The sequence below is a fragment of the Alosa alosa genome, chromosome 6 (genome assembly GCF_017589495.1).
Source record: "Alosa alosa isolate M-15738 ecotype Scorff River chromosome 6, AALO_Geno_1.1, whole genome shotgun sequence".
NCBI lineage: Eukaryota > Metazoa > Chordata > Actinopteri > Clupeiformes > Clupeidae > Alosa > Alosa alosa.
In genome coordinates this window covers 20,285,718-20,356,545 of record NC_063194.1, presented here as the reverse complement: position 1 = coordinate 20,356,545, position 70,828 = coordinate 20,285,718, and the positions used below count along the sequence as shown (strand labels likewise).

The following is a 70,828-nucleotide window of genomic DNA, read 5'->3' as shown; positions in this document are numbered from 1 at the left end:
CACAGACTTCATATCAAATCTTACTAACTGTGCCAACACGTCTGTTCACCCCATCACATTCTTTTCCAATTGTCCCTAGTTGTTACCCAAGACAAGCTCTCCATTGCAGTCTAGCCCTCTGGTGTACTTGGGAATCAACAGGAGGTCAAGTGGATAATTACCCGTCTGCACCTGGAGGGGTGCCCTTATCTCCCAGAGTTCCTTGGGGCTCAGCTGGCATGACTTCCTCTTCATCAGAGGAGCCAGCGCTGGAGGACTCTTCGTCGCTGTCGGCTAACATAGACAGCCGGGGATTAGAGCTGGCAGCGGGAGAGAGAGCCCATTAGTGGGGCAGTACACACACACACACACACACACATGCACAGACACACTCGCATGCGTGCGTGCAGACACACATACACGCACACACTCACAAGCACACACATTCCTTATGAGGGATGAGACCACTCACATAGTGCTGGCAATGATAACAGTAGTAAAAAATATACATTTATGATCCACTTACTAAGCTTGCGTTAGAACTGTAGAGTTTGCTTTTTGCTTGAATCACTGAATTTAACCTACCGAGCATCTCTTTTGTTCCAATTACATAGCAAAGTCCTCCAATAGTCTAAAAAAAAAGGGCTACCAGACAATGAGACAGGATGAGTTGGCGATAGGGTAAGAAGAGTGATTTGTAAGAGCAGTTTGTCACTGGTGTGCGTTCAGAGGCACTAGGAGAGGATTGAGCAGGGAGAGGTAGTGGGGAGCAGAAAGACTTCTCCTTCTTGGAGTCAGTCCTGGTCATTGATCACTGTCCTTGTGCCTTTGCTGCAGCTGGCTATCTTCCAGAGCTCACTGCAAAGGAGGAGAATGGGAGGGCCTACATGTCCCTGCCCAGTTTCATACATCTAAACATACACACACACACACATACACACACACGTGCACTTACGCACACAAACATGGGCATACTGCCATGCACGAACACACATACAGTCCACTTAGGTAATCACAGCAGGAGTGTGAGTGATGCTGTGCTGAAAGCAGATCTCCATGTCCCACTTGAGGAACAAGTAAGATGAAGGTTACTTGATAAAGAGGAAGGAGAAATGTCTTTGCTAATCCCTTTCTCCAGGTCAAGTCTGAGCACTACTGGGGAACACAATGGCTAGTTTGCTCTGCAGTGTTCGTTCGCACGCACCACATACTGTACCTCAAATGACTTGTCTCTGGGATGGTATCTGCCTCACTCACACTCTCTCTGCCTAACTTGCACAGGTCCATCTTGGTTTCTAAGGTCATTTGCAGAGAACCAGCATAGACTATCTCCATCTCAAGCCACAGTCCTAAGAGTGAGAGAGAGAGAGAGAAAGAGAGAGGGTGAGAGAGAGAGAAAGAGAGGGAGAGAAAGAGAGAGGGAAAGAAAAGAAAGGGGAGAGAGAGAGAGAGAGAGAGAGAGAGAGAGATGGAGAGAGAGAGAGAGGGCTGGGCATAACTACATTTTGAATGCTCAAATGTAAACTTTTATTACAGTGGATTTCCAGCAAATTATACCACAAACTACACAAACTAAATCAAGCCAATAATTGAAACACACACATATTGCAGTAGGTAATGTATGTACAGTAGGTGATTCTTTTGAACAATCTACATTATAAACACGCTCTATTTTTTACAGAGACATGCTTGTGTTGGTCTGATCTGTAGAACATTTCAATGACTCATGTGTGACATTACACTGGTTTACATTTGGTTACTTAAAATATAAAACAGAAACTTAAAACTAAAAGTTACTTTGACATCATTTTGTTTGTTATGATTTAACTAAACAAAAACAATTTGGAAATAAGTCATGCAAAAAAAAACCCCCACTAAGTATGGGACATATCCAGCTCATTATGAGATTAAATGAGGAAGTGTAAACAGATTACCGAGGCCTATTGTCAAGCAACAATAGGCCTGCATTAAAGAGCCATCTAATCCGTAAATGAGATTAAAGAGGAGCTGTTGACGTGACATGAGCGACAGTGAGTGTGGCGGACGGGTGGAAACTACTGATGGCTTGACTGGCCTTGAAATCGCCTGCCTAGAATACTGCCAAGGGACAGATGAAGGCTACATATAAAAATGAAATAATGTCCTTTTTTTAAAAAATACAAACTTGCTGTGCTGTAGATACTTACCAATTGTAGTGTAAAGCTATATTTATACACTGTACACTGTATATACTGTGTATATTATATGATATGATATGAGAAAGGTCTCATACAGTATATGCATATCCACTCACCTCTGTGGTCCACTGATGGCTTGGAGGTGCTCAACACCTGAGGCAAGCAGGTCCCCATATCCAGCTCAGCCAGTGTAAGCTCGTTCATGAAGTATGGCAACTGCACAGGGACAAACATTTTGCTGAATTTAAAAACAATTGCGGTGTTACTGTGAAAGTAGTTTGTCAGCATACAACAAGAGAGAACCTGTTGTGACTGAGAGATAGATGTCAGCTTGAATATATGACAGCCTGTTGAGTAAAATTGATGAGGGTGTCTCTTCACATTGCATAAATGATCTACAGTACCAGCTGTTGACAACACCTGATTTGACATGAGGTTACAGCAGCACAGAAACATAGTCATGAATTAAAGATGATAACATAAAGATGATCCACATAAGCAACAAACACACCAACACCTCCTATCAAGCAGAAGTTATACACATGAATAGCCAGTGGTCCTGGAGCTGAGGACTCATTATCACAGGCATCTGACTCATTCAGAACTTTGTAAAAGGAACCACAGCAAATGACACAGAAGCAATAGACCTTTCTATTCTCCTCTACCTCAAGGCTACAGTGGAATACTTCATCACAAAAATGTGTGTTCTCCAGTAACAATGTCACCGTCACCTGTAATTGCTGATGACTTCCTCTGTGCGTGTCTGATGGAACAGAAGTCTCTATAGGGCAATTTGAACTGCACTGACCTTCAGTTCTGGCTGCTATACAAAAGCCTGGCTCTCTATGGCATGCTTGGGACTGTGCCTATTTTCATAGTTTAACCTGGCAAATGAAAGGATGTGGCCAAAAGGTGCTACAATACTGTGAACATCAACTGCCACACAAATGAAGCATAATTTCACCATAATGAAGGCTATTTTTTAAGATAAATGGAGGGAATTTCAATGACTGAATATGAAAACAGCGGCAGAGATACTCAAGTGTGGCTCTTGAGTGGTGGCTGCTGGAATCTCTCACCCTGATCTTGGTAAGCTTCTTCTGGACCTTGTGGGCGACCAGGTCGGCCCAGTAGCGCTCTCGTAGGAAGTCCCAGAATATCCTCCCCAGCATGGCGTTGACCCAGGCAGGCTCTAAATCCCCAGGGCCCAGACCAGGGTCGCTGGAGAACTGCTCAGAAAACAAAAGACACCATGCACATTATTTTGAGACCTGTCTTAAGGTTGTCAATGTTTAGTTATTAATCTACCCTGATATTATGTAAAATTTTCTATTCTAATTTTGTCTCTTTTGAAGCTGAAATGTATATTGTAGTTAAGACCCAGAGGGCAGACTCTGATGGCTCACATGCTAAATTTAGCACAGCAACTCATCTCTGTAAGCAGGCTATGCTGAGGAGAATTTTCCCATGTAAGTGATGATTCAGCTGCAGAAAGGACTTCTTTATTTCATTAATTCATACTGCTCTGACAGTTACAGTATTATGTGATTTTGTAAAACTACTGATATCTCTTAACGATCTGGATAATGCTCACCCTCTTTCTGATCTGTGGGCTTCCTGAGTCACTGTGGCTGGGGCTGGGTGTGGGGCTACCACTCCTGCACACAAAGTGGGCCATGTAGGAGTCGTAGTCCAGCAAAACCTTCTCTCGCATGGCACCGGAGACCTCTTTCAGGCCCAGCATGGAGGACAGGTCCTCGGTGCTGCCCTGGCTTGATCCACCACCACTACACACCTCTAAAAGAGGCCAAGAAAAGAGAAGTAATTTAACTGGAGAAAAGAGTAAGGGTAGATGTATCAGAACATAGCAAGATTGACTCTTCAGTGTCAGCTACAAAAGCAACAAAGATAATCCAGATTTCCAGTCCTTTTTATCATAATGTAGTGACCGGCTGTCAATCATCAGCGTGCCCGCGCTATGTATAACCCCGGGCATGCTGATGGTTGGCAGTCTGGCGAGAGGGGGTGGACCCCCAGGGATAAATGTGACGGGTTGTGGAAGTTCTCACTCTCTTGATGATCTGGGCCAGGCACGGGCCACTGAGTTCTAATGCCTGTTTATTGTGTTGTGTATGAGATTACAAATCACTGGCATTTTTTTGTGAGACATTACAATAGTATTATCCAGTCATGCCCATATTGCTTGGGAGTCTCTCTACTCAGTCTACCAGCGCTCACCAGTCTGTGACTCATCCTGACGGAGCTTGCCCTGGATGTCTCCTTTGGACGCTGATAGGAAGTGCTGAAACCACTCTTCCTTTTCTCTTCCTGTGCGACCGAAGAGGTAGAGTGTGGTGGGGAGATCACGCTCAGAGTCTGATAGTAGTGGATGCTTATCTCCTTTCTCCTCATCCTCCCCCTCCATGGCGTGCCCTACCATACCCTCCTCTCTGCTCTCTGCTCCTTCTGCTAGGATGAGACAGATGGGATATTTCTTGTTCCAGATTCGCTTGCGAGCCAGGGCAGAGGGCAACAGAAAGACCTGGTGAGCCCATAAGGAAAATGGCAAGCAGAGCAATATGAGAAGACACATTAAAACAAATTACTATATTGAATATAGCTACCAACCCATGGCTAAAATGGCTAAAATTAATTAATTGGTAATTGAGTTCAGCATGTTAAGCTAAAATCAGTTGAATGTCTCATATGTGATTGATAACCAAACAAATTGGCTGAATACTGAGTTTAGCATGCTAATTCTGAAATTAGCTGAATCCAGTCCATGTCACAAGAGACAATAGCAAAAGCGTAGCCTCACCTTGCTGTTGGCCAGCTGGAATGTGCGTGTTTGAGTGAACACTGCCTCATGAAAGGGCTCGTTGAAGGTTGCCCTGCGGGGGATGTTGCTGCGCGGGTAGGACAAGCGCAGACACGAGCCATCCAGTGTGGCGTATACAGAGTGAGTGAGTGAAGGCTGATATGTCTCTGGGTCATAGGCATCCATTGCATTCATCCAACCCTGCACCCCAAAACAGAGACAGACTTTAGAGTTCCATATCAGGACGTCGCTACAATGAAGCATACATGTAGATGTCAACAGAACTAGCAGACCATTCACAACAGAACTTTTCAGTCAATGCTGAACAGAATGTAAAATGACAAATGATAAGTTACTGTTCCCTGTTCAAATTCTCCATTTCACATTAAAGTAAAAGAGCACATGGGTCCTCTAATACCACTTACTGTAAGTGTGAATTCAATTTGCATCTGGTATCTGTGTAGTGCAACCATACAACACTATCTGGAAGTGTCAAGCATAACATGAAACACTTTTTCTGCTCAGACATGCAGAGTACTCAAAGCCCAGAGACATTGTGTCTGTCAGTAGGTCTGTGTTGGAGCCTAAAATCCCATAGTGTTCCATTAGGTTTTCTTAGCTCATTGAGAACTAATTGACTTAAAGGCAATGAAAATCCCCAATTGAACTTGAAAGGTTAATCATTCCGTTTGTTGTCTTGATCTCGTTTCAGAGGACACAGAGGACAACAGGTCTGTTTGCGTGCTAATGTTGTGCTACAATGTCCAGTAGACCTTCAGCAGATGCTAGTTTGGCATCTTGGCAGGTAGCTGTAATCACTCTAAAAAGCCTCTGCCCTGGAGGAGAGAGGATGACAGGAAAATGCACATGCAGCAGTTCTGATCTGGGACCAGCTCCTCAATGTTTACATTAGGGGAAGAGAATGGTTGGTAAGCAGCATGGGTTGGGACACTGCTGCTGCATTTCATCTTTCCACTCAGACATATATAACAATTCTACTGATAAAAAGACTTAAACAGGAATGGTTGAGGAAATTGAGACCTTCAGGGGGATAAATGTTCTTCTCTGAGAGGGAAAGCTCAAGATGAATCACACACAACAGGCCCAAGAGGCACTGTGCATTTAGCTGGAGCTGATTTCAGCACTAATCAGCATCTGACCCAATACTGACAGAATTAAGTAGATGCACAGATTCATTCCAAAACTGCTGTACGAAGGCAGAAATGCAGACACTACGGCTTGCTGAAATTTTAGACCAGACGTTTTCATTTAAGCTAACTATTTATGGGTATTTCTGAGCATTTTCCAGAAAGTCCATCCATCAGATTAATTTGTGCTGCAAGCAAAAGGCTTAGAGCATTTATACATTATTGTGAATACACTAACCTGTAGGAGTCCTTGATCGGTCTGGGTTTTACTGAGGGACTCTGTGGGCATGCTGTCGTCAGGTGAAGGTGGGGCTCGCTGAGGCAGTGGCATCCGTCTGACTGGCCGCTTTGGAGCCAGGAACATCACTGCCCATAGGCCCATCATGAACCCACAGGCGATCCCAAGGGACAGCCCTGTCAGGTAGGAGGGCAGAGGCACCACAAAGAAGGTGTACACCAGGAATCCCACACAGAAGAACCAGCGGAAGGGCCAGGAAGAGAATTGCCGCAAAGGGAACAGAGGCGGCTGAGGCTGAGGTCGAGACTGGGACTGGGATTGGGATTGGGATTGCTTTCCACTGCCACCTGCTTTGGAACTCCCCTGGACTTCTACCACTTGCATTACATCTCCAAAGGTACAGATCTCATAGCGGATGTCCTTGCCGCCCATCTTTGTGCTTCTGCGGTGGACCTCCGGGGACTGGCTGGGGTCCACCGGTGCCGTCCAGAGCTTTCTACACGGAGTGTCAAACACCGCTAGTGGGCTTCCACTTCCTACCTCTTTCTGTCCTCCACCTGCATCTTCACCCTTCACTGGAATGTTTACTCCCCCGCCGATGCCCTGGGAACTGGGTGAGTCGCCGCCAGCCTTCTGCTTAGGGCTGCCCTCGTCTCCCATCATCTTGCTGAACATGTTGAAGGGCTCTTGCATGGCCTCTGAGAACTTGCGACGGGTGTCCTCCAGCTCGGCGATGATCGAACTGCTCCTGCCGCCGCCCTCTGTGGGCGAGAGGCTGCCAGGAGAGCGGGGATCCTCCATCTGCGTCAGGGGGTCCCCTCCTGGGGGTACGTCTGGCTGAGCAACTCTGGGAGCCGGTTGGCTGAGGATAAGCTGCTTCCAGGGCTGGGGGTGGTGCAGCCTGGAGTCCGACTTGGACAGAGCGGCGGGCTCGGAGTCGTGATGGGAGATCTCAGACGAAAGGGACTTGACCAGACTGAACAGAGGCTTGGACCGAATGGTCCCCTGAGCCTCTTGGGTGGTCTCGATGTCTGAGGAAGAGGACTTCACCAGGTTGGAGAGGAGCCCTGGGGTGGAGACGGAGAGATCGGGGCTGGAGGGGGAAAGGGGCACACGGAAGCCGTGGGACCGTTGGCCAGTGTCTTCGGCTGTGGCACGCTGTCTCTCCTTGGAGAAGGACACAGAGGGACCTTCTTCATCACAATCCAGGGACAAAACGAGTTCACTGTCTTCCATGCTGCTACACCCCTTTACTGCCCGCCTCTAGATCTTAGGGCGCCTCCAGGCACTGGGTGGACAGAGTTCCAGGGAGGCAAGAGACTGAACTTGACACATGACACTCAGAGTCATGGGCTGTTTCTTTAATGTCACATGGAGTCTGCTTCATTCTCCTGCATATTGGAGACATCATTCAGCCCCAGGCAACAAAACAAGTGCACCTGCTAAACAGAGACAATACAAATATTTAGAATGGGTGAATGCAGTGGATACACACATCTCAAAACTCTGACAGGACACATTTGTCTTCAGACATGACTGATGTGACAGTGACAATCAAATGCTGATAAAAACAGCCTCCGGCAGGTGGTCATGTAATTTCCTTAGGTATCCACTAGGCCTACTAATGCTTCTGTTGGTCTGGAAGCAGACGGTATCCTTCACAATATTTCACAATAGCCTTTCAGTATCAAGCCAATAGACAAAACCAAGAAATGCTAGTCATATTACAGACATGTGATACAATAGCACATTTACAAATTTACAGCAACAGCAGGCACAATGACACTAACTATAATAACTAGTAGTTACTTAGTATAGTTACTACTGTGTATTGGATACACTTAAGATTAAGTACAGTATATTTCATAAACACCACAAAGATTATTACACAGTAGTGTCTACACATTCTCCCGCAGATTCCTTCATTGTGTATCGACTGTTTGTGTATCGTCACAGTGGTTAATTTCAATAATCATGAAGGGGAAAATAGGCCTTCCTTGAAAGCTTTACAAGAAATGCTGCTTTGGATGACGTGTGTGCCTCTCTCTTTATTTATGACAGAGGGATTCCAATGCCATATCTACTTGTACATTTTCATGTAAATCTCTTGGAGGGCACACCCAGTGATGTGATTCTAGCTGACAGATTACCCTGAAGAGACTTACATGTAAACCCTGATCTATCAGTACTTTGTTTTAATCTAAAAACACAACCAAAGCATGATTATACAAAAGACAAGCCTCAATATTACACGCAGGTAGAGGATTATGGAAGTATCAACCTTCAATTTCTTATCATTGTGGTAACAAATGTATTTCTCTCTCTCTCTCCTATGCAGCATCCCATGCATACTCATGCTAGGGTAAACACCTGCAGACTGCTAAGTAGTCTGCCTTACAAACACACAACCAGAGTACTGTCCCAGTCAGCACCACAGCCAACAAACCAGCATGCTATATAAGTATGCACATTCAGCTAAAAGTAACTTGAGAAGGCATTTCAAGGTATCTTTCTGAGAAACCCAGCATCAGCACTTACCATTCAACTATATGTATGTCTGAATTATTGTCTACAAAATGAATGCAAATGAACCGGTGTGTTTAAAAAACAAAAACAAATTGGCTAGTCTAGTTCATCAATTGTTTATTCAAACCAACTGACACTTGTCAGCATGTTTATGACATGTCAGCCTGCACTGGCCATGATTGGCTGATGCTTTAGATGCAACCTGTCTCTAGGGGAGGTCAAGTAAATAGGCAGAGGGTATGTCAGGTGAGGTAAGCCTGAGTAGGACTGACTTTAATAGGCTTATTGTGCACAGGAACACAGTAACTAAGCAGGGCCTATTGTAAGGTACCTGGTATGGAGCAGACACATTTGTACGTTGCATTGTCCACTGTCACTAGGTCAAGAAGCAGCCTTAATCACTGGCCAAAGACTGGACCTGTCAAAGGTCAATCTGGTGCCAGCTATATGCATGCAAATATTAAGGAACAGAAAGTTCATACAGAATGTATGTTTAGGCTGCCTTGCTACTTTGTTGCTGAGGTGACTGGTTCCTGACCCTCAAACAATGAATATTTACTGGAGCCTTTATCTGACTGGCCAATAGCCATGTAGCGTTTGAGGCTTGAAGATAAGAATCAGTTTTTGTTCATTCTGACCGAATTGGCAGGACAGTGCAACTTGCCCCCTTGGCCACTGTTATTTATATCTCTGCACCTGGCTAGTGGGTGTCCAGACAGTCCCCCCTGCATGCCATGGCCATAGGCTACTCTGCAATATCATGGACACATCGCAATATCATATAATTAGGATGTACAGTAGCGTATCATATACAACGTGTAAAGTTACTAGTCTGGACGACTTGCTTTAGTATAGTTTTTTTTTAGTTTATGGTAAGAAAATACAGTTGAATATTCAGATGCTTTATGAAATTCACTGGGCTACATTAAAATAAACACACACACACACACTCCATGAGTTAGATGTCTGTCTACTACAGTAACAGTAATAGTGTGGTTCAATTGTCCAGACACCGCCGTTGCAGACATGACAGCCTTAGATATGATGGTCCGTTACCATCCAGCTCATACTCACCGGAACTTTGACATCTCTGCTGTTACAAGACCATGTTGGGACAGATGCTCAAAAATACTGCAGAACTCTATCCTGATTGCTTCGCCTACAGCTTTAAAACGCACGTCGACATAGGGTATCCGATGCAAGCAGTACGGGGAGTGTTTTTGAGCCCCGCACAGAAATGTAGATTCTCTGCAGTAAAGCGGCAAACCAGTGGCGATTTTTTAAACTTTTTAACGCACTAAATAAAGGTCAACATGCAACAAACAGACGTGGCATTATGCCTTACCTTAAAAGCACAAAAACATCCCTGGCAAGTCATAGCGGAAAGATGTAAACAGTGCAACACTGTGCTGCCTCTCTTGCTTCTCCTAGAGGAACCGAGTCGATCTAATTGCAAGGGCTGCTGCATCGCTCACTAATCTGGATTAAATCACCGTCGTCAGATAGGCTACCCTCCTTTCTGGACATTTCCAAACCTGACATCTTAGCGACCGGTTTAAAGCAATGCGTTGATTGTTGATAAACATTTTTCGATGTCGAATCTTAGGTTGGATGAAACGTAGTTCCGACAATCGCAGTATTTACAGTTTGTATCGCTATGTAGATATTTCAAACATGGAAATGATCTAGCAAAACAATTAATCACATCATTGGAGACTGCCCGCGACCAGGCCATCTAGATAGAACGTTGACGATAAGTGAAGGACTACATTTAGGCCTATGATTTTTTTTATCATCTCCTAGTGCAAAGTTTAATGTCCCACACCTGCTGAAATCGCACTGCAGATATCCCTGTACCAACATGTGACTCCTGTAGATTCAAATTAAGCGTCACTGGAGTTAACTGATTCATTACGCCGAGGCGCATTGCATATCACCCACGTACATAAACAGGCTCTTTGTCAGAAATAGATCTCTGCTGCTGCGCTTTAGGCTATAGCAGAAGTGCTGATTTTGGCCTACAGTACAGCCAGGAGTAACACTCATCGCAGGGATGACCTGAATGATAGAATATATCCTAGGCATGGATTATCTTGCACTTTAGACTTGCAAGTGGACCATGCGTGAAAGAGTGAGAAAAAGGCTAGATGCCTTTTGGATGAATTAATTATTGATGCATTAATTCAATAAACTCCTTTATTAAACTCTACCTTTAAGTTGGTTAATTAAGCATTTAGATTTGTCATTGAAACTGCAGGTCAAAGTGTGTCTCATATGATATTCCATTAATGTAAACTTAATGTAAAAGTAATGTAAAGAAAATAGTTTCTTCCACTACATTTGGCTATTTCTTATTCAGATAGTCTATTTCAATATGTTGGGCTATTCGTGGCAGTTTAGCAATTTATAATCAGTTTGTGGGCAAGTCATTGATGACATTTTTGTCATTAATGACAAATAATGTGGACAAAACTGAATGTTCATGTCCTCATTGACATACCAGCACTGCCATCTCGTGGGCAACTCCACAGCCATAGTGGTCATGCGCGCAGAGTGAAATTCCAAACCGGAGAGATTATCGAAACGGCTGTTGTCGTTCTTCCTCTCTTCTGCTTGAACTTTTAACGGTGGAATTTGATAAAATAATCTCTGAAAGCATGTCTTTTTGCACATTTTCTGGAGGTGAAGTCTTTAAAGATCACTTTGAAAGTGGTAAGTAGCACAAGCCATGCAACGAGAACAACTGAAGTTGAGTGAATTTTGGTGGTGTTGAATTTGTTATGGAAGCTGTTTGCGTAACCTTCCATAAACTCAAGCCTGTTCAGCCTGATATTCAACTTGAATCATTTTTTGTAAAGTGTTGGTCTATAAACTGTTGTGTGCTATTAAAGATGATGAAATCGTAAAATTACGTATGAATGTTTCTAGACACGACCTAGTTTTATCTTGTTTGAATATGCGCATACCTTTATTGGAATTCTAAGTATTGGTAGTTAATGCTTCCTTGATCTGAACTTCAGTTCTGCAGAGTTATAGCCTATAATATTTCTGTGTCGCTCTACATCGTCTTTGTGGGTTTTTCCTCAGGTATGTATGTGTGCACAAAGTGTGGCCACGAGCTCTTCTCTAGCAGGTCCAAATACGAGCATTCGTCACCCTGGCCAGCGTTCACTGAAACTATTCATGACAATAGCGTCTCCAAGAAAGAGGAAAGGACGGGAGCCTTTAAGGTATGAAGCCTCTTTGTATCCGTGTGGTCTAAACTACAGGTTAAGTTAATGTTTATGTGAAGCTCAGCTTATAATGATTCCAACATGAAATATGTCATGTAGGTTCGTTGTGGAAAGTGTGGAAATGGACTGGGTCATGAATTCGTGAACGACGGACCCAGACATGGACAGTCGCGCTTTTGAATATTCAGCAGCTCGCTGCAATTCGTCCCCAAAGGTGAGAGTTTGGTCATTCAGGTTATAGTTTAATTTCATAGATGGCAATTTTCAATCACTGTAGAGCAATAAAAACGTGAAAGAAAATTAATGATTGGCATAATTGTTCTTGCACTTTGTAGTGATCCCAGAACCCCATGGACGGATTATGAACTTATGCATTAAAGGCCCCCCACTAATTGTCGCATGTGTGTGTGTGTGTGTGTGTGTGTGTGTGTGTGTCTGTGTGTGTGTGTGTGTGGGGGGTATTTGTTTGGTGTGATTTCCTGTATTCTGGTGCATTTTGGGGATGGCCAATACTTTATTTCAATCAGATTCATAGCCTACATCCTGATGTGTTGATATTGAGGCAATGATTCCATGCAATGGCTTGGGCTTCAGGCCCCCCTGACCCCTTGGGCCCCTGGGCCTGGGCCCGATAGGCCCATGCAGTAATCCATCCCTGCAGAACCCTTTCAAAAAATAAGTGCAGTGTTTCTGAAGTACAGTACAGTATTTTTAATGTGAAATATTGCATTTACTGCAAATTAACTGCAAATAATAGTTTTGATACTCAGAAAACTGTGGTTTTGACACTTGAAGTAGTGCAGTTATTTTTTATACTCACAGTCCAGTTACTTTCAGGTAGCAGCGTTCAATCAATAGCCTGATGTAAATGATTAAAGAGAAGTTATCTGTCTGGCATGTAGTCTAGTCTGAGCATCATTATGGATGTGAGTGATCTATACCTACCTGGCCCTTGTTTATATTCATGTTGATTTTAAAATTCCATCTTCCTGTCAATACACCTACTCTCATTTTCAGATAAGGGCGGTCAGTAAGGCGAGCTGTGTGAGAAGGTGGTGAACGCACGGTAGGAATGTAATGGAGGTGGGCAGTCATGGTGCGCAGTGGGGCCTGTTGATGACGTGTGCTGTTCTAAAGCCCAGAACGGGAAGGTCAGGACACAGATGTGCCTGTGGTCTCACTGTCCAGCCAGGGCCACCATGCTCCAAAAACACCTGGCTTTAACAGTCAACACGCACAAATTGAAGATGTGGTGAAAATTATTTAGATTTCTATTGCACATTCAAGATTTATTAAAAATGTTGGACACTACATAATATTGCATCATATCATAGGTTACTGGAAGGTTTAGATACAGTTATGATTATGGAATTTAGCAGATGCTTTTGTCTAAAGCGACTTACAAAATAAAACAATGCAATAGTTAAAAATTAACAGTAAACTGTTTTTAAAAGGTGATAAGACTATATTAAGGAAAATAGCAATAATAACAATAATGTCAATGCAATATCAGTGATCAATAATGAAAATAAACAATTACCATAAATATACAAGCATAAATAAACAAAACGTATAAGAACCACTTTATTAATTAAGTGTAAGCTGAACATATATGGATATAATTCATGCCTAAATCAAAGTAGACAGAAGTTTGATATCAGTAATGCCTGTGAAAAATGTATGATTTCCCCTTTTGTTTTATTTCATGAAAATACCCATTTCCTGTATTCACAGTATTTGTATTGCAATAAAACACTGAATCACAAGTAAAAAGTACATTTTGAAGAATATTCCTTCTTTGGAGAAAATGATCTTATGCATACATGCCATGTAGTCATGATTTTTGTTCCAAATGTTTTGGAATGTCCAGTGTAGTTTAAACTGGTGGTAGATTGATTATTTGCAGCGTTTCGTGTTTTTTCCTTTAAATCAAGGCACTATCTGATAAAGGGTCATATTTAATCTGGTTTGTGTTGGGGTTGTACTTTGGAATGTATGACCACAGTTCTTGTTGAGTTACCTTTGTATTGATAAAGTTTAGACAGAGTAAATCTTTAAAAATTCTCTTTAACATGTGGTCAAATTGTTAGTCCCATCACTACTGTTTCACAAGCACTTAAAAAGCAACATTTGGAATTGAATGTTGTAAGACATGTGAAAAACTTGTTTCTACCTATTGGTGGCGCTATTGACCACAAACATTTTACTCCCATCCAACACTTCACCATTACAGACACCATTGAGATATGAGACTTGTGCTAATTCTTGGCACTGTGCAACAGATGCACAGACTTCAGTTTGTTTCTGATTGGAGGGAACAGCATTGCAGCATTGAATGTTGATTGTATCACTGTATATTTGTACTATTGCTGTCATCAAGCTGATCTGCACCTCATTAATAAGAGCTGTGTGGACTGAATTCTGAGTTTAGTTGATGTGCAATCACCAAAATAACTGGGATTTAACTCACTTCTGCTGCTGGCTAGATGTATCGGATGTATGTGAATAAGAATCTACCCTACACTCCTACTCTATTATGTTAGTCTTATATTATGCACCATTGTTATATGCTACAAAACACATATTGATCACTATTTTAGCACAGGAAACCAAAAGGAACAGGCCTGATTAAAAAATGAATTACTTGTGTGATGCGGAGTAGTAAACAAAATGAGTGAGTAAAGAGTAATAATTACTAATCACTTTCACCAAAGACTCCTCACAAGTTTTCCTTTTAATAGAAAAATGGCTTTAATAAATTAATAAATTAGATGACATTGTCTTAATAGCTTAGTTCAGCTTTCTGAAGCCTGCTAATTCCTTTAAGATCTTGCTTTATTGATGCCACCAATTTGCCTTTGCTCTGGGATTGATGCCTTTTGGAAAGATACCTCAGTTGAACCCCTAGCTACAGAACAAAGCTTAGTCAAATTTGTGTGACATTTCACATCACATACATCCCTTCCATCTATCTATTACTCATATCTCACGCACACGGACACACCACACACACACCATGGCCCCATTGTGTGGATGTTGTGTTTGGAGTCTGTGGTCCATGTGTGGAGTAGAGCCGACACAAAGTACCTTTTTACTGAAGCCAAACATCTGTCTCTGCCTACTTGATGAATGGAACAGTAAACAGTTCATATAAACTGAGACAGAATGTGATTTCTTTACAGCAGAAAGCCTAGAAAGTCACTGCTTGTTAAGGCCGTCTCAGGATTCAGGTAAAATGAATCCAGTAATGTATTGCCCTTGATAAACAGTTTGAAATGAGATGCACCGAGACATTCAATGCACAGGGGTTTTTCAGTGACTCAAATCCAGTATGCACATCAGCAATGCAAGCATCTGGGAATATGCACTGCCAATGACACGTGTGAACCTACATCTTCAGACCAGAAATCCAACCCTTAGACTGCCTACAAAAGCAAGCGGATGTAGTGGGCAGATTCACCACCACCAATCTTGATGGCTAGTGCTTAAATGTTTAAGTCCCTCTAAGTTTCTCATTTGCGATGGCTGTCCTCACACTTTAGTTCCACATCACAAGATCACACAGAGACAAAAACCTTTTGTAACTTCACCGCTCAAGGCTTCAAAGTTATCAAACCACAGATGTCCATGCTCTTTTTTTATATATATATATATATTATATATATATATATATATATTCGCCTTTGAGATGTGGACAAAAAAAAAAACGCTTCATTTAAGCTGTAAAATGAATCACATAAACATAATGCCCATTCAATTCTTCATGCTATTCCCATTGATTTTTCAGCACTGTCCATCTTGAAAGCTACATTGAGTCAAGGTCATAAAGCAAGACACCAGAGCTGGAAAGAGTTTTACAGTTTCTTCCTCTCAGCTTTCATCAAGCAAATTGAATTTGAAGCACTTGAATTTCCCCTGGGGATCAATAAAGTATATATATATATATATCTCTATCTATCTATCTCTATCTATCAAAAAAAGATTGAAATATGAACCAGGACAGTGGAACAGGATAAGCATCACATACAATTGATCCAGCAGGAAGATTAAAAACATTTAGTAATTATTCATGTAAATCAATAATTTGATGAGATGTGCACAATTCAACAGTCTTTGTGTTTCCCATGCCCATTCCCAAATGATTACTCATGTAGTTATAAAGTCTTATAAACAAAAGTGATCAGCCTGATCATGGTCATGTTTGACACTTGTCTACTGATAAAGATAAGGTCCTAAGAACTGAAAATACTACATGGTATTTGTTCAGAGTGAGGTCGTTCAGTTTTGGGTTTGTTAACGTGTAGTGTGCTGTGGGTCAGTAAGCAAAGCAGATTTAGACAGAATTTTTCATGAAGTGTAGATGTGCGAGTAGTAACTCCTGCTACTTTCAGTGACAATACCAGTGTATGACCATTCAAGTCACTTGAATGCCTTTTGATAAATTCATGCTTTTGACATGTGAAATTGTGGCTCATAATTTATTTATATAGTTTTCATACATGCATTTCAAACTTAATCTGTATATTATTCTGTTCACAACTATAAAGACAGAGAAACACATTTAAATTAGAAAACAGAAAAGAGCAGAGACAAATAAAGATTTGATTCACATTTCACATTTATTCCTGAAATGTTTGTGAAGTTGATCAGAGGTCCAGCAGTTCCTGGATCAGATCTAGACAGACAAAAAAATAGGCATGTTTTAGACGTTCTTGCATTTTCAGTCACAATGCACCTCACACACACACACACACACCTGGGTATTTCATGCTTCTCGTCAGCTGTTTGATGGCATCATCCGAGAGCATTTGGATCTCACTGCGATGGCGCATCCGTCCATCTGAAGTCAGGTGCCAGAGACAGGACTTGCGCTCGCCTCCACTGGACACCTGCTGTGGAGTCTTTTTGAAGCTGGTGCTGAAGCACAGGTTGTGACGGATAGTGTTCTTCCAGCCGTCGGGAGCAGTCTGAAAGAAGGGGAAGTGCTCCCTGGAGCATAATGAGAAATCAAACTTCCAAGTTATTGCATGGAGAAAATAGCATGGTATTCAGTCACTGATTTCAGAAATTGCCATATGCCTTATTATGATTGCTTAATTAAGCCTCAAGTGATTTTTTAGTAGGGACCAGTGAATCTTGTGAATGAAACAACTTGTGCTAGTCACCTGGTGAAGCTATAGATTTGCTGTACATTTAGACTTCCTGTGCGACAGCTGCCGAGGGCCATGGCGATGAGAAGGCAGTAATTGACTGGAGGTCGAGGCCAGGCCCAGGATCTGAAAGCAAAACTGTCACTGTCTTTATGCACACGCCGTGGCGGTCTGCCTCGGCCCCGGCCCCTAGTCTGGCCTGTCCGACACGCCCGCTCACCCTCCTTTGGCACACGGGACTGCCGTGTGACCTTCATCTTCCGGCAGATCTCCAGCTCTGCAGAGGACTCATCGTCAGACACCTGAGGGCAGTTTTAACTCTCCGTTTGTGATGCAATAGCACCCATTTATCATAGAAACAAGTCTTGTAGTATTTAGAAGAGTCCAAACCCCTGAATTTCAATATGATGGATCACACTAACCTGTCAAGTATTAGTAAACAACACAAAAACAAGCAAAATTGCACTATTGAACTCTAATTATAAATGTACCATGTGTTTACTTGTGAAGAAAGTGTCGCTTGGAGACTTGTCCAGAACCTCAGGTGAGACAGGAGTCAGGGGCTCATATGGCAGGTGAGTGTTGATGAATTGGTGATCTAGGTTTGGTGTGCCCACATAAGCCTTAGTGGGAGTTAGCCTGCTTGGATGCATGGGGCATACCAAGTTGGGGTTTACAATAAGCCACAGATTTGGCTCAATGTCATTTTCTGCCAACAAAAAATATAAATTAAAACTGAGGAAAGCCCAGTGTTTTACTGAGGAAAGCCCAGTGTGATAATCCTGTAAAATGGAGGGCTGGCTAACCTATAGACCCTTTCAATCTGTCCCTAGAGGACATCGGTTGAAACGTTTGAAACCAACGCAGATACATTAAAATTTACTTGAGCGTATTTGCTCTTCAAATGGTCAACTTTAAACTTGTTTGTTTGCTTTTGTTACCTTTAGCTCAATGTTGTTTTCTCTGCCACCCAAAATGCCTTTTAGGAACGCACATGTTTTCTGCAGTTGAAAGGGTAGGCGATAAATTAGGCTACACATCCTCCAAAGTAGTCAATCAACTTACCATCTGATTGCTTTGAATACTGACATGGAATTTCAGCTGTTGACGTTCTCCGTGACATTCTTGCATAGTGCCACTGAATCAGATACTCATTGCGTTGACCATCTAAGAATATACATTTCTTATTCATTTCAAGAGTGAAAACCATTGCATGTTACACCTAAGTTACCATTTTCCTACCTTGATGATACTGATCTGTGGTTGTGGTAAGATTGATTTCTTCATTAATATCCCAGTCTGTCAGACCGGTTGTCAAATGAAGGTCAAGAAATCTATCTATATTTCCAAAGCGTAAAAACATTGTTTTCAGCTTAGCAGGAACATTGCTTTCTGCCACAGACTTTCAAGCCTTTTTAATTGTAAAGAGGCTGTGGGCAAGCTAGGCCTACATGGGTTAAACTTCGCCAGGTGTACAAGATTGGTAGACTGTATGCTACAGGGTGACGGTAATATGGACCACCTGCAACTGAATTATCTGGGCAAACGCAACAAGAAAGAAACAAATCCGTCAGATACAGCTTGCATTATTTAAGCTACTTTGATAATTCAGAAATCTTGCTTTGGATAATTATGGTTTTAAGGGAGGGGGGATCTGCAGTTTTGTCTTACTGCAGAATGTAGCCTAAAGGAACGAGTTCAATCAGAGATGGCATGGTAATCATACATACCCATAGCGCGAAGACCAAAATAGAAACACAAGGGTCATAGGCTAATTGTCATTACAATAGCCTACAACCACAGGTGCCAAGACTTTGTTAGCTTAACTTTAGCATTCATTGGTGTCGTACTCGCTCACTCATAGGCCTACTTCTTTTTATATCCATTCAACTATCCATCTAATCTTATCTAGAATAACATAGTGTACTTGTTCTTGAGTATTTTTTTTTCTGCCATAATGAGGCGGAGATGTTTCAATGAGACGCCATCCATTCACATGTCCAAAGAGTGGAGACCAGTGTGCCTTTCTGCCATTTCTTCCACTTGCACATTCTCCCCTACCCCCACTGTAGTTTGCTTGCCAGATGTTTATGGCTTATGGGAAATGGTTGAGTCTGGTTCATTCATAGAAATATAAATAAAATTGAAAATGAGCATTGATGACTCATAGGCTACTGCAATGTTTCAGATTGCCATGTAGGCCGGGGACAGGGCTATGGGGGATCGCTCCCAGCTGTGCTCTGTGAATAATGTTGCCTGCAGACCAAGTTCACATGTGAACAGACTGTGCAGTTTGGATTATGGGTCTACAAATGTAGTATCAAGTAATGAAAGTAATAAACATGAGGGATAAAGGTACATGCATTCTGCATTTTGGAAAGGAAATGTTTTCTTTTTTCAGTCTTAGTAGGCTAACCCATGAGCTTCCAAATGTGAAATCGAAAAAATACCTTTGCCTGCACTGCCAAATTGAAATATAATATAACTTGTGTTGTAAGTCATAATTGAACCAAAGAGGAAAGAGGCTGAAACATCAGAATTAACAAGGTCTATCTGGCATGTACACAAAGAGTTTGCACCAAATAATATGAAGTAATGATTCAGTGCAAAATAATACTATGTCACAATAAAATAAAGCAATATATAAAATGTAATAAAATGAATGTCATAGAATTATGGTTGACTTTGGATTATCAACTAAGTTTTTCTTAAAAGTGTACATGGACTATGTCCACTCTCAGCTGACAACATGACTGCTATTACAAACTCTCCAGAGCAGTCAGAGTTACTTTTACAGCCTGTATGGCTCTATACCTAGGGTCCAGGGTCCATCTTTGTCCAGTTCTCTGCCCCAGGGCCGGATCTATACACGCACTACGCAAATTGCGTAGAGCCCCGAGCCCGCAAGTTAATCAAGGCCCCCTCCCCGTCTCCCCTTGAGTTAAGCTAATGAATGGTAGGCCTATATACACTGCTCAAAATAAATTAGGGAATACTTTTTCATAGGAGTATAGCATCAAGTCTATCAAACTTGTAATTGGTCTGTAGTTACATAACAGAGGTTGTTGTGAATCAGTTTCACCTGCTTTGGTGTCATCAAAGTTAACAACAGGTGCGAGGGGCAACAATGAGACGACCCCCAAAACAGGAATGGTTTTACAGGTGGTGGCAACTGATAATTTTTCCATCTTTATCCTTCTTGAGTGATTTTTCACAAGTTTCGCATTTGGGTAGGGTCAGTGTCACTACTGGTAGCATAAGCCAGTACCTGGAGCCTACAAAGGTTGCACAGGTAGTCCAACTCCTCCAGAATGGCACACCAATACGTTCCATTGCCAGCGCAGTCTCAGAAGGAGATTCCTGGAGACTCCTTAGGCAGTTGCTCTAAGAGAGATTCCTGGAGATTCCTTAGGCAGTTGCTCTAAGAGAGCTGTGCAGTGTGGTAGAAGATCCTTTACCCAGCAGCAGGACCAATATCTGCTCCTTTGTGCAAGGAGGAACAGTAGGAGCCCTGCCAGAGCCCTACAAAATGACCTCCAGCAGGCCACTGGTGTGAATATCTCTGACCACACTGTCAGAAACAGACTTCATGAGGGTGGCCTGAGGGCCCGATGGCCTCTAGAGGGGCCTGTGCTCACTGCCCAGCACTGTGGAGCTCAATTGCCATTTGCCATAGAATACAAAATTGGCAGGTCCGCCATTAGCACCCTATGCTTTTCACAGATGAGAGCAGGTTCACCCTGAGCACATGTGACAGATGTGAAAGGGTCTGGAGATGTTGTGGAGAACATTTTGCTGCCTGCAACATCATTCAGCATGACCGATTTGGTGGTGGGTCAGTGATGGTCTGAGGAGGCATACCCTTGGAGGGACGCACAGACCTCTATGGGAAAGACAATGGCTCCCTCACTGCTCTTAGGGATCGGGATGAATCTTCAGACCCATTGTCTGACCCTGTACTGGTGCAGAGGCCCCTGGGTTCCCCCTGGTGCACAACAATGGCCGGCCACTTGTGGCGAGAGTGTGCAGGCAGTTCCTGGAGGATGAAGGAATTGATAGCATTGACTGTCCCCCACACTCCCCTGACTTAAATCCAGTAATACACCTCTTGGACATTGTGTTTTGGTCCATCCAACACCGGCAGGTTGCACCACAGCTCCACTGTCAAGGAGCTCAATGATGGCCGTGTCCACATCTGGGAGCAGACCCTCATTGTCAACCATGTGTGGTCCATACGAACTACTGAGTACCATTTTGAGTTGTTGCAATGAAATTTAGGCAAAATGGACTAGCCTGTGGCATAATTTTTTTCACTTTTTTCATTGATTTTCGTGGGGGTCTTTGAATTCAGCCTTCTGTAGGTTGATCATTTTCATTACCAAAAAATAATGTAGCATCCTTTACCCAGTACACATAATCAGTATAGATATCCAGCATGAGTTTTTCCCCCATTGAGATCTGATGTGTTTTCAAAGTGTTCCTTTAATTTTTTTGAGCAGTGTAGTTAGCGACAGTGTCTCATAGCCTACATCAAGAAGATGAATATTAAGAAGATTGTGTGGGGGCCAAAATCATAAAGCCCACATTTTCTAGCAACACCCCTGAAACCGGAAAACGGAAGAAGGAAGCAGTCAGGTAAACTTCCGTTCCTTGGTTTGATGTCAACAAATAATCTGAGTAGCCTATAGTAATGTTAAGTTGATCTGTTTTATTTACATCTCTCCAGTGTCTGTCTGTCCTGAACTGCTTGCCAGCCTTTCCCAGTCAGAGTACTTCGCAAAAGTTGTGAAATATAACCGCATATTCCGTTTTTTGAATGCCGGCGACTGGCAACATTTGTGAAGAAAAAAAACAAACAAAAAAATATCTTTAAATGTGTTCATAATAACGTGCGTGCTCAAGATGTAACTAATTTTTCAACAGAAACATGTGAGGACCCGTCTAAACTAATGTGTGATTTCACTCTTTCCATACATTTTTAAAACAAGTCAATTGTTTTACAATATTGCAGTCAAGCTTTAATTGGTTGAATGTATGCAAAATGGAAAGTAGCCTAATGGATTAACTTTGATTTACTGTGCTGCATACTGAACAAATAGATGCACATAATAAATGATGAAGTATTAGAATTATAGTTTAAATAGTCTACGTTTGAAAAAGTATTGAAGGGAATCAGTGGCACTGCTTGGCCCCCTTACAGGGTTCTTTCCTTATTCTGATCCTGTCTGAATCAAATTGTCCTCCATTTTTCTAAACCATGCAGCCAAACAAACTTGGAGGAAGGATACAGGTTTGTTTAGATTATAGAGTGAGCTTCAATGGGAGCTGTCATCAAATGCCCGCATCATTTCGTCTTGACATATTCTGTACACAATACATTGCAGGCACACATTTGAGCAAGCAAACACATTGTTTTCAAATAACGCAACGTGCTGGTATGCACACACTGGTGTGCGTCTCTGAATCCCTGGGAAATTATGGGGTCTTGGCACCGCTCCTGACTGATGGCTTTAATACTCAAGGTTTATGTTTTTGCTCCCCACATCATGCCTACAGGCTTCCAACTCTCAGCGCCTTTCCTGAATCTTCTGTGGAGGGAGACCTGCACTTACAAGCCATGTGATATTCAAGTAGGTTGGACTCAATCATGAGGTAAGAGTGTTGCGTGCTTGTGCGTGCGTGTGTGTGTGTGTGTGTTTTAGACCTGAGAGGGTATTAGAGTTGTCTTTGTTGATGCAGGGATGCCTGAGGCAAGAAGAATGCCAAGTCCTTTGGATCCTTCTGTAATACACTCCTGTGACAGTCATTCATTAATCAATTACACCCCATAGGTACAGATAGACACCTAGATGTGTGTAAAACATGCCTAATGCTTAAATCGGTGTAATTTGTGCTCACCCCATGTTATAATCTTAATTATGTTATTCTATCACACTATCACTTCAGGATATTATGTGAGTATTTTATTCACATTATCCTGTATGAGAAATTAAAATCTCTGTTGATTTTGTATCTGCACTTGTGTCAGGTTTTCTTCTGTGGGCATCTGTAGTGATTTACATTATGAGAGAAAAGGGAGTGTTTGTATGGCCATGGGCAGTGACATATAAAGGCTGTGGTTATATGTGGTTATTGTGTTGACGTCATGGCAATAGAGTCAAAGAGTTGAGAAAAAAATCATGAATGAAAAGGACCGCTCCCAAGAGAGAGAGACTCATGCACTTTTAACCAAAGCAGCATATGAATGCACACTAGGGCTCAATGCACACACGCATGCACACACGCACGCACACACACACACACACACACACACACACACACACACACACACACACACACACACACACACACACACACATACACGCAAAACACTCAAACACAAGGCATTTGCCTATTTGACATCAGCAAGACAACTTTTTCTCCAGCCTGTCAACTCTGCAGCCACAAGTCCCTGTTAATCCTACAAGTGAGCTGCAAGGCATGAAACTATATACCAAAGTCATATTGACTGTCAGTCTCACCTGTCTTGTTCTTGTTCTTTCTTGTTTTGATACGCTCTCACACACACACACACACACACACACACACACACACACACACACACACACACACACACACACACACACACACACACACACACACACACACACACACACACACACACACACACACACACACACACACACACACACAGTTACTATATCCACACCCTACTATCTATGTGTTTAACATTAAACGGAGGCTGCGGTGCACCTTAATCCTTCCTGTGGCTGCTCCAATGACATAACTGTCATTCAGGGCCATTCTTTTATTTATCCTGCTCTGCAAACAATCCACTGGCTACAACAAATCCCCCCCTTGTACCAACATGTCCCGGGCACATGGCCCTTTTCTTTTCCAAATGCCCATCTGATAAAACATACTGTGTTACTACTGCCCAACCCCGCCCTGCCAGGACTTGTGTTGTGTGAGCTGTGGACACAGATGCGTAGAGGAATATTTTCAGTTGCAGCTGCATCTGTTGTTAAACAAAACTGGTTCTTCTATTTCCTTCTCTGGAATCCTGCATAATGTAACATTAAGATGTATACATATAAGCCTGTACCTGTTCTGTTTTGTGTGTGTGTGTGTGTGTGTGTGTGAGAGAGAGAGAGAGATAGATAGAGAGAGAGAGAGAGAGAGAGAGAGAGAGAGCGAGAGAGAGATAATAGCCGTGTCTCAACTGACAGGTCTGAGCTTCTCTGATGGACACCCGGAACATTTCTTAACTGAGCATGAGCCAGGAAGGAAATAGTCTTATGCGGCAGAACTAAACAGCCTTTCAGGTGATTGAAAATTATATCCATATAGAATTGCTACACAGCACTGCTGGTGAAAGTTTCAAACCAACAATGAATTAATATCCACCATTTTGATATTGCACATGTCCTAAATTGTCTCTTAGTGTGATTCGCAGACTGACTAACTATGGCAGAACAAAGCATAACTTAAGTGTCATTATGTTCACCGATGAGCCAACTAAATCGATCAATCCATTGCAACATGCATAGTCAAGTCAAGTCAAAGTCAAAACTTCTACAGTGGGGCCTGTCAGTCATGATCTCCCGATCGAGTTTAACCCTTTGTGTATGCCTTTTTCATGTGGTTTGCAGATGAAAGGTGTCAAAGGGTTAGGAGCTGGACTGGGCTGCAGCTGATCTGGTCTATTTCCGGCTTTGTTCTCCCTCATATCCTCTGATCCCCTCTGACAGTGGCCCTAACCCCGTGGCCAGGTGAGCCAGCGGTTACTGCAGGAACTCCCTGCCCTGCGGCACAGAAGCATTTCATGCTGCTTTGGTGTGCGAATCCAGCTTTGGATGCATCCTTTGTAGCTTTTGAGGGATCGCGCTATTTTCAGTTCCAAAGCTGGTGTCTGTGTGTTTTTTTTGCCTGTGCGTAGTTTTTCACAAGGCCATCCGCATCACACACAACACACTCACTCTCTCTGTCTATCTCCCTCTTTCTGTCTCTCTCTCTCTCACACACACACACACACACACACACACACGCATACGCACAGACACACACACACACACACACACACACACACACAGCGTGCATACATACACTCTGTGATATACATATACAAACATGCACATATACAAGCAGTTTAAGTGAGCTGCATACAGTTTTCAATAGTGTCCAGTTCCTCAGTGGTATTCACACACTCGGTGGCCCTCAAGTTACACATAGCTTAGTGGTTACATATCTTACCGCCATTGTAAGTACAAAGGGACTCTGTTGTGCCGTTTTCGAAAGATTATGGTTTCAGAAATCCTTTGGCGGAGACATAGCTGGTGGGCATCCTTTGCGGGTATTGCAAATGACTGAGAGCTTCTTTTGGGCATGGAAATGACAAAATGAGGGTGGAACATTCTCCTTTGGTGGAGGAGACTTGTAATTTGCCGTAATGGCTGACACATGGTCAGACCATCTGAGGGCCTGCAGCAGAAGCAATCTGTCAGTGGGAATGGCAGACAGAACGCACATCCACCATGCATGTGTTTTAGGCATCACCGGGGACTGTTTGTTTCTGCGTTTCAGGGCATGCATTTTGGAGTCTGGATAGAGTCTGCCAAGCTGGTTCTAAATAGAGCAATTAGCGACAGACCCAAGCAAATAAAATTGTAGATAAAGTGTGAAAGGCAGCGTTTGGGCCTCGTTCCTTCACTTTAAATGTCCCTTTACTGCTGCTCACGTCACGCAGTCACTTCATGGTTTGAAACTGTGAACATAAATCCCTTCATTCTCATGAATGCTATTGAGCACTTTAAAAATAAATATAGTACTTACTTCACACATTGCACTTGTGTTGTGCATTTTAATTGTAACACTATCTTGAAAAAAGGATTTTACTTTATTCATATTTTTCTTATCTTGCATAACCTCTAAAAAAAGTTGTGGATAGGCCCCCTATGTGTCACAGGACAGGAAATCAGTGTGAGCACTGCTTCCATGTGTTTCCTCGCCGACCGCAGACTTCTCTGTGCGCCGCTCCCTCTCAGTCATCCGAGTGAGCGGGTAAACCCTCATCCCCTCTTATCCCGCTGGCAGCCCCACATTTTCCCAGCACGTGGAAATATTAACAGATGTGCGCCTGTTTCCGCAGCAATTGCTGAGCTCTGAGGAGACATATATGTTCAAGGCTCCAGCAGCCAGGCAGGAAAAGTAACAAGTTAATGAGGGAGACATGTCACATTACAGATGATCGTGCTCTCCCTGTCAACACATATACAGCATGTGCCATTCACTCATACTCGTTTCTCGCTCACTCTTGTCTTGTTGTTTTCTGCCCCCCCCAACACACACACTCACACACTCACACACACTCATTTTTTTCTGACTGTTTTTGAGTTTTTCCCTCCTCTTGTGCTGTCTCTCGCCCTCAGTGTGTCTCTGTTCGTGGTGTCATGGCCGCCTCCCTCGGGGCACCTTGATGCATGTGTTTCCCAGACGCCTGGTCTTCTCCATTACCGCTCCCATTCACTCTTGAGACACTGGTATTAGTGCAGTTCAAAGGAGCCCACAGCCCTGCCAGCGGGTAACGTGATATGCCTCCATAGCTTTACAGTGATGAGCAAATCCCTCAAAACCGTCTCTGCCCATAACTGTTCACACACCTTGGCCTCTCTCTGATGAGCGTGTTTTCATTTTCCCAAAATCATGGCATTGAGGTTTCAGGTAAAGTTCTGCTTTGAGGGGAAAAAAGTATAATGTAAGATTATAGGGACTAGGGAGAGTGATCAGTTAGTGTGTGACATATCTGAAATGTCTACCCTTAATCCCAACAGAAATTATGACAGATTATATTGCAAATTACATGGGAACATGTCTCAGTGCAGGTCTTTAATGTTATTGTATTGTATTGTATTCTTTCAAAACTGAAGGGTTTTGAAGCCTGATAAAATGTTCACATAAAACAGTTAATTGAAGTGTACAGTTAGCTACTCAGGACAATGTGTTTGTTGTGCTGAAGAAATTAATAAAACAGTTATTGTTTGTTCTTTGTATATAAAATTACACTTTGATATCACTTTTATAAGCTATTGGCTTCTCTGAATTCTGCTCCTCAGACTTCAAGAACATGGTTTTCTATGTACTGGGTTTATTTGGAAAGGGTGGAGACTTGAGGAATGGGCGTGGATTACAGTTTTTGAATGACATGTAAGTGATGAGAAATGAATTCTTCCATGCAGTACCACGGGCACTGCCACACTTGATTTGAGAGAAATGAACACCAGACACGCAACAATTTCATTTGGTACACTGGTGTCACTTTTTATTTTAAGTGAAAGGGAATATTTTTAACTAGACTTCTAAATTATAATTTCAGTGGAAAATTGGGACACGTCTTCTTATCTTTGATGAAGACCGGAACACGGCTATTTGATACAGAGTGGAACAGCATGTCAACTTTCTGCTGTATCTGCTCTGACCAGGAGAACGATCCATGGGATGTCGTGTATGCAGCATTAGGTTGAACTTCGGCAAGGCGCTGTCCAAAGTATCTGTATTCTTTATCATGCTTTTGGTTTTCATGTATTTATTCTATAGCCTCGCCGGATTCTCTCACTCCTTCCCAAAAGGCACATTTGATCTGCAGACCTCCGTCAGTGAATATGATGTCGGGGACGACTTTCAAGATAATGTCAGACTTTCAGAATATTCACGTGTCGCGCATCCTATACGCAACCGAACGGACTTTATTCCTGGCCTCTCCAGCGTTTCACCTAAATTTGCCTGGCAAGTCATCGGTCACTTGCAGCAACAGATGCCGGAGAGGGCAGGTGCTGGCGAGGCTGTTTCCAGGAGCGCAATGCCTGTATCGAATTCATTTGGATCCAAGAAATTCCCCCAAGCCATCATCATTGGCGTCAAGAAGGGTGGAACTAGAGCACTTCTGGAGTTTCTGCGCGTCCACCCTGATGTTAGAGCTGTTGGCGCGGAACCCCACTTTTTTGACAGATTCTATGACAAGGGGCTGGAGTGGTACAGGTATGAAACACAGACCTCATCGGGTTGTCTTATGTGTACAATGGACAACTTGTCTCACAGTTTTATATAAAACCATCTTTGTGCCGCGTTTTAAGTAATTATTTAGAATCGTCATGACATGTAGTGTTCAACAGATTCGGACCAACCTATTTACACAGAGCTGACCTGTTGTTAAAGGCAAGACATGTTACAGTTATGTCTGTCCAGTTCACCAACTCAGACAGTATCCGTCAAAAATGTTCACCCCACCTCGCATACGACACCTGTTAATGCACAATGTACAGCTAGGCAATGCTTTGAGGTAAAGTTGGTAACCCTGCAGTAGGCTTTTCAAGGGTAGCCTAACTTGCTGTGCACATCTCTCCAGAACGATACTTGCACTTAGGAGCTTAATCTTAAACGAGGGAGAGAGACAGGTGGTCTTGCACTCTTGTTCGATTTCTGAGAAGTTGATTGGGGCTACCTAGAGTAAGATATAAGTGTCACAAGAATTCATTGTGTGAAAGTGTGCATGCCTTTCAGTCACTCACATCAAAATGATCTGAAGTTTGATTTGATAATCCCAATGTAAAACGTACACAGCAGATCTTAGATTTATCAATAATATACAATCCTACTGTTTCATCTAAGCAAGCTGTGTTTCCCAACCAAATTATATTCAGATGTATGCAACCTTTGCCACATCTTGTCTCTTATCTGATGTACAGATCATGTGGAGCCTTGCATCAGCGAGTGCATGCATAATATATTTGAATGATTTTGTCTGTCAGTACATCTCAATTCTTCATAAATCACATGTCCTTAAGTGACAAGTCAATACAAACAGACAATCAGATTAATTTTATTTTAGTTAGGCGGAAAAAAGCATCTATCATCCAGGACAGGTCATGCATGTACAGACTGGTTTGGTTTGCATTTGAAAGGAGGGCCAGTGCTCGTAGATGATGCATCTCGCCTGCACAGTGAGATTGTGTGTGTGTGTGTGTGTGTGTGTGTGTGTGTGTGTGTGTGTGTGTGTGTGTGGTGAAGGCTTTACTATTGTAAGTGATAACTGCTAATGGAAACGTTGACCTAGATGACCAAAGCTGTAATTTGTCCATGGTTCTACTCCAGTGAATGGAATCACCCCTGATGATCTCCAGATGTCTGGATGATCTTTGCAAAAGAGACTGCTGCCATAGTGCAGAGGTCTGATTCCCCCCCAGCAGCACCCAGTTTCACTGTTGAACATGAGAGAATGAGAGAGAGAGAGAGAGAGAGAGAATGAGAGAGAGAGAGAGAGAGAGAGAATGAGAGAGAGAGAGAGAGAGAGAGAGAATGAGAGATAGTTAAAAATTCAATATGTTTGAGCAGAATTTCACGTAAAACAGGAAAACAGATGGAAGTACTTTACTGCTGATCATTTTAAGTGTGCTGCCCCCCTGCCCACCCCCCTCCACCACCCACCCTCCCTTCTCTTCACCTACGCTCCCATACCCAGGCCTGGGCCCAGCACTGGAAGCCAGGATGAAGTGTTTGTCTGGAAATGCCTGTGGCAGATCTCTCTTCCAGGAAGCAGTACAGGGCACTGCTTGTCTTTTAATTGCCCCGACCAGTGAAGCTGCTGGTGGCAAGCATGGTGCCGGTAGTGGAGGTCCTGAGGCCTGGGACTCCCAGAATCCTCCTGCTTGTGGCTTTGCTGGTACATACAGATGTGGCCACAAAGCTCCCCCATGAGTGCATAGTATCACTCAAAATGGTATCAAGCCTCGTACACGGTCTTTTACAAAGATGGCACCATGAAAACATCTTCTGTTATGTTCCTCCCCATGCAATACTAGCCACCCTGTAAAAGCAGAACAAGAAAACAGTGTTAAAGAGAGAGAAAAACAATGTTATGACATTCAAGAGAATAGACAGTAACACTGATGGTAAGCCTTACCACTACAACGTCAAAAAATGAGCTGTCATCCAAAATACACACATAACACTGGGTAACCTGCGCCATCATTTTGGCATTTACTGGCTCAGGTTTCAAACGCAAGGAGAGCGATTGCACAGAGGTTTCCTCATTGCATGCGCCAGTTGTCAGGGTCAAGACACCTGCCTTTGGACCTGTCTGGTCTGAAAGCTTTTTTTCTTTTTATTATTTACAATTTTCTTTTCAAAGAGAGCCCTGGTGACAGTTCAAGCATAATGACTCACTGAAGAGGAAACTGCGGCAGGCCTCTCCATTGGAGTCACAGTTGATGGGACGAGACTGGTTGCAAAGCGTTTATGTGGGGGGGCCTGGCGGTCACCTCTTCCTGTTAGCGTGGGGGTCACCTGACTGTCACGCCTCAGTGAACATGCGCTGTTTGTCTACATTCATTAAAATTCCGCGCTGGCCTTACATGTCAGCTTTTCCCACAAACCTAGCTGATCCCTGACATCTGATTTGAGGGATGCTTCTTTATTCTCCTCCTGTTTCGTTGCTGACAGCTTGCATAATTTTGATGCCTGCAGTGGAGGCAGTAAGGGGCAAAGCTATTCGCAGTTCACCAAACGCCTCTTGGCTCAGGTTGACAAAAAGGGTCTGTGTCTTGTATGAGAGTGTGGTAAAATCATATTTGACAAAACAAACATAGCTGAATAGTTACTGTTGTTGAATTTAAGTGCCCCTAGTCCTTTGTTTACTTCTGCAAAATTACACAAGCTGTAATGATGAAGAGATATATTATATTTGTATATCAGTAAAAAACAAATCCATGAAACATATTATATTTGTAAATATAATGCGGAATGTGGAGAGGATTTCAGTATAAGCAGCTCTCTGTCCCCATGGCAATCCTGGCCTGCTGATCCCAGTCAGAGACTTCAGCTCCATGGTGATTTGGAAATGTTAACAAGGACAGAAAGGGGTGACCAGGTGTTGTTTCAGTGAAACATCCACATAGTGAATACTTCCCCATGATGGAAGAAAAGTGAAAATAAATGCACAAGAGACACTACACAATCCTGAGCTGTGTTTTCTAAAAGTGATGGATCATGCTGATTTCATGATTTCATTTGTGAGAACTCATGTCCTTGGCTGGCTGTGCTGCCTCACCAAGACCTTGCAAACAGTCCATTCACCCGTCACTGGTGCATCTTGAGATCATCAAGGAGTCAATGCCTGAATGTGCTTCTCTGACGTATCATTGCCAGACCACATTTTCGGTTTGCTTCCAAACCTTTCATTCGGGTCTTTGGTAATTTGTTTGTAATTTTTTGTCCATCTGTGATCATTATGCAGAAACCCACAGAACTGCCCTATCAAACTTATTTAAAAGTACATTACTTTTAAAAGTAATGGTTTTCTTGTTTGTGTTATCTGTTTTTATTTTTGTTTGTTTCACATATGATCCAAAGAGAGAGGATAGCACTAACAGTGGATCTATAATAGGCCTATGAGCCATGCTATGAATGAAACATATTCTTTTAAATTACTTGCCATTACATTAGTATTTTAAATTACTTGGTCAATAGTTTCTGACAACTTAATAACTGACTCATTTGTTTTGTGTGTTCCTTTACAGTTGATCTCGCCATAAAAATGCAGACAATTAAATCACACGTCTTACAATAGTAGCCTACACAATTAAGAACATTTCTCAAATAAATACATGTAAATATATGCATTGAATCAGAGTTTAAAGGCACACTATGCAAGATTTTCACCTTCATGAAGCCAATTTTAATGGTAAACGACTTCGTTCAGCAAATCGTTTACCTAGCATAGCTATACAGCAGAGAGTCCCTACCGAGAAAACCAGCCATGCAACTTCCAAGAGTGGCTTCCAAGACTGCTAAAACTCGCAAGAATCTGAAACCTTACCTTGTCAGTATAGATATAGCTCTTTGGAGATAGTTTTTGCCTGTTGTAAATCCTTCACCTCCACAACAAAAGCATTTGCATTTGTGTGTGTGTGTGTGTGGGGATAAGGGAAGTTTGCTATTTACAATAGCAGAGTGACAAATAAATACATTGCGACTCTGAGGGAGCTCTAAACTCGCCAAAAATACCTAAACCTGCATAGTAACTGTGTTTTTCTGTTTTCTGTCTGCATTACTGACAATGTAGCAGTGTTTATGGACTCCAACTCCAAAACCATGTCTGTTATAGAAAAGGAACCTATATTGGATAAAGTCCAGCCAAGTCAAAAAACAAATAAACAAACAAAGCCATGAATAATTTTCATTTTTAGATTTCAAACAGGAGATATATTTTAGAACTTTTTGAAAGCATTCATTTGGACACACCACTTGCTAAAAAATTATTATGACCGCCGCGCAGCTAGTCAGATTCTTTTTTTTTTTTTTTTTCATGTCCAAATTTCCGTCAAGGATTCCCGGGACACTGTAAGACCGGGGTACACAAAACTTGGTGGGCATGTAACCCCACATGGATAGCATGGAACCATCGCTTTTCGTTTTGATCTGTAGCCCCCCCCCGCTGGACTGGACCCCCCGAAAGGAGGGTAGGGCAGACACAGTTTTCTGTGAATATCTTGAGAACTGTAGGGCCTAGGATGACCAATTTTTTGCATATGTTTGCCTCCAGGGGTCATGTAAACCCATTCCATATGCACACATGTGCATAAACAGATACACACGCACACACATACATTTACAGTAATCCTAAGTATGACACATACTCACACAGTAGACATATATACGCATGCATGCACATGCACACACACAGGCACATAAACAGGCAAACACACACATGCACGCACACACACCCACCCACACACACATAAACATAAACATGTACAATTATGAACAGGCAAGATGGGGGTGGGGTTGTATAAAATGTATATTACATGTGAAATCTATGAACTAATCATGTTTTGGTACTTGTTGTCTAGCAGATACCAGTGAGAACTGAGTGTGCATAATGCAATTCAGTGAGACAGTTAGAATCATATATGCCTTTCAGCGTGACTTATTTTTGTGGAAAACATGTGCTGGACTGGGCGGTGGTCACATTTTGTACCGCTCTGCGGTACATCTAGTTTTCATATAGTACAGAGTACCAACAGTAATGAAAGATAATATAAGAGCATAGACATGGATATCGATCATGTACGATAAATGATGTATGATTTATGAGAAGGTCTCCAGAGAGTTTAAGCCATGCAGTTGAATGGGAAAAAACGACTGCAAGTTCTGTTATCAATATGTTGACAGTTTGTCAATTCGCTGACCTTTCCCCTCTGACACAAAAGGCCATTTTCTATTGGATTGCAATTAAAATATGGAAATACAGCAAAGGGGGGCAGTAACCATCTGGAACATGGACTTTTTGTAGCCTTGACATTCTTTGATCATGCCAGAAATATTTTAGTAGGAAAGATGGGCACTGACTCAAATACCACATAGCTCTTATGATGTTGTGCTTGGGCAGTTTACAAGATTTTGTACATAATTTTCCTGTAGACACCATATACTGTACGTTTACCAAGGGAAGGTTTGTCCCCATGAGATAAGGGAGGATTTTGAAGCAGTGGAACAACAAGAGATGAATAAAATGCTTTAAAAAAGCAACAGTATTTGGCATGAAATGCTTTGAGAGAGCTGTTGTTCATAAATGGTCAGCAATCTAGCAGTGCACTGGTGAATTTATGGAACTTCTTACAAAAATGTAGTTCTAATGAGGATCATTGAGGATCCACTTTTTACAGTTTATATAGTCTATGTTACAACACAGGGCATAATGTAGCCTACACATATTTGTATTCTGTCATGTCAAGTTCCATGCCTGATTTTCAATAATGAAAACTGCATTCTAAATACGTTCATCCAGCATGATGGAAAATTGACTGGTAGTGATTCATTTCCAAAGAATTGCATAAACCATGGATTGATGGTTGCAGTTGAGATTAATTTGTCTTGACCTTCCATGTGATCTTTCTTAAGTCAGAAACATAGAACATAGAAACATATGGGATATTTAGTTTTGTTATGATCACGTTTGCTTCCACTTTGAATTGGCTTTAAAAGGTCTTAGTTGAACAAATGCAAATAAACTGTTCCTTTGTGCTATCCTTTGTAACATGCCCTTGCTTGATCATTTCATTTAGTTTATCATGAATTGTTTTGTTATACACGTCCATCAGCACTCAGTGGCATCAGACATCAGATCTGGGCTGCTGTCGATCTTATCCTCCATTTCAGTCTAATCGTTGCCAGTTAATGTTTTTTTTTTGCTGAAATGCATCCTGACAGATAAGGAAGTGTTTTTTTTTTTTAAATATCACAAGGACAGCCATGGCTTAGCTTTCTGTGGTTCTAGAGAGGTCAACGGCTGAGAGAGATGTCATGTCCAAATAGTGTGGTGGTGATATCTGACAGGAAACAGCCAGTGAAACATATTCAAAATTCTTGGATGTCATGTTTGTGTCCGTTGCCAAGCCAGCAAATACTGATGTTTGATTACGATTGTAGAAAATGAAAAAGAAACAAACTCAGAGCTCTTTCTTCTGCTGTGTGTAGTATTGAAGCTCTATGATGATGTACTTATTTCTTAAGGCTGGAATTGCAATAGAAGGGTAGTAATACTTCTCAATATGAAATATAAATAAAAATGACTCCTTAAACCTTAGAGGGACCTCGAGGTTCTTAATGTGAGGTATAACTTAAAATATAAAGCAGTACATATGGGCCTAAAATTGATGGCTGACCATAACCACAGGGGGAGTGAAGAGACAATGTTAACTGTCCAATATTCCCTTGATTATCCATTAAAATACAGACTTTATGAGGCTAAACACCTTCCTTCAGATTTGGAGGATTGGCTTGGTTATTGTTGAACTTATGTCTGTGAACTGTTTTATTGGCAATAAAAAATAATCTGGTGCAGCAGTTTTTTTTGTCTGATGTGGCTTTCTGTTGTTGTTGGTATGTAGAATGTGTCGGAATGTTTAACTTTGTGTGCAGTGTTGTTGTTATTGCAAATCCTGAGGAGTTGACTTCTTAATACCCTTGCAGCATGTCATCAAAGTCCCTTCAGGAAGTGTTTACATCATTAAAGCTTTAGATACAAATGTTGAATTGTAAAAAGATATTGCGCGTCTTTATGTTTGTTCCCATGTTTATTCTACTCTTCTACATAGCCCTCTCTGTATATAACATGGCTTTGAGACATCAGCGGTGTTGTACAGATCTGTACACATGGGCAGGATTTGCTTGGAAAAGATCGGCTGTCTCATGCACAAAGACTGTAGTGCTTCAGGGCTTTTGTTTTTATTGATGTTTACGAGATGTTTCTATCAGGCCTTGATTGCGTTGTATCATAAAAAAAATCAAGGATGCTGATGTCTCTCCAGGGACTCATATTACAGAGTTGGTGATTGTGGTGGGAGCAACAAAGCAGTTCTTGAAAAGACTAGACTCAGAGTAAATGCAGAACAGTGGAACTGTTCAGAATCTTCAGCGTCAGTGGTTTTGAAACTTTCTGAACTGACATACAGGATCACAGGAGCACCTAAATACGTACAATAGTTATGTGCACACACACACACACAGACACACACAGACAAACACACACAACCCCTTTCAAACACATCAACCCCTATCAAAACAGACACTGATGCACATGCAGGTCACACACACACACACAGATGTCCGCATATTCTCATACATGCTGGCAACACTGCCGCTCCCATACAAATGTGCGTCTGTACCCCCCTGCTCTAGACTTGGATGGTGTAGAGGTTATATCTCTGAGCCTCCTCCCTGCATTAAGTATTTATGAGTGGTGAACAACAGCAAAGGTGAGCAGACTGGAGCGTCTGTGAGGCCTTGAGCCCTGGCAGAGTGTCTGGTTCAGGGGCAGCTTGATCCTTCGTTAAAGAGCACCTCTTCTGGAGCCACCAAGACAGACAGATTGATCTGGGGGGAATAATATTTGGGAGACAGGAGGCCAGACAACGACACATAACACTCAACCTTTTTTTTCCCTTTTGGCTGGAGCAGTCATTAGTGTTCATTAGGGGGATGTATTTATCTCTTGAGGGAGAGAGCAAACCCAGCAGGACCCAGGAGGATAGACACTGACTCAGAGACGAGACGTAAACAGCCTCCTCTAACCTGTAGAGGAGATCGTTTCTGAAATAAAGCAGTTTAAACTGGAGAAATCTGTTCTAAAGTAAAAAAAAAAATCAGAATTTGTTGTCTACCCAACACAGAAGTCTAGTTATTGTCCTACCATACAGAATACAACATATAAGCTCATTTGATACACACTTAAAGTCCCTGTAAACCAAAATCGGAGATTTGTTTGTATAGGTTAGACACTTGAATTTCCCCTGGGGATCAATAAAGTATCTATCTATCTATCTATCTATCTATCTATCTATCTTGTATATTTTAGAAAACTACTCACTGTAAACTGTGGCACTGAAGAGTTAGACCATTAAACAGATAATTTTTAGTGTTCCGTTTTTTGGGCAGTCCGTATATGCAGTAAGTTCCACATTTAAGCATACCCCCTCCCCTTTAAGAGTTGAGTGGGCAACAAACATCTGTAGCTTATAATTCTGACACCATGAAATCAGATGTAATTTAAACACACACACACGGTTCCATTTGAGCTGAGCTAGATGCTCTCTCAGGCTGCAGTGCATAGGGTTCTACTGCGTCTGGAGTTGGGCTCTGTACTTTAAACAGAGAAAAGAAAAGCATGTGTCTATTGTTTTGGTAACTTTTGGTTTGTGTTTTCTTTTTCAGTTTGAGTAGATTTTATGCAACTTGTAGGTCTCAGGGAGACAAACGAAAAGGTCTGCTGTAGCTATGAGTTTGATATGTCCTTTTAACATACAGTATGCCCTCTGAATAAATTAAGATACCAAGAGTAATGTGTTTTTGGATTTTTTGATAGATACAACTACAGATGAATAGAAATTCATCCTGAATAATTATGTAGGTTCACCTAAAACCACAGACATGCACTGTTAATATTGGCCTACATGCTCCAGCAACCATTCTCAGACAGTAACAAATGACAGAAATGAGCCATATTGACACTTTACTTTGCAAATCCATCAAGCAAGTTCCACCGAAACTCATTGCACTTGTCAGCAAAGTTTTCTTATTGAGCTTATGGGCCATTTCTGTTGTTGTGCTCTTAATGGTGTTTATTTTCCCTGAGCACATTGCTACAATTTGTCTTGAAAATCCACATGTCGACCACAAACCATGTGGGCCGGCTTAGGGAGTAAATAATGGATGAGCTGGTGATGGAGGCATGTCCCTCTCTGATGGCTGTCCGAACCACAAACAGACCAGGAAAAGGGAGATGGAAAAATGACGTGGTCAAAAAAGATTCAACATCCTTATGAGGAACGTTTATTACTCTGGATCAAACAAACTTCTTTTTTTTCTATTGGAAAATCTTTTGTAGGAAAATCAGTTAGTGGTGCAAATATACATGCACATAACTGATGAATTAAATGAAATGAAACAGATTGAGATTGGACTTTAAAGTTCAGTAGTTTAGTTTTTTACTTTATGGTCTGTGAAAATGTGGGATGTTTTCATCCCACAGAAATCAAGTTTATGTAAACGGATGTAGTCTCTCTCTCTTCCCTGGGGACAGACTAACATTTTGAGGTAACATTAACAATCTGTCTCTTACTTACTTTGATTGTTTTAATGTGGACAGATGTTGTTCCAGACGTGACACTGCTTATTTTCACGTGCACATGTTCCATAACACTGTGGGTTCTGTATGTTGTGCTGAATATCTAATGTCTGGTTCAGGCCAGACTGTTGTGAAAAGGCCAAAAGACCAGAGAAGACAATGATTAGAGATTTAGGAAACATTCTATTTTGACCAAATCGAATTGCAGTTTACTCTGTTTGGTGACTCACTTGTGATGATCTGACTAATGAAAACACATCCTAACCCCCTCTCTCGTCCACCACTCCATCTCTTTTTCTCTCTCTACAGAAATCTGATGCCTCGCACACTGGAGGGACAGGTGACCATGGAAAAGACGCCCAGCTACTTTGTGACCAAAGAGGCACCGCTGCGGGTCTGTGCCATGAACTGTGACACCAAACTCATCGTGGTGGTGCGGGACCCGGTGACCAGGGCCGTCTCCGACTACACCCAGACCCTCTCCAAGAACCCCGGGCTGCCCTCCTTCCAGAGCCTGGCCTTCCGGAACGCCTCCTCCTCCAGCCCGGACGCCATCGACACGTCCTGGAGCGCCGTGCGGATCGGCCTGTACGCTCAGCACCTGGAGAGCTGGCTGCGACACTTCCCGCTCTCGCGTTTCATGTTCGTCAGCGGCGAGCAGCTAGTGGCCGACCCGGCGGGGGAGATGGGTCGCGTCCAGGACTTTCTGGGCATCAAGCGCATCGTCGGGGACAAGCACTTTTACTTCAACCAGACCAAGGGCTTCCCCTGCCTGAAGAAACCGGAGGGGAGTGGGCGGCCCCGCTGCCTGGGCAAGTCCAAGGGCCGGCCACACCCCCTCATTCCCCCAGAGGCTCTTCAGAAGCTCAGGGACTTCTACAGGCCATTCAACCTGAAGTTCTACCACATGAGTGGTCAAGACTTTGGCTGGGACTGATTCGTTGAGGACACAATCTCATCATCTGTAGCATTTTAAAGCTGAGGTACTACAGGAAGCACTCTTGTACTGTTGTACTCTTGTACCTTGTTGCTAATGATGAATCTTCAGTTATTGAAATATCATCAAAACATGGATCACTTGATTATCACTTACACTGGAAGGGCCTAAGATGTTCTTATTCCCATGCAAGCTGTTTCAGGCTGAGGCCAAAGAAATGTTGGTGGTTGCTGTCAGGAACACAGGTGACACAGCTTGTACATAAAGTCTCTTTGATCAGCTATTTGACTGAAGGTGTCAGGGTATTGTGAAATTTCCATTGTACAGATCAGAGAGTGCAGCTTTAACACATTTCGGTGTAAGATAATTCACTTGTGTGACAGAATGCTCCAAAATCAGTGAGGGGGACCGGGAGCGAACAGGATGAAATGAATTGTACTCAGCACAGGACGGCTCTGTGAGCTGTGTGTCAGTGTTGTCAAAAACCACTTGCTTCTCAAATGATTAATGTCTTTCTCTCAAGTTCTTTTTTGCCCTTCATGAGAAATACAAAGCTGTTCTTTCCAGTGTTCAGGTATGTATATATTGTAAGTCTGTAGCTGTTGCTGTTGCTAGTTCACGGTCAAGAACAAGTCTATGTTTTTGAGAACATGTACAAATCTCTGCAACACATTTCTATAAACTCCATTAAGAACATTGCCAAGTCCCTGATCAATTGTATTAATCTCTGTTATACATTTATAAATGGTGTAAATAGGATGCAAATGTCTTGTTCAGCCCTGCATAAGTAGAATTGCCTGTTATATGGAGATTTCCGCTGCTCTTGCTGTTTGAATTAAAAACAGATACCCAACTGCACAGATTCCTTCTTAAGATTACAAAGATTGCATTCAGGATTTGCTCACACCTCATTCTAAAAGCAAACAATGATAAATAAAAGAACACACATAACAGATCAATAGAATAACACAAACAACTTCTAAAAGCCATGACCTCAGTTCAGGAAGCACATGTACAGAATTCTATAAAACAGTAAGACATCTTGTGGAACACCAGCTTGCTCAAGGTCGACAGACCACAGCTAGTTCCTATTCCACAATGAAACCATACACACAGCTTTCAAAGAATATTCTCTGGCTATATATATTATGAATTATGGCAGGAATCTTTAGAGACAATCTGCCATCGATCTCTCACCACATTGCTTCATTTTCAGTTACAGTTGTCTAACATGGGATCTATCCATTTCATTTGGTTGTAGATCTTAAATAGCCCTCTGTTGTTTGGGGAAAACAGTAATTTTACACAGCAGTGTACAATATTCACTGACTTCAGTAACTCAGGTTAAGTCTTCCCCTTGTCTTGGTGGAGAACTCATGACCTGTTTTGGATGTAGAATATGAACTCTCATCGTAACAACATCAGCACCATCCATCTTTATTTTCCAGATAATTAAATGCGAGTACAAAATCATAACTCAACTGTAGCATTAAATTGACTGTATTTTTCCAGTAGGCTTGTGCTTGTGTTAAGCACATGTATGAGGTGCAGTTCTAGACATACAGATGCCCCCGCCTGTAGGTCTCATAGAGTCTCAAAATCAATCCAACTCTGGTTTCTGCCACAGATGGATTTTGGGTTCCATATTTATATACACATCCTAAGAATGTTATTTGTATGTTGAAAGTTTTTGTATTCTCTCTTCAGCAGATTTGAAACAACACCTCCAACTCAATTATATGGCATCTGGTGATCTGTTAACAGAACCATTCATCTTAATCTATTTTCAGTTAGGTTTAAGAAACAGAACTTTAATACTGTTTGCAAATTTACCTGCCATTTTCTCACAACTACTAATTCATTCATCTGACACTGAAGGATGGACTAATCAATACTGGTTCTGCAAACAGGTTATACATATGGATGGTTAGTTGATCACACCAAGATTTTCTTCTTATTTATGCTGAAACATGTTTACAAAAAAATGAAAAGCAGTCACTGAATCAACCAAGTGGTGTTTTTAGAAAAGTGTCCCAGAGTCACATGTCCCTTCTTTGACAATAAACACTAAAGGGATAACAAGATGTGGAGTAGTAGACAGATTTTATTTTTAATGTCTTATAAGTATTGGAACATACGTTGTGCAGATGCAATGAAGTGGTACAATTACAGGTCTGCGAGTTATTTAATCATAGTTCCAATTGAGACGATCTGCTGAATTGACCATTGCTATATTATTCACCTATAATTTCATGCATACTAAACTGCCGTTTCATCAGCCTCTCCAGAATGACCCAGTCTGTTACTGCTCTGTAACTCTCTGAGATTAGCAATGATGAGGGGGTCAATGTATTTTCAGCCGTGCTTTTCATTAAGGCATGGGACAACCTAATGAAAACCATACAGCTGAAAATGGCACCGAGCTGGAGAGCCCTGAGGAAAGAAACCATTTGTACACACCAGACAATGGCAGGATTACAGTATACAATCAGTTTCCTCTTTTCTCAGATTCTGTCATGAAAGATTTTAACCCATCCCCTGAACTCGACATGCCACAGTGTCTGCTTTAAGGGTGACATTTGTACAGGATTTCCTTTCATGTTTATTTGGTTAGGGGAAATAATACAATATTGCAATAAAGGTGCATCACAACTACTGTGGCATGATGGAGAAGCCACCTAAACTAAATTACATCCCAGATCTTTGGACTGAAACCCATGCTCTCTGGTCGCATGAGAGAGCCATGCTATTGGTATGGCCGTCAGAGGACACACTAATGGAATGAAGGTCTCTGACAGGAAAAACAAAGAAAAACTAAAACTGCCTCCTCAGCTTCCAATCTTAAAAGCTTTGGTTTGGAATGTGTTGGTGCTGATAGACTGCAGCTAAAACACAACATATAATATGCACGGTATGGAACTGAGTGTAAAGCTAAAACATACAGGAGCAGTTCAGGGATAATATAGTCAGTCCATCCATTTTTGTAAACGTACACTGTGTGCCAATAGCTGGCCTCACCTCAACAGCTGGGGAACCAATTCTATGTTCCACAAGATATAGTTACCAAAACATAAAATGCATGGATGAATTTGGCTTTTTCCCATAAAGTTCTAATGCATTCCACAACTTTATTTAACACTAACTCCAATGTTGTTAATGCTTTTCTGAAAGATTTACTTGATCATAAACTAATCATTGCCATGTGAAGAGCGACTGTTGTCCAGACTTACTATTGAATTACATTTGCACAAATACATTTATGAATAGTGGGTGAGTGTTACAAGGATACAAGGATACAAGGAAGTTTATTGTCACATACATATAGTTACTGGAAGTAAGAAATGCAGTGAAATTATGTCTGGTGTCAGCCTATTTGTGCAAAGTGGGGGGTAAAAAGTGCAGTAGAAGAGGGGTTTAGTAGATTAAGTGGCAAGGGCTGCATAAGAAAGGTGGGGGAGGATTGGAATGGGGCACCAACAAGGAGCACCCAAGAGCAACAGGGGCAAGGAAACAGACAACTCCAAATAATGTTCAGACAACTCCAAATAATTTGCAAACAAGGAGAGAAGATGTTGAAGGCTTCCCTCTTCGTCAGTGACATCCACTGTACTTTGCCTTTGCTCACTGTTATCGATGTTGCTATCTTTTTATTATTTAGACTCTTTTGTCCAGGCCATCCTCAAGTAATTTCCACAATAACAGCTAACAATGATTTCATCAATAAAATTATACAGTTGGCCAGAAAATGACCGTGTTTGATTAATCTGTGTTAAATACTCACTAACATGGCTCACTCAACTCAGGCCTCTTGACAAACTGCTGCCTTATCAACAATCTTACCATACTGTAAAACTATACTGTCTATTTTCACCATTTTTCATAGCCGTGAAGTAAAATTGCCATATTCAATTTAAAACTAAATTCTCACTGTTTTGAGATGCTGGTGCAAATGTACAAACAGTTTGTGACATGATTTAGAATGGAGAATTAATGGTGGAAAGGACATGCGGCAAAGAATGGGTCTCACCAAAGTCTGGGAAGATGTTGCATACTTAATATCAGGTTACATACACCACTCACTCATACTTCATGCAAGTTTGATGATGGGTCTAAAGGATGATGGGTCTTGAAAACAGAGAAGGTACAGAGAAGTTTTGTAATTGAATATCTAACAGATGTTACACACCTGGGAAAATGGGGTCGTGGAGAGGTCATACTCTTGTGGGCCATACTGTCATATGCTATGGACCAAAGATTCTAGAACAGAGCTCTGTTCTAGAATCTTTGCTATGGACCCTTTCAAGAGAGTTCCATTATCAGCATCATAGTTGGCCCCACAAGACTTCCTTTTTAACATTCCATATGTTATCTTAATGCAGAGGAAGTAGATTGGGGCCCAAATAGAACGTTCAAGCATTGTTTTTGTTTTTATTGTTGAAAGGGTCTATAGAGTAAGAAGGTGTAAAGAGGGAGCAGGGAGGGAGCTAAAATACAGTCTCTGGGCAATTGCAAACCCATTATAATCCACTTTTGTAATATTTTGAATCAACACAGAGCCTTTACAATTATATTTGAAATCATGCCATATCAATGAGTTTAAAGTAGCCTAACGCTTACAAGCAATCAGCTTTCATAAGACTGGAAAATTCCTCTGGCATATTTTAAGATGAATGTGTATCTAGTGTCAAGCCGCTTCTAATTCCTGCAATTACATTGTATAGCCCATTCATCATCAGAGTGGCTGTGATGAAATAGGACTGTAGGTGGGTAGGCCTGAGGTTTTATCATGCAGCTACTTTGGGACAGAAGTCAATCATGCTTGTACCTGAACATACCAGAGTTGAGTTCAAGACTCAGTTCAGGGCACTGAGTCAAAGGGAGTCACAGGGGTTCGTTGAACACTATATTGTTGGCTTTCTTTTCCAAATGTATTCCGAGTATGATGAATCTATGTAAATAGGTTTCATTTTCTTTTCAACTTTTCATGTTTATCTTTCATCCATAAATTACTGCTGATAGATCTTCCGACACCAACCAATGTTGCGACCAAATATGTAGAAACCATAGTACAACGGTACAAGACGTTTTGATTTAGAACCTGCCATTTCATCAGCAATTGGAAAGCACTGTACTGCCCTCTTCTGGCCACTTACTGTAGACGTTTAACACCCAAAAAAATATTCAATCTGCAATGTAAAAGCAAACTATTTGCTATTGCAGTGTTAGCCAGTTGCATGTGATGCTTCACATAATCCATCTAATAATAAATCGAAAATCTTTTCACATGTCTCTCTCTCTCTCTCTCTCTCTCTCTCTGTTGGCAAAGAGAAATACTGACTTTAACAGCTGTGTCTGCTGATCTCTTTACACTGCTTCAAGTGGAACCATAGTAGGCCTACAGTCTTGCCATTTAGTATTTGTATGAGGGGTGATTGTCAAAGAATGCACTTCTTGACCACAGGTGTACATATTTTGTATTTGGTATAATTTTATTTGTAGGCTATTAGTTAAAATCCAAGATGTCAAAGAAAGCTTATGGCTAACTGGACCCATACAACTGAAAACACATCAATGGGCTGCATGGAACGTGCAGGGTGAATTTCAGTTTCATAACCTGTCCACTTTGAAAGACATGGTGACAATGCCCTCTATCCCTGCCTCTATCTCATCGTGTTCCTGGACGCTGGACACCCCCTTGGGAGTTCCGGTGAGGATCAGATCTCCCTCTTCCAGGGATATAATGTCACTGATGTAGTTTATGAGGTATGGTATGGAAAAAATCATTTGCGATGTGCTGCCATTCTGCCTCATCTGGTCATTCACCTTTAACCACAGTTTGACGTTCCCTGGGTCAGGGATCTTGGTTTTGGGAATGAACTCACTGACAGGACAGGATGTGTTGAAGGCTTTGGCAAGGGTCCAAGGTAGACCTTTGGACTTGCAGTCGTCTTGAACGTCTCGCGCAGTCATGTCTAAGCAAAGAACATAGCCGGCCACATGGTCCATCGCAGATTCTCGGGGAATCGCTGTTCCTGCTTTGCCAATGACCACCCCCAGTTCAACTTCATGATGCAGATTGCTTGAGTATGCAGGCACGATTATTGGGCTACCCTCTCTCAGGTATGCCGACGGTGGCTTCAGGAAAAGCACAGGCTCATTTGGAATGGCGTTTTTAAGCTCTTTTGCGTGGTCTGCGTAATTCCTCCCAACACAAATAATCTTTCGCCCCCATTCCCAAAAGCGTGTGAGGTTTCTTGAAGTCATACTTCCTCCGATAAAGTGTGAAAGACCGGTTTGCTGCAATGACCTTTGAACGATGACAGCTTAGGCAACAACGCAATGAAGTACGGCATGCGAAAGTAGACAAAATTCATTGTAAATAAACAATATGGCTTAAGTTTATAGAAGTAAATGCTTATGGAGAGTCACTATTTTCTATACTTAACGCAATAGTATATTGAGTATTCATTTATTCTCTATCAATAATGTTTTCTGTTTACTGAATATTTTATTAACCGATTACGTAGGCCGCACCCTACATTCGATTGGTTATACATGGGGTCAAAGTTGAAAGAAGGCTGGACTGTACTTAAAACGGAACTTTCTGCTTCCTCTTGTACTGTTACCATATATTCGACAACAGCTGTCATATTGCTATGTTATACAGGTCACTGTTGGCGAGTGCGTGCACTCTCGGTGTTTTTGGAGCTGCTACGTATAAATTTGGTATGTTACTTAATGGCCAAGATTTTCTTTCAGCGATGCACTGTCACCGTCTCCCCTTCTTTCTTTTTGTTATCTATTGCTTACTTAACTTAACGCAGTCTTGTTATTTACTGTACAGTTAACTTACACCTAGTCTATTGCACTGAACTAGAGTGAACCAGTTAGCACCAGGGCACTGAGTCAGTCATCCTCAACTCTTCTCAGGTGTCACAAATGTTACATATGCTGTGACAACAGCAACACAGGATGAGCTCTGTTAAACGTTTTACCACAATTACTGATTGCGAAGATGTTCCCAAGCTAATCGTAGAGCTCTTGCGTGTTTATATATAATGGTCCAGCGCCAGATTGATGGCATGTGGCAAAACAGGAACACAAAAGTGCTTCGAAAGATGTAGAACATCTGTCTAACTTGTGCCACAGCACTTCTATCTCTTCAACTTTAATGTGTGCTGCTGTGTCGTTTCTGACAGTTGTCGAATCTAGGAGGCACGTCATTTTCACAGCTGACTGACCGCTACTTAGATATTGTATAATGCGTTGAAAATTGTGTAGCAAATTCATTGAATTAATGTTTTGCTATTACATTTCACATATAACACCACATAGCCGTATAGCCTAGACCTACTATGGATACATGATGTTCACTTTAGAACAAAAGGTAATCAAAGTGAGTATTTGCCAATCTGACTCATTATGACTGGTCAAAAGCAGCAGTCTAGATAAAACGAACAAGCGCACACTCGGTAAAATGAGGCCATAGAGGAATAGTCATGTTTAGGCTGAACTGAGCTTCGCCAAAGGGGGAGACAAATACCTATTGGAGTAATAGTTACGTCTGCATAAATGGTGAAGGTGTAAACCAATGGTAAATTCAGTTCAATGCTTTTCATACTCAAAGAAAGTAGCCTAAACTATTATCCTTCAAATAGGCAACATGTCATTATTGTGGTCTAGCATGTGTTTTGGTTTGGTCTAAAATTGAATTATGACATTTAATTTCCTGGAGTGCATTTCATTAGATAGTTATCTTTTTTTTAACCATCGTTGTCTCTTTCTTATAGCTCCGCCTAAGATACAAGCAGCCGCCCTCAGTTCAGTTGTGAGAAAATCCTCTATTGTGGAACTAACTGACATGAAGATTGAACTACTTCCAGCACTCTCAGATAATTATATGTACCTTCTCATTGATAAGGATACAAAAGAAGCAGCCATTGTTGATCCTGTGGAGCCAGTAAAGGTACACACAGAGACTTTATGAGAACTTGTTTTGGTACACACCTACACACCAGTGAACATACAAACATATTCAGATGTCCTATGTATTGGTTGCTGATTATTGACTGATCCATGATATACTTATTTTATTGCTGTAAGGTTGTGGACGCGGTAAAAAAGCATGGCGTGAAACTTAAAACTGTCATGACCACACATCATCACTGGTAAGTCATCATTTTTAAAGTACCTTGTTAAAAAACATCTGTAAATAGACAAAAAATAGCCTCAAAAGCATCTGCAAAATACGACTCAATACAATTTTATAATTGAAATTGAAAATTGAAAGTGACACTGAGTGCACATTGCCTTGCCAGACCTTTCCTGTATTATTACAGAGCTGGCTATTGTTGGAGATGGGAAATGAATGTATGTATGTATGTATGTATGTATGTATGTATATATACATACATACATACATACATACATATATCATGGGTTTTTTTTCACATAGGGACCATGCAGGTGGGAATGAAAGAATGGTAAAACTGGTTCCGGGGCTGACAGTCTACGGAGGGGATGACCGAGTGGGTGCCTTGACCAATAAAGTGAAACACGACAACACATTCAAGGTACGTCTCTTCCAGGTACCCAACCTGCCCTGTGTTCATTTGTGTGGAGGCAGGGTGTTACTTTCCAATGTAGATGTATTCAATGGTTTTGTCTCCTCCGTTCTTGCAGGTTGGCTCACTCAATGTTAAATGCTTGTTCACTCCATGCCACACTACTGGACACATCTGCTACTTCGTGACCAAGGAGAACAGCACTGAACCACCAGCTGTTTTCACAGGTTCGTCCTGCATTTTGTATGGCTATTCTTGATAAACACAGACAATAGCATGTGTTGTGTGTTGTTTTACCTGTCATTACAAAATACTCCTACAAAATACCTGGTACTTGTTTTATGTCTGTTCAGGAGACACCCTGTTTGTTGCTGGCTGTGGGAAGTTCTTTGAGGGCACTGCAGAGCAGATGTACAAAGCACTGATTGAGACTCTTGGTCAGCTCCCTTCTGAAACGGTAAACATACCTATCTTTAACTGCATTACTTGTAAATCAGAGTTGACAATCGGTCAATAACTTCTACATGGCTGAGGGAAAGATGCTTGTCCACTCTCATCAGCCTATATTTTAGGAAATATCTGTCAAGTAGTCCTAATTGCCAACCTTTAGTCAACAGTACATCCATGTCTGTTTTGTATTTCTCACACCTGATTCTCAAGAGGTATTTTAAAGGATTGAGTACTGTGGGTGTATGGGCATCGCATATTAATGAAAGAATTGGTGAAATAGTACACCGACCTTTCTTGTTGTGATATTTTGAAGTCCATAGTTGAAGTCCATAGTTTAGAAATGGCCACCTATCCTTTGACATGTACTTGATAGATGTATGTAATTCTTAAGATGTATAATTCATATGCACATATTTGAGTTGACTGGTATGTTAATGTAAAATATGTAATGGATTAGTATATTGTGCATTGATTTGCTTTTAGTATTTCATTGTGCATTTTTTCTTATTTCATCTTAATAATTTGATTTTGGAAAATAATCATATCCACACTGTAACTAAATAACTTCTTTGAATGTCAGCGTGTATTCTGTGGTCATGAATACACTGTGAACAACCTGAAGTTTGCACGCCATGTGGAACCAGATAATGAAGTAATTCGGAAAAAGCTTGCCTGGGCCAAGGTAATTATCTCTGACACAAGTTGAGCCGATTATGACCAGAAACGTTTGAAATTTAATTCAAAATACTTTTATTTATCAGGAAAAATGCTTAAATGGAGAACCAACCATCCCATCAACCTTGGCTGATGAATTCTCGTTTAACCCATTTATGAGAGTACGGTAAGGAGTAGTCCATTCTCTGAGATGTCTTGAAGAAAGTGTAATGTCTCTTCTGGTTATGCTGATCATTCTTGGTCTTTGTCGACTAGGGAGAAGTCAGTCCAGGACCATGCAAAGACTAGCGACCCCATTGACACAATGCAAAGCATTCGAAAGGAGAAAGACAACTTCCGTGTCCCCAAGAACTAAAGCCCAAAAAGCCTTCCATGCCACAGTCTACTCTGTTATTACCACACTACATACCAGGAGTATCAAAAGTTACTTCTGACAATAACAAAGCTATTTTAGCTTACTTGCTTTTCTTTTTAAATGCTGTTTCTCTGTGGCATCACTGGTATTTGAAACATGATTTGGTTCATGCAGCGTGTACAGAATGATATGACCTGTAAATGTATAACAAAAGATATTTTAATATTGCTATGGTCTTAAAGTTGGAAACCCGATGATGGGTAACCACCTAAATGTTATAAAATGACAAGAAAAGCAGGGAATTTTCATTTTGAGCAATGTAGGCTATAGGCCTAACTTCTGCTATTTGTGTGTAAAGCAATAGCTTTGTGGTACTATTTTGTTTATGTAAATCTGTTATACGATATGCACAGTTTTAATGTGGATTAGGTCTGTTCAAGATGCAATACTGTTTCATCCTTTGCTTTAAAGAGTTAGATTTACACAGAATTATTTAACTTTTTTTCCCATCACTAACAGCATTCATGTCAAATCTTGAAATGTTATCCAGCAGATTTTGCACTTTTCGTTCTTAAAAAAAATGTTGTTTTGTCAACATTATAAATTATGTAATAATTATTTAGCATTGCATAGCCTATATAAAATATAAAACTGTCCTTTTGAGAAAAACAACAGATGAGGTACACAACTTGTGCAATAAGGTGAACTCCGCTACCAAATGCAGAATATCACGGTGATATGGGCAATTCTCAATATAAAGCCTTTCCCAGCTTAGGCACCACAGGTGAATAGGGTAAAAAATTAACTAGCAGATATCACTATGCAACTTTCCCAGTTGATTAATTAATATGGAAAAGAAATGTATTAAGTTATCTGTAATATAAAGTTTAAATATGCAAATTAAGCATAATCTAATTAAATATGTGCTGATTTGCATAAAAAAAAAAAAAAACTAAATCGAACATTGGATGATGCCAGGTTCAAAATTACTTTTTCATTGTGTTGACATATTAGATGAAAAGTCTTTTACACAGGGAATTTTAGATATCTCTTATTTATTCCGTAAATCAGAAAATACTGCCAATAGCCTTTTAAAAAAAAAAAATACATTTTCACCATGTTTTTAGGAATAAAATGTAATATAGGCTAGGAGTAACATATCAACAAACCCCTCTGTAGAAGCCTTCTAAATATAGTTAGGTATAAGACTGGAAAGTTTGGTGTATGTGGTGCTTCTGAAGTGCCGATTTCATTCTCAGAGTGGGAGAGGAAACTAATCCACGGGTGCTATGTGCTAGCATCTCTCAATAGCACGTCTCTTAGGTGTGGATGGAGGTTTACCAGAGACTTTCTAATGAGGAGTCACAACACTCAAAAAATCCTCCATAGAAATGCATGGGGTTAGTTTGTAACGCCAATATGGCAGTTGTCTACACATATCCGACCCCTTTCATGTGTTGTGATCTCACTGCTGGAGCAAGGTTGGTGTTGAAGTCTTGCGCACGCCGAAATAGATGCCCGATAAGTGCCCAAAAAGTGCTACAATATGGCTGCTGAGTGGAAGGACTAACTGCATGTATGCTATGTAAATGATTAGTTAGCCTAAACTGCCCTCTTTTAGCTGATTTCTACAGGGTGTCTGTTCTACTCCTATGTATAAAATATACATTTATTTTTATTCTTTATTGCAGTAGTAGTCTATGCTCAGAGCCTAAACTCGTCATTCAAAAAGAGAATATTCATTTTTAAGTAGGCTATTGAAGTATATGGAGCCTGAAGCGAAGGAATACTTCAGTTGGAAATTCAACTGCCATTTGAAGAAAGATTCATTGATTCGTTACTAAGCCCAACCAGTCTACCAGAAAATGTCAAACTTGCACCAAACTACATTTTGGAGATGACCAGACATGGCTGCAAGAGTGAAAATCCTTGTAGCTCTAACAGATGCAGTTGCCAGGTTAATGGTGCCTTGCACAATATTCTCTGCATGTTTTAGGGTAGGATGAGCCAGAACTGAACAATTATCAGAACTAATACTAGGAAAAGTGTACATATTCAGAATTATTACAGGCAATATCTGAAATTATAAATTCATTATTTGACATAGAAAAGGGTTACCTTTTCCCAATTTGAATACATGAAGTATTGTCTGAATAACTATCACACTGCAAACTGTATTTTAGTACATTCTATTTGAGTTGATTATTTGCTTTTCCTATTTTTTTTCCTTCATGATTTCGGCACATATGGCTTTAATGGTTAATGTAGGACATTGCCCAAGGGATATCACACTGGGCACCCTCCTAAATATTAAAGAGCCACCCCAAGTCAACAAGTCTAAGCAAAAATGAATAAATAAATAACCCACAAAAACAGGTCTGACCCCATGGCTCCCTGATATAGAAATTCATTAATTCACTTAGTAAAGGGTTAAATTGTCCAAATTTGAATGTACTGTCTGAAAAACTATCACACAGAACATTGTATTTTAGTACATTTTAATTGAGTTGATTTCCATTTAATATGAGTATGCCTCCTCATCTTGAAATTAGAGGTATATCCTATTTCATGATTTTGGCACATTGGGCTTTTTTTTTTATATTTAAATTACAGAAAATTAATAAAACTTGTAATACAAATTTCCTGTGTAAAAGACTTTTCATCTAATATGTAAACACAATTAAAAAGTAATTTTGAACCCGGCTTCATCTAATGTTCAGATTTTTTCTCTGCCTAATTTGCATATTCAAACATTACATTTCAGATAACTTGTAATACATTTTTTTTCCATATTAATGTAAGTAATCAACTGGGGAAGTTTCATAGTGATATCTGTTAGTTTTTTTTTTACCCTATTCACCTATAGTGTCTTACCTTGTATTCAATACATTGAACAAGAAAGGGTTAATATACAAAATTGCCCAAGGGATATCACTGGGCACCCTCCTAAATCTTAAAGACATACCCCTGGTCTACAAGATTATGCAAAAAAAAAACTTTAACCGACAAAACCAGGTCTGACCCCATGGCTGCCGGACTAGTCTAACCAGACTCAGGAATCAGCTTGTTGGACTGGTGTATTGTCATGAACAGATCATTTCTAACTTTGGTCATGAATATTTCCGAGTTGAACTTTGAACCTGAACCAGAAGTAGAAACATGATTATGTTGAGGGCGCATGTAATTGGCACAGAACTAGAATACACTTTCAGTTGCAGACAGACGTGTAAATTCATGCTTATGATAAATTTGCGGTGTGATCTCTATGCACTCTGTTGACAACGTAAAAAAAAAAAATACTCAGGTCGCTCGCTGTATCTGAGGCAAAGCCGGGTCGTTCCATAATTCTAAAGAAGTTTAGAATTAGGATTTCTTTCATCTAATGGCCTCCTTACACCAAACAACTTTGACAAGATTTGGGAAAGATTCTTGAAAGATTCTTTTGAGTAAAGCTTGAATGGCTGGCATTAGATAAAAGACTACAATCTTTCAAGAATCTTTCCCAAATCTTGTCAAAGTTGTTTGGTGTAAGGTGTTTCCTGCAGCAAGACACTGGACTTCAATATTATTATTACTCCAATAGTAATGTAGTTAGTTAATTATGACCGCCAAGCCTTTAAGCTTCTGTTAATATCTCGAGAACCGTGGGTTTAGGAGGACCACCTTTTTTTGTATGTTGATCTCAAGGGGCCATGTCAACCCATTCCATAACCACTAATTTCATGTATAGCCACCTAGTTAAACACAAAAAGTAAAAATGAGGTGTTGTAATTGTAGGTATCTGTGACCTAACATAGTCAAAACTGCACGAAAATGGAAGTGTAGGATCATTATGACACCCTCTGTATGCACGCCAAGTTTTGTGGAATTCGTTCATGGGGGCCACACAATAAATTAATTTATGTTACTATACACCAACTGGCCTGTAGGTGGCGGAGACAGTTTTCTGTGAATATCTCGAGAACCGTAGGGCCTAGGAGGTCCACCTTTTTGTATGTTGGTCTTAAGGGGCATGTCAACCCATCCCATTACCACTTATTTCATGTATAGCGCCACCTAGTTAAAAATTAAAAAGCAAAAAATTAGGTGTTTTCATCTCAATATCTCTGGCTGACAAGGTCAAAACTGCAACTAAATTAAAAGTGTAGGATCATTATGACACCCTCTGAATGCATGCCAAGTTTTGTGTACTTTCGTTCATGGGGGCCTTACAATAAAATAATTTATGTGTACATTTAGTGGCGACACCAACAAGGATTCGGGACACTGAAAGACCGGGGTACACAAACTTGGTGGGCATGTACCCCCACATGGATAGCATGGAACCATCATTTTAGTTTTCATCTGCAGCCCCCGCTGGACTGGACCCGAAAGGGGGTAGGGCAGACACAGTTCTCTGTGAATCTTTTATGGTATGTTGGTCTCAAGGGCCCACATCAACCTGGCTCATAATCACTCATTTGTGATTTGCCCCCGCACCGGTAAAAATGAAAATGCAATATTATTCTGCTTTAATCAGCCCCTATATTCAGTTAAGATGTTCAGAACTGCACCAAATTTTATGTGTATGATTGACCTGGCATTCTCTGGGGGTCTGGGGTATGCCAAGTTTCAGAGAATTTCATCCATGGGGGTCTAAAAAATTAGGTTATGTGTACATTTAGTGACTGTACACTCATTGGCCTGTAAATGGCGGTGCACACATATAAACATGCACACACACAGGCACCCACATACTATCGGTATTAGAACAGCCGATACATAATTACAAATTCAATAGGATCAAAAGAAAGCCAAAATATTCATCATCATGGCTGCATTTTCAGTATTGGCGATAAGTAGTCGTTTGTCCACTAGATGGTGCATCGTTGCAGTGAGACGTAATTTTTTTGGAAGTTAAAAGTGGGTTGAAAAAATAATGGACACTTACAAGGACTGTAATTTACCGCAGCGAACATCTAATAAGGACAGGACGATGTTCACATGAAGTGTAAGTGAGGATGAAATGAGGATGTTTATCGGACATGCTTGGTTTTTACTGCAGGTACGTTAATCTTGTAATATCAATAAGGACCTAGGTAATGTTACCGTTAGCGTTGGTTGAGTGATGGAGGCCCATTTGATTGATTGCATTTGTAGAAAACTATAAATGCGGTTATACCAAGCAAATTGATAGGAGCACTGTTTGTATCTTTCGACGGTCATTTATTGCACGTGCTACAAAATCATTCTGTGCAATGGAAGATTTACCAACGTTACACCGGTCTGATACAGTTTTGCCTATACATGCGTGAGACTGAGACGCCTGTTTATTTTGTTTTAAGTGCGTGCAGGGTGTGAGAGGGAATCAATGTGCTTTGATTCCAGCTTGGTAGTTGTAGTCTGTGAAATTAAAAAGCACGTGTGTGTGAAGTATCCAAACAATGACACCTTCCTTTCATTATGGCTGCTTTAGCAACACACCTTAAGCTACTGTGTAGTGGGTCCCATTTAGAAGTGGCTACTTCATTCGCTTTCCTTGACTCATGGAACTGCGTGAATGTTATTACAACTTTTCGCCCACGATATGGCAGTTTAAGTCCGCTTGATACTGTAAAAGTAAGCCATTGGTTTCCAAAGGAGATTTTTATTTGTGTAGCCAGCATAGCCTATTGACAATTTATGTTGTAAATAGGCCTACCTTATAATCCTACCTGTAGCTTAGGAAGCTAACAGCTTTCTATTAGGATCTAGTTTGTTAGTTACAGTTTTGTCATAACTCCCTAATGCTGTGTATATCTCAATCTGAAAATTAAACAATATCGGGTGCCTATGGACTAGGCTGGGTGAACCCAGCCTGATCTGCCCCGCTATTTATTTTTTTTGATTTCTTAAAAGATTGAGCTTGGTCTGATGAAAGCCAGACTAGCCATGGACCTCAGTTACACAATGCAAGTGAACATGAATCAGCCTATATTTGGAACAATAACGGACAAAAGCTCTTCAACTTTGGCCCGTTAAAATGTGTATGAACAGTCTAGCGGCGGATTTCATCAAGGCCCATTTGGACATGTCAGTTATTTGCACCACTGGTTAGATGTAAAACAGCATTTCGTTTCAGACTACTGTTACTTAATTTGTGCATTAACAATAACGTTTCAGACTACTGTTACTTAATTTGTGCATTGACAATAAAGTATTACATGAACTAAAGATGACTAAAATCTTATGTAGAAGAAGAAACATTCACAAAAAATCCATCCATCCAAAAATGACCTTTGTTTTGATAGCTGTTGAAAACGGCATGGAACTGAAAGATGTTTTTGTTTATAAATACATAAAAAAAATAAATAAATAAATAAATAACATTATGCTGATACCTTTTGCTTTTCCCAAATACAATGTAGCCTACAGGTGTAAGTGACCTTTCATCAATCCAGTTGCAATGGATGAACTGTGATGACCTGCCCTACTTGTGATTGTTTAGAGATTTTAAAGGTTTTATAACAATGCTACATCTTCTTTGGCTATTCTACAATCTATTCACCTTTTCAGCACAAGAAGGCTACTTTTCAGTTCTTCACTCAGGCATGCCAAACAAGCATACACAAAAGTTTCAAGAGTGGGGGATGGAGTAAAACATGGAGACAAATTGAAGTGTGATTTATTTTCGCGGAATGGATGTACTATGCGGTACATCTAGTTATCATGTAACAATTTCTCAAGGCTTCTGCTTTTGTTTTACGAATCAAATATTATTTGAGGTTCAAGGTTCAGTGAGCTTTCTATCTAGAACTCCATGTTTATCTTGCAAACAAAGCACAGTTCAACTGCCGTGGAATGCACTTTACAAACACATTAGTCAAAGGTGGAGGCTCAACTTGGATCATCATGATTAGGTCAGGTTACTGCTTCTTTGATTCCTTCACAAATAATTCTGCATTCTCTCGCTTTAGCTTTCTCTAAGATATCTCACAGAAATCTCGGAGACATTTAAAGACATTTGCTTTTGTGTTTCAACCGCAATGTATGACAGACTCACACTTTTAAATTAGACATTTTATTAAGTAAAATATTGAACATTTATATAACATAAATTGAAAATATTTGTATAATATTTATATAGAATAATATCATGTTGAAAATACGGCAGGAATGATTATATACATGCGATGGTAGATTCATAGATGTAATAAAAAAATACTGTTTGTCTTAACAAACATAAATATGCAGTGTGCACTACTGATGAATCAGCTAAGGATAAATATATTATTACACTTTAGGTAATCAGGCCCCAAAAATCATTTGGACACGATGTCAACAAAAGGCCACAGTGCATTTAACTGCTTTTTAGTGCAAGACAAATACTTGTTAGCATTATAGTTCACATCTTAACAGTTCCTCTTCAAACAAACTGGAAATGCTATTGCCGTGGCTTCAGTGGCTTATTTACACAAAGCAATAATGGACACTCTACTCTGCAGCTACATTATTGGCAAGGTTACAAAGAAAGAAGGCAACTGCTTTGATCATGTTAGAGAGATATGAAAGATGACCTTACTCTACACAAACACCCTCATTCACTCCTTTTCCCTCCCTCTGTCCTTGCAGTGGCATGACTCGCTTTTGTGCGCTTAGAAGCCCAGCGGCTTGTGGTCATAACCCGAGGAGTTTGAGTCCTCCCGTGTCGGGTCCTCACTCACCACTTCATGGTGAGGCCGCTGGAGGCCTTCTCCACAGCGTGGTACTGGGTATGGAGCAGCTGGCGAGCCCGCTCTTCGCCGACGGTCTGCAGCCAGGTGTGGTAGAGCTGGCTGACGCGGGCGTCCCCGTCGGGCGCGGTGCTGCGCTCGGCCTGGTACAGCGTCTCCACCTGCTGCAGCAGGTCCTTATTGGACTGCTCTCCCTGGGGCTTCAGCTGCCCTCCGCCGTTCAGACAGCCTGGACAGGAGAGGAGGTGGACAGTGTGTCATGCCACACAGCAGAGGCCAGGCACAACTTATTCAGATCTAAAAGCAGCACTTAATGCTCCTCTGCTCCTGAGGATTCCTCCGTTCTATTCCACAATTTGTCACTGGCACTAGACTATGAAAGCCTGCAGTTCCGCGACATCTGTCGGCAGCAGTTCATTTTTGTCGAGCGACACTTATCGCCTGGACTATAAATTGGCCTTAGCAGGTCAGGCATCATAAGAATTACCATAGAGATCTAACATAGATAAGCATTGAGAGAGACAGAAGGAATGTGTTGATAGTACGGTCTATGACACAACCAGCCTACTTTAGCTAGTGAGAAAACAGCCAAGGAATGATTTACAGACAGAAATACACATTGGGTAACGTTATTTCTGTTGACGTTCAAACAAAACGGAGAGCTAGCTTGCTACTCCCCCTTCCCCTCCCGTGCAATTGAAACTCTCCTCAATGCACATCTCGTCTGTGATTGGCTGGAACAGTTTGTTATGTTTTTATGGTTCATGCTGGACCAAGTTGCTTTTGTTGCTGTTTTTGGAGCCTGGCCTGTCCACAGAGACAACGTTTCTTTACAGTCTATATAGGGCACTGGCAGCTAGTGGATAGTGAGGTAATTTTTGCTGTATTTGACAAAAAATGTTTTAGATTGGAAACAGCGTAACATCGGTTAGAGCACCTTTAAGCAGGAGCCAAGAGAGTTAAATTGGAAATAATGATCCTAGACATAGATGCAATGAGGTGGATTATTATACCTGCATTGAACAGGAATTCAGCAGGAGTTCAATGCTCACCTGATGGACATGCCATGACCTCCACAAAATGATAGGGTGACTTTGCCCTCTTCAGTTTCTGTACAAGGTTTTGAATGTTCCGGAAGCCATAGGTGGCCGCAAAGCGCAGTAAGACGACGCCATCTTTCTCAAGGGTAATTTCTTGGAAGTCTTTGTTCCTGTTAAACAAAGAAGTGGTTTGTAGTTGTGTGCGTCCAGACAAACAAAATCATATTGTGACATATACGCAAAACTACGTTGTTGTAAGATAAAGACAACCTGTGCCATAGAAATGTAAAAATATACAAAGAATTGAGCATTAGTCAAAAAACTCCCTCATTTACAAAACAAATATGTGACATACAACAGGCATAGGACAGGCGTACACTCATTTCCACACAAAGCATGGCATTTATCAATCGGTGGCTACACTCAAAACTCATGTCAAGTCTCAAATCGTGTACGGAAGTTTTAAGTTGGCAATGCAGTCTTACGGTGCAGCAGAGTAAATCGGTGGAGGATTGGAAAGTTGGACAGTTATGTTCATAGAATATACAGTAGTCTAGGGCTTAAGACTTTTCCAGCACATTTGTTGCCTACTTTCCATAATGTAGCTTGTCATGTTGACACATTTGATGGCTAAGGATAGCCATCATGTGGACAGCATTACTTTTGTCAATGAAAATGCGTATTTAGAAATGCGGTATAGCCACAAACTACTTTTTTCAGGGACAAATGGCATGTGTTGTACGGTTAGGTCATGCATGCATTTGGTAGTATGGTGTGTTCTCTCTGCGAAATAAAGTTTGATACACTGGTTCAGCTGGACTTCCCACATCACCGTGGCTCTCAACTCAAAGTCAGAAAAGTTTCACTTTTTGACGCATTATGCCCCTCCATATCTGAATTCCAGGCGTGAGGCCTCTACAATGACAATAAATAGGGGCGAGATATTCAATTACGCTTGTTTTCAGCCACCATATTTACCAATACATGTTCATGAATCACACGCGAGTCCTGTTTTAAGATGATTCCTGCACTCAGATCTGCACAGGTTTCTACACTCGATAGATAGATGAGGGTCATCAAGTGCTTATTTGAACTTACTATGTCACAACCTCACACACAAGCTGACCTGTGAATAGCAAAGAACCCTTTGGATAATACCATTGCCAAAAGCCTCTACATACAAGCCGTAAAACCTGACACACTCCATGCCACAAAAGGAGATATGCAGTGATTTATTTTGTGATAATTTGTGGTTGTTATAAAGATTAGGCATACAAAAGTCAGGTTCTCTTCACTCCTAGAAATAACATTCAAGGAAACCACTCCTAAACCCCACCTTTTTCTAATCTATCAAACGGTCTTATTTATAGACACCAAATGACAAACATACAATTTACTTTTAATTTCTCACCTTAGACTCTAATTTGATCTGATTACTACAGTTTCATTTATCCAAATTTACGTGTACTCTGGACTTTGTGAAAGTGTAAATATAATCTGCTGGGCTCACTTGAGAGTTCTATAGGTGAGCTCCTTCACTTCCTCCCCAAACAGCTCTTTGGCAGCATGGGTGTAGATATGGTGCAGGTATCCCCCTGAGCCACTGCCAGCATGGGCCAAAAATTCCTCTCCACACACATGGTTGAACCTAGTAACAACACACACACACGGTTTATTGGTAATATCAGTTAAGTGACCTATTTATAAAATTCTTCCTTACAATTAATTTACATACATAGGGTCTAAGGGTGCAGCTTCAACATCATTCAGAGAGACACCCTCCTCCTCCAACATCTTCAGAACTTCACCTGAAAGTGCCAAAATAGTACATAAACCCACACAGAAAAAATGTGAGGGATATATTTTCATGACAAGAAATAAGGGCTGGTTGTGTTAGCACGCCAACTTCACACCTGAAGTGATGACGCAGTCCACCTCTCTGGTCTCCGATTCATTCAAGTAGAAATCTGGTCTGGAGGCCTCAAGTTTTTTGTCGTAACAGGGCATCACAGTAACATGGTAGATCTTCTGAGGAGACAAGCCCTGCGCAGAGAGTTACACACCATCCAATTAATTAAGACTTGTATACACTTAAATAGAGACTCAGAAGTTACAAAAGCCAAACAAACACCAGGTACCACCATCAGCACCACCACTGTTCACAAGCCGGGTTTTCATTCAATGCATTTGCATATGTTTAGTGCATGCATGAAACTTGTAATGAACAATGTAAATGTCTATGCTTTGTGATGCAAATTAAAAATGGACCTTCCCCTAAACAAGGGAGGAATTGTGAACAGCCATGCAACTTGTATCCATTGACCGTAGTCACATTATACCCATGAGAATAGAACATTAATCCACCCCTCTTGCGAATTGAGTTTTAATTTGCAAGTGTCTCCAGTCAGGATTTGTTATTTGAATGGTAAAAATAATTGGATGGAACCCGTTACTACTGCGCTTGCAAGGGAGAGACAAGCTTAACAAGAAAAGGCTGGTGGTAAATAAAGGATCTATTTGTGGACTGTGTTAAACCTGTGATGGTACCAATGTCTTAAACAGACAACTGTTTAAAAAATGACATATTGTTTGGCTTAATTGTATAACTGACTGTGAAGTCAGGGTTAATACCTTTTGCTCAGCAAAGTAATTCTTCACCAGGGAGCCCATCATCTGCTGTGGGGAACGGGTTGTACTAATGTATGGTAGGATGAACTCACCATGAGTCTTTTCAGCATAACAAATCCAACCTATTCACACAAACACATATGCATACAAATAATACAAATGAATTAATATGATTAAGACATGACAGCCTTACAATAAAAACTAGAAAAGCAAGTTGTCTAAAAAGGATTTCCTATACACCCCTCACTCTTCGGGGCACTTCATGGTTTGACTTACACATTGTCTAAAAAAAACTAGTTTGTCAGGTTCCAGGCTGACCGATGGTTTATGGGAGTGGACAGGGTGTGCCTTACCTGGGCAAGCAGAGGCTAGCATGGGCAATGCTTTCTTGTCCTCCTCCTTCCTCCGGAAACGCTGGAGAAACTCCCTCTGGCTCTCCAACAGGCTGAAGTTGCGGCTGAAGCTGGTGTCAAACACATAGTGAACACCTGAAATCAGTAGGCAGATGGATTTTCTTAGAAATGAAGGATATTTCATGCAACAAATGAGCAAACTGATGAGTTTCTTGCCAATTTGAAATTAAATGGCTGCATATTAAGTATAGATGTAAGTACATTTTCAAGTAAAAATAATTATTTCACATTTTCTCAACTTTTTCTATTCATTTCCTTCGTATGTGCTGGGTAAAATTTCTAGGTGATTTTAAATGGTAAATAGTAAAATATTTACAAAAAGCCGGAAGAGTCTTCAAATCATGCTCTGAACTCACCATGGCTTTTAAAGAAGGATGTGAGCCTCCTGCCGGCATCGCTGCTGCTCAGGCCAAAGCGGGCGGCCAGCGAGGCTCTCGACTGAGGCGAGACGGACACCACCACCACCTGCTGCTCAGCGACACTCCGTTGCTGCACAATGCCACACACACACACAATAAATTAACAATCAGTCAGATGATTAAACAAGCAGATGATCAATCAATTAAACATAATAAATAAATTCAGATCGCACACAAAAAGCTGCTTCAGTTCTAATCTGACAGCGCTCTGTGCTCTCAGTATATGATCCTTTATCAATGATATCACTTAAGAGACACATCACATACAGGGACATTTGGTATAGGGCAATGTTGTTGGGTCAGTGTCACAAAGTAGACCACAGAATTGTTCTTCAATTCATTCATCCATGCTATGCAATGCGCACCTTGTTCTGGCGAAGCACTCTGAACAGCTCCTCATGGCTCTGCTGCGTGATCAGGACACTCTCAGCAGAAGTGATGCACCCACTGCATGCCAAGCAGTCGTTCAGGGTGATCTTGGCCTTCTCCAGCTTCTGCATTCCTCCATCCTAGAAGTGGGGACAAACTACTCAGCTCAAAGGGTTTTAAAGTTCTTCTTGAGCTTCTAAGCCACTATATTGTTTTTTTATGCATATGTGTAGCCTGTGTCTAACACATGCACACTCAATAAAACAACCTTTCAGCTTACCTGATTAACTTGAAAATAACTCCCGTCATCTTCAATTTGTATTTTCGCCAATGAGCGACCCTGTTTCTTCTCTACTTTGATTGGCTTCACACATTCCTGGACAACACAAATTATTTGTTCAAAAGAAAATATGACGCAGTCAATGTGAAACTGGGAAGATAGATATATATACTTTATTGATCCCCTAGGGGAAATTCAAGGACAAGATGATACTATGGTAGGCTACAGCTCTAATAACATTAGCTCACGTTACTTCAAACTCCTTGCCAAACCTGTTACAATATCATATTACATATTGAAAACTTAAGATTCTCTTCAGTTTTTCTATCCACTGACATTTATCTCATGTCATCTTGCTTACATGAGTCATGACATGACTGTTGTTGTAGGGGTTGTGCTGGCTAACGTTAGCTTGTCTATGATCTACATGATAATTAACGACGAACATAGGCTACGGCTTATATTTATAAGCATCACCGTATGAAATCGGTTTAACAGCATAATCATTTTCGTCTTTTAGCGTACCTGTGACGGAGTGATGAAATCATCTAGATCCGTTAACTGTAAAACACCACTGAAGTGTGAAGCCATGTTGGATCAATGTGCCGTAAAGCCACACTTCCTGAACGCTCAAAAACTGTCGCAGCATGTCGCTAAACTGTTAGTGCACTTAAAGGCACAGTCAGCAATTGTTTATGTTTAGGGACAAACTAAAAACTGATATCTGATCCAATTATCATCTCATGTTCTCATGTGCAACACTTCTCTATAGTGCAGCAGATTAATGGCATATTTCAAGAGAATCGTTCAAATTGGTATAGAAGCATGACATTTGGCACAGATACTCTCTAAGGGTCACTTTTTGGGAAAAAGGCGCTGGCCACCCAAAAATTCAACATGGCGGCCATTTTTTCAAGATGCCCGCTATTTCTGTCATGTCATTATGTCAATCGTTCAAACAGGGATGTAGGCATAACATTTTGTGAAAATACTCTCTTAAGAATGTTTTTTTTTTTTTTGAAAATGTGCTTGTCCCTCAAAAATTCAAGATGGCAACCATTTTTCAAGATGGCCGCAATTTCTCTTGAATCCTTACATCAATTTTTCAAATGGTGATGCTAGATAACATATGTAGTTAAATAGCCGCACCTGAATTGACAGGTTGTGCCAGCACGGGAGAGCCGAGCCAAGGGTAAGCGGGGCAATACATGACTTGTTCATGTATGCTTACCTGGAAGGTGTAAAGATCACATGGGACTTAAATGGCACTGGATGAATGATCTGGCTAGGTGTAAGTGATCCAAACCTAGTTGTATCTCATACTTGAATGTGTACTATGTCTATGATTGAGGTGGTAAAAGGATAACCCCTCGGCCTTAATCAGACAACAATCCCCCAAAATGGCAAATGAAAATCCCATGTCAGCCAAGAGATCAACTGATTGAATGAAATGTTGTCTTTGTCAGACAGACACAAAGGAACCCCTCCTATCACCACCTACCCATCATGTTTCTCAACATGATGGCTATAAAATGATTGCCACCAACATTCCACTCTTTCACAATAGTGACCTGGAGATCTTTGAGTTTGTGGTCCTGCTGTATGATCGATCAAGCACAGCTGTTAGTGTAGATGAGGCTAGACTTGACATGTTTGCCCGAAAGCAGAGGCCATATGAAGCCATTCCTCCAACAAGGGCAGCTCTGCTTCAACACACTAAACGTGCTGCATATCAGGCAGGCTGCATATGGGGTCCTGCTGACTGGAGATGGAAAAAAGCTTGGTGAACAATGGGGGGTCTTCTGGACAGCAAATGCACCAGTTGCACAAAGTTGTGAACAGCTAGCCAAGTGTGGCTGCAAATCAGAGTGCCGTGGAGGATGCAAATGTTTTAGATTGGGTTTCACTTGCACAGAACTGTGCAATTGCAAATGTGAATAAAAAAGTAAGTTTGCAGTGGGCAAGAGCCGATTTCCTGATTCTGGACCATGATGTACATGAACACCTTCCTGGATATGTTGCCCCCAATACAACACTTGCTGACTGCCAATCAGGGAGGCATTGGCTACCATCTTTATTATGGCACAACCTCTCAAGCTCAGGCTGGACACTCTAACCACAAGGCCTTTGAGCTGGTAAAAATGTGAATTTATGTTATTTTTTCAATCCTTCCTTTTAACTCAGTCCCAACCGAGTACACTATTAAAGCAACACTCACTTTGAAAAATGCCTTGCATTTTTCTAAAAGTGTGGCCGTTAGAAGATTTTTGCTAACATGCATGTGTGCATCAGTGTACATACTACCGAAATGACGGCCATCTTGGAAAAGGTCTCCATCTTGAATTTTTTATTGGCCATCCAGTTTTTTCAAAAAGTGGCCTTAACAGAATATTTGTGGCATATTTTCTGTATCACTTTTTGGAAACAGTGGCAGTGAACATAGGACAGGAATGGCAGCCATCTTGAAAAATGGTTTCCATCCTAAATTTTTGAGTGACACATACCTTTTCCCAAAAGAGTGTTTCTGCCTAATTTTATGCTTGCATCACCATTTGAACAATTGAAATGATTAATATTCGACAGGAATGGTGGCCATCTTTAAAAATGGCGGCCATCTTGAATTTTTTAGGGACAAGCATTTTTTTCCCCATTAACAGTTCCTTTAGATAGTATTTGTATCAAATTATATGCTTAGATCACTGTTTGAATAATTGATATAATAAGCATTGAATAGCAATGGCGGCCATCTTGAAAAATGGCCGCCATATTGAATTTTTGAGTGGCCAGCACCTTTTTCCAAAATAGTGGCCCTTAGAGAGTATCTGTGCCAAATGTCATGCTTCTATACCAAAGTGAACGATTTTTTTTACTAATCTGCTCCACTACTAGAAGTTCATGACTGTATGCAGCTATAAAACAAGTAGGCCTAGTTTAGGCTACTTTTAAAAATAGGGGGAAAGAACAAGAGAGAAAAGAAAGATACAATGCAAATGGTAAAAAAAGTAGGCCTACTAGACATGAGTGCAATATTGTTGCTGGATTATTTGATGATTCTTTTAAAATTGGAGAAGTTTGAGATAGGCCTAGCCTACATTTAAAAATATATTGTGAATTTGAAATTAATTCAAAATAATTGTAATAAAAAAGAAAGCAGTCAGAACTTTGGATAGGCTATAAGTTAATGCAGCACGTATACATTTAATTTTTAAAAAATGTAGTAAAGTAAAAGTAAGAAGAAAAATTAAAACTCAAGTATTTCTATGTAAGTCACTATGCCTCGAGTCCGAGTCCAGGTTCGAGTCCCCAGTGTTCAAGTCCGAGTCAAGTCCAAGTCATTAAAAAAAAATTCCAAGTCAAGTCCAAGTCGAGTCCACTACTCATCCGAGTCAAGTCACTATTGATCCACGTCGAGTCCGAGTCGAGTCCCTATTGATCAAGTAGAGTCCAAATCCAGCACTAAAGTATATAGCCTACATGTCGTTCCATTTTTTCCCATTGCAGATGAAATCCTTAAAAGCAAAACGTTCAATCTTCTGTCTCCAAGCAGGGGTGCCATCACTTGTGTGAAAGTAGTATTGCCAAATTTCTTGCCAAACCCAATGTGTTGTATTTATTATATCGGAGAGAATACCATACCATAGCCTAGGCCTACTCATAATAAAATAGCAATCCACATCCCAATCACACAGGCCATTAAGTTACATTATGCTGTTACTGACTGCTGACAATTGTATAGGCAGTGTTGTAGAAGTTCATACTTCACAAGAGCTAAATGGACGTTGGAGTAGGCTAGGCATATTTTGTAAGAGGTAGTGTGGATCATAAAAGGGCCTCCCCCGGGCAGTTTTAAAAAATTCTGTCTGTTAAATAGCCTACACAATTTTAGCACAGTTTGGGAGGGGCAGAAACAGAGCAGGGTCCGTCTTGGTAGCTTCTTTCTGACTCCCGTGACGTGAACACTGGCTACCTGCAACTGCATAATGTCATCACTTTACTGACAATATGGAGACATTTCACGTCAACAATAGATGAAAACTAGCTTTCGGTTAACGGAGATGCAGATCTGCCTAATTAATTTCTTTGCGCAACAGGCCACATTCTACGTTCATTTCAGCGAGATAAGTGAAATAAATGTTTAAGCTGCTATCGCCATAGGCTACTATTTGCTACCATCACCTGTTAGAAATAGAACACGTTGCTATTTCCTTTTTTTTCGTGTAGTGGATTAGGCTATCAAATCGCTCGTTTGAAAAGTAATCCACTTCATTCGTGGTTTTAAATATAGTTGTTTCTGGCCTACCCACGAGAGGTTCAGTTTGTCAGTTTCACTTGCGCAGACACGTAGGCCTACATTGAAACTATGGACACTACTAGGCAATTTAATTTTATGCTTCTATATTTTATGACACCAAAATTAAGAAGTAGGCTATGCTATATCTTGTCGGGAAAACTCTTACAGTTGTAGTTTATTTTTCTTTCATCCGATAAAAGCCTGCTGCAAATTAACAGACAGAAGCACGGCAGGGCACGCCCCAAATGAAAATGAATGAATGAATGGAACCTCGCTTCTCGCGTCAGTCAGGAAAAACACTGTTCACCAAGTCACGATGATCAGCTATCCAGCAGCAGTGTGTGATGTTTAGCCTAGGCTGAGTGTAATCTTAGGTAATGTCATGTCATGTATGAGAACTAATACATTGAAATAGCGGCAGCCATGTCTCCAGGCATTTTGGTGTTAAAGTTAACGTTAGTTTGCTTTGCATGTCAATATAAATTTATTGTGCTTATAGAGCGCCAAAACATTACACATGTATCATGGCACTTTACAGAATGTAGGCAATCAGAGAAAAAGGAAAGAAAGGAAGAAAAGAAAGAGAGAGGTCAATACAGGACAGTAAGGCCTGTATACATGACAAATGCATATGATAGTCAGGTGTAGAGAATAAGACATGGTGTTAAAAGCACTTGAGCAGAAAGTTACAAGAGGTGGGGTGATTACGTATCTGGTTTGATAATTCATTAATCCTGATTTAGTGACAGAAAGTTCAAATAGTCCAGCATTGGATTTGTCCAGGGGAAGGAAGTTGTCATGGGGCATGTGGTGGGTCGGCAGACAGGCCAGGAATCCAGGAAGAATTGTCATAGGCAGGTGATGGGTCGCTAGGCTGTACGGGCCAGGAATCCAGATAGGGGGACAGTAATAGGGCAGTCAAGGATGGGACTTCAGGTGAGATGGGTGAGAGGAGGGCCAACACATGGATGGTTGATGACTGGTGATGATATACCTCACAAGTGAGGTACAGTAAAAAAAAAAAAAAAAAAGAGATGTAGAGTGGGTTAGTATTACTGAAAAAAAAAAGGTTAATGTCAATAAGTAATTAGTGGTACTATATACATCATAGTGAGAATAGGCAAGAGAGGGAGAGTTGAGAGAGAGGGGGTTGTACGGCATGACACATGAAAAGTCCATGACAGCACTATGCTATAGCAGCATAACTAAGGCATGGTGAGGGGTAGTCGGCACCATCGCAGGTATGGTCAGTGACCACCATCGCAGGCGACTTGGGTGCCAGTCACACGAGGACTCAGCAGGGTGGTCCATTCCACAAATCACTGAGGTGGGTGAAGTTCCACACCGCACCATACCTAACTATGGGAGGCAGTAAAGAGGTATGTTTAAGTCTAGACTTAAAAATAGGGAGGGTGTCTGCTAGTCAAATTGAGGAAGGAAGATTATTCCAGAGGAGGGGTGCGCGATAGCTGAAAGCTCTGCCTCCTACTGTAGTTTGAGATTCTTGGAATTACAAGGCCAGTATTCTAGGATTGTAGCGGTCTAGGTGGATTATATGGGACTAGGAGATCTTTAATATATTCTGGTGCCTGGCCATTAATGGCTTTGAATGTTAGAAGTAATATTTTGAAGTCAATGCGACTTTTAACAGGCAGCCAGTGTAGAGATGCCAGGATTGGGGAAATATGTTCATATTTTTTAGTTCTAGTGAGTGTGCGAGCAGCTGCATTTTGTATAAGCTGTAGGCTCTTTAGACAGGTGTTATTGCAGCCAGCGTATAGAGCATTGCAATAATCAATCCTTGAGGTGACAAAAGCATGGATTAATTTCTCAGCGTCTGGTAAGGATAAAGACTTCCTTACCTTTGAAATGTTCCTTAAGTGATAAAATTAGTGATAGGTCTTGGTCAATTGTAACTCCTAGATTAACACTTGTGGATGAGGATAGTCGAAGATCAGTAAATGTAGCCTGTGATGAGGATAGGGTATCCCTCGTCTTTTTAGGACCTAAAACCATGACTTCTGTTTTATCGGAGTTCAAAAGCAGGAAATGATTTGTCATCCATGTCTTTATGTCTCTTATGCATGTGTCAAGTTTGGCTAACTGAGTTAATTCATCAGGTTTTATGGAAAGGTATAATTGTGTATCGTCTGCATAAGAATGAAATTTAATGCCATGTTTCCTAATTTCTGAGCCTAGAGGAAGCATATAGAGAAAATAACAGGGGCCCTAGTACTGAGCCTTGAGGCACCCCATATTTTACCATAGTCTGGGTAGACGGTTTATTGTGAACCTGTACAAATTGTCTGCAATTAGAAAGGTATGACTTAAACCAAGCGAGTGCTGAGTCTTTAATGCCTATCGAATGTTCAAGCCTGTGGAGTAGTATATTGTGGTCTATGGTGTCAAAGGCAGCACTGAGGTCCAGGAGGACCAATATTGATGTCCATTATCGGCAGTGATGAGGTCATTAAAAACTTTAACTAAGGCTGATTCAGTACTGTGAACATGTGACTTGCGATGTATGACAAGAAGCAGTAGCCGAACATTCCCTTGAACTAAAATTAGTAGCCTATTACAAATAATTTAGATATTAAAATCATATAGCAAATTATAGCCTAATGACATACTACAATTATAGCCTTATGATACTACAAAAAAAAAGTTGAGTCCTCGACGAGTGCGAATGCACGAGTCCGAGTCCAAGTTCGAGTCATTCAGTGCTCAAGTCCAAGTCAAGTCACGAGTCTCTGAATTTAGCTAATGACTCTGACTCGAGTACTACAACACTGGTTACTTTACATCTCTGGTTCTGACTACTGCCACTTTGCAATCTTATGATTTAGCAAAGGGGTTGAGGAACAATGTTGTTCAAACAACAAAGTAAAAAAGAATAAATGTAAAATGTTATTTGCTGAAATTGTGACAGTGTTGCTTAGGTTATCTGCTTTTTATCCAGGATCTTTAATGCCTTACTGTAAAGAGACTATGGATTTAATTGTTGATTGGTTGACTTGGGACCAGTTAAACCATAAGGCACACTTGTTCGATGAGCTCACCTTTGAGTCCAACTAGGGCTGTCAATAGACAAATTTAATCAAATTAATTACATAAGCTGTGATTAATTAATCTAAATGAATTGCATATCATTTTTGCTGTGAAAGTATTTTAAAATTTAAATTCAAATGAATCGTTAAATAATCAGCATTAGTGACATTAAAGTTCAAAAACTCTTATTATTATTTTCACTGTTCAAATAATGGCCATAATAATCTATGATATGACCTAATATGGTGAGGAAATAAATTCAAAAGTGCATCGGGAAGTTTTTTTTTTTTTTTTTCCACATACAAGGCATTTCAGGCCACAGATATAACCTAGGGGACACAATGAGAATAAATTAAACACTCCCCTCAATGTCAACACTATTTCTTTGCATTGATGTGCGACTTTAGAGTTGACGAACTCCGGTGATATGCAAATTCCTTGCTGCAGACATTGCAGAGGACTTAATTTTAATCAACACTATTTTTATCAACACCATCAGGCCGTTTTTAAAAAGACATGAGTGCAATATTGTTGCTGGATTATTTGGTGATTCTTTTAAAAATGAGAGAAGTTTGAGATGGTGTCTTTCTGCTCCTCTCGTGTCTACTGAGGCTGCAATGATCACATTCCAACTAAGGGGCAGGTCTCAGCTATAGGTGCGTTATGTCAGTCTACTCTAGAAGCCTACGTCTCGCTTGTTTGCAAGCTAATAATCAAGAATTTTGATCTATATGCCACACAGAAAACAAACCAAATTAAACACCCATCACTGAGCAAGTCAAAATATTTTGCTAGGTCCACTTTCAGATACAGCCTAACAATATGATGTTTTACCTTGAGTTTATAGTCAGAGAGAGTGTGTATGTGGCCCGTACTTGTTAGCTAACATTTTCTTTTTTTCCTTGGTCATATCGCTGCTGCAGGCCATAGCAGGCAGGCTATGCGTAACAGAAATTGAGATATAAAGCCCGCCCTCAGAAACAATGGATAGGTAGGTCTTCAAAAATAGCACAAAGAGAGGCCAATCACTTGTCTATAAATCTCGCATGAAAAAAAAAAAAAAAAAAAAAAAACACTACTGTCACCCAGACTATGGGAAATTGTGTGCCCCCAAAAAAAAAAAAAAACCCTTCGGATCTACACGATTCACGTGAATGACATATTTTGATTCAAAAACGGCGATTTTCACCAAAAGGTGACTAGTTTGCAGGTATGATACTAGTGCAGTGCTCATTCAAACATGCTAATCCTGTAGAAAATCTGTAGCCCAATTTCATTGCTGTGGGTGGAAACCAGAGGAGAGATTAACCTTGGCACCAAGCAATTTACAAAATTGAGAGGTGAACTGAGGGCCTCTGTCAGACACTACTTCGGTGGGTAGACCATGAATCTTGAATACATGGTCAATGAGAAGGCTGGCCGTCTCCTTGGCAGAAGGCAACTTGGGGAGTGGAACCAGGTTTACAGACTTCACAGACTTTATTACAGAAAAACAATCCACAATAATCAATATGGTAGTATTACCATCAGATTGAGGCAGGCCAGTGACAACGTCCAAGGCTGTTGGACCAAGGTCTCTTAGGGATTGCAAGGGTTGTAGAAGGCCAGATGGGATGAGACAGGATGGCCCCTACTGCTACATCCGATGCGTCAGTCTCCACAATGAATTGGCGGCCAGGATCAGGCTGAGTAAGGATGGGAGCAGTAGTGAAATGCCTCTTA

General features: G+C 41.0%; 7 protein-coding genes across 12 annotated transcripts in view; 3 read left to right on the top strand and 4 right to left on the bottom strand.

Annotated features, from left to right (window-relative positions):
• Window positions 1–10,409, bottom strand: part of LOC125295808 (testis-expressed protein 2-like) — a 13,032-nt gene extending 2,623 nt beyond the window's left edge. The window contains exons 1-9 of one of the 4 annotated variants that reach the window (XM_048245314.1): window positions 9,961–10,409; window positions 6,361–7,802; window positions 4,975–5,175; window positions 4,395–4,698; window positions 3,751–3,953; window positions 3,236–3,385; window positions 2,273–2,372; window positions 1,196–1,328; window positions 162–299 (exon numbers count right to left, since the gene is read on the bottom strand). In XM_048245314.1, the coding sequence (XP_048101271.1) occupies window positions 162–299; window positions 1,196–1,328; window positions 2,273–2,372; window positions 3,236–3,385; window positions 3,751–3,953; window positions 4,395–4,698; window positions 4,975–5,175; window positions 6,361–7,596 (2,465 nt within the window). In that variant the 5' untranslated portion in view covers window positions 7,597–7,802; window positions 9,961–10,409. The remainder of the gene's footprint in view (window positions 1–161; window positions 300–1,195; window positions 1,329–2,272; window positions 2,373–3,235; window positions 3,386–3,750; window positions 3,954–4,394; window positions 4,699–4,974; window positions 5,176–6,360; window positions 7,803–9,960) is intronic. The other 3 variants (XM_048245316.1, XM_048245315.1, XM_048245317.1) reach the window with 3 other exon arrangements.
• A 1,025-nt stretch (window positions 10,410–11,434) lies between these two features.
• msrb1a (methionine sulfoxide reductase B1a) lies at window positions 11,435–13,895 on the top strand. Its single transcript, XM_048246231.1, has 4 exons — window positions 11,435–11,598; window positions 11,974–12,116; window positions 12,219–12,333; window positions 13,137–13,895. The coding sequence occupies exons 1-4, from the start codon at window positions 11,544–11,546 to the stop codon at window positions 13,151–13,153; spliced, it is 330 nt and encodes a 109-aa protein (XP_048102188.1). The 5' UTR covers window positions 11,435–11,543; the 3' UTR covers window positions 13,154–13,895.
• Window positions 13,896–16,732: 2,837 nt separating this feature from the next.
• On the bottom strand, window positions 16,733–18,728 carry foxr1 (forkhead box R1). 3 transcript variants are annotated; one of them, XM_048246706.1, is made up of 6 exons: window positions 18,512–18,725; window positions 18,335–18,436; window positions 17,761–17,978; window positions 17,285–17,571; window positions 16,876–17,108; window positions 16,733–16,794 (listed from the first exon to the last, which is right to left on the bottom strand). In XM_048246706.1, the coding sequence occupies exons 1-6, from the start codon at window positions 18,630–18,632 to the stop codon at window positions 16,766–16,768; spliced, it is 990 nt and encodes a 329-aa protein (XP_048102663.1). In that variant the 5' UTR covers window positions 18,633–18,725; the 3' UTR covers window positions 16,733–16,765. The 3 variants fall into 3 exon arrangements, with proteins under 3 accessions (XP_048102663.1, XP_048102664.1, XP_048102666.1); XM_048246707.1 differs by having other exon boundaries at window positions 18,335–18,452; window positions 18,512–18,603; XM_048246709.1 differs by lacking the exon at window positions 18,335–18,436 and having other exon boundaries at window positions 18,512–18,728.
• Window positions 18,729–27,560: 8,832 nt separating this feature from the next.
• Window positions 27,561–39,704, top strand: LOC125296121 (heparan sulfate glucosamine 3-O-sulfotransferase 6-like). The gene is made up of 2 exons (XM_048245814.1): window positions 27,561–28,303; window positions 38,256–39,704. Exons 1-2 carry the CDS (start codon window positions 27,759–27,761, stop codon window positions 38,881–38,883), a joined length of 1,173 nt encoding a protein of 390 aa, XP_048101771.1. The 5' UTR covers window positions 27,561–27,758; the 3' UTR covers window positions 38,884–39,704.
• Window positions 39,705–44,347: 4,643 nt separating this feature from the next.
• On the bottom strand, window positions 44,348–45,213 carry fahd1 (fumarylacetoacetate hydrolase domain containing 1). Its single transcript, XM_048246355.1, has one exon. The coding sequence runs from the start codon at window positions 45,145–45,147 to the stop codon at window positions 44,491–44,493; it is 657 nt and encodes a 218-aa protein (XP_048102312.1). The 5' UTR covers window positions 45,148–45,213; the 3' UTR covers window positions 44,348–44,490.
• Window positions 45,214–45,466: 253 nt separating this feature from the next.
• On the top strand, window positions 45,467–49,409 carry hagh (hydroxyacylglutathione hydrolase). Its single transcript, XM_048247063.1, has 9 exons — window positions 45,467–45,609; window positions 46,674–46,849; window positions 46,987–47,051; window positions 47,339–47,456; window positions 47,566–47,674; window positions 47,801–47,904; window positions 48,478–48,579; window positions 48,659–48,738; window positions 48,828–49,409. The coding sequence occupies exons 1-9, from the start codon at window positions 45,540–45,542 to the stop codon at window positions 48,925–48,927; spliced, it is 924 nt and encodes a 307-aa protein (XP_048103020.1). The 5' UTR covers window positions 45,467–45,539; the 3' UTR covers window positions 48,928–49,409.
• Window positions 49,410–56,020: 6,611 nt separating this feature from the next.
• narfl (nuclear prelamin A recognition factor-like) lies at window positions 56,021–62,384 on the bottom strand. The gene is made up of 11 exons (XM_048247081.1): window positions 62,293–62,384; window positions 61,768–61,863; window positions 61,484–61,627; window positions 61,056–61,188; window positions 60,640–60,774; window positions 60,290–60,408; window positions 59,572–59,701; window positions 59,394–59,466; window positions 59,169–59,306; window positions 57,671–57,828; window positions 56,021–56,847 (listed from the first exon to the last, which is right to left on the bottom strand). Exons 1-11 carry the CDS (start codon window positions 62,356–62,358, stop codon window positions 56,606–56,608), a joined length of 1,434 nt encoding a protein of 477 aa, XP_048103038.1. The 5' UTR covers window positions 62,359–62,384; the 3' UTR covers window positions 56,021–56,605.
• Window positions 62,385–70,828: the final 8,444 nt, after the last annotated feature.

Excerpts from the sequence above, each read along its gene's own strand:
- LOC125296121 (XM_048245814.1), top strand. The coding sequence starts at position 27,759 with ATGGGATGTCGTGTATGCAGCATTAGGTTGAACTTCGGCAAGGCGCTG. Across the intron at positions 28,304-38,255 it reads AAGGGGCTGGAGTGGTACAG|AAATCTGATGCCTCGCACAC; the intron begins GTATGAAACACA and ends CTCTCTCTACAG.
- hagh (XM_048247063.1), top strand. The coding sequence starts at position 45,540 with ATGTTATACAGGTCACTGTTGGCGAGTGCGTGCACTCTCGGTGTTTTT. Across the intron at positions 47,052-47,338 it reads ATGACCACACATCATCACTG|GGACCATGCAGGTGGGAATG; the intron begins GTAAGTCATCAT and ends TTTTTCACATAG. Across the intron at positions 48,739-48,827 it reads AACCCATTTATGAGAGTACG|GGAGAAGTCAGTCCAGGACC; the intron begins GTAAGGAGTAGT and ends TTTGTCGACTAG.
- fahd1 (XM_048246355.1), bottom strand. The coding sequence starts at position 45,147 with ATGACTTCAAGAAACCTCACACGCTTTTGGGAATGGGGGCGAAAGATT.
- narfl (XM_048247081.1), bottom strand. The coding sequence starts at position 62,358 with ATGGCTTCACACTTCAGTGGTGTTTTACAGTTAACGGATCTAGATGAT. Across the intron at positions 59,702-60,289 it reads ATTACTTTGCTGAGCAAAAG|GGCTTGTCTCCTCAGAAGAT; the intron begins GTATTAACCCTG and ends CTCTCTGCGCAG. Across the intron at positions 59,307-59,393 it reads GCTGCACCCTTAGACCCTAT|GTTCAACCATGTGTGTGGAG; the intron begins GTATGTAAATTA and ends TGTTGTTACTAG.
- foxr1 (XM_048246706.1), bottom strand. The coding sequence starts at position 18,632 with ATGTTTTTACGCTTTGGAAATATAGATAGATTTCTTGACCTTCATTTG. Across the intron at positions 17,109-17,284 it reads CAAATCTATAGCTTCACCAG|GGAGCACTTCCCCTTCTTTC; the intron begins GTGACTAGCACA and ends ATTATGCTCCAG. Across the intron at positions 16,795-16,875 it reads GAGAAGCATGAAATACCCAG|ATCTGATCCAGGAACTGCTG; the intron begins GTGTGTGTGTGT and ends TTGTCTGTCTAG.